At 36.7% G+C, this 72,089-nt stretch overlaps 2 protein-coding genes across 2 annotated transcripts; both read right to left on the bottom strand.

Moving 5' to 3' along the window:
• Positions 1–5,979: 5,979 nt before the first annotated feature.
• Positions 5,980–33,021, bottom strand: stpg4 (sperm-tail PG-rich repeat containing 4). The gene is made up of 7 exons (XM_030156611.1): positions 32,932–33,021; positions 32,705–32,761; positions 31,120–31,374; positions 28,092–28,156; positions 26,540–26,585; positions 8,955–9,059; positions 5,980–6,107 (listed from the first exon to the last, which is right to left on the bottom strand). The coding sequence occupies exons 1-7, from the start codon at positions 33,019–33,021 to the stop codon at positions 6,000–6,002; spliced, it is 726 nt and encodes a 241-aa protein (XP_030012471.1). The 3' UTR covers positions 5,980–5,999.
• Positions 33,022–44,089: 11,068 nt separating this feature from the next.
• Positions 44,090–48,390, bottom strand: calm2a (calmodulin 2a (phosphorylase kinase, delta)). Its single transcript, XM_030155735.1, has 6 exons — positions 48,265–48,390; positions 47,308–47,338; positions 45,903–46,046; positions 45,699–45,805; positions 45,469–45,604; positions 44,090–45,370 (listed from the first exon to the last, which is right to left on the bottom strand). Exons 1-6 carry the CDS (start codon positions 48,265–48,267, stop codon positions 45,342–45,344), a joined length of 450 nt encoding a protein of 149 aa, XP_030011595.1. The 5' UTR covers positions 48,268–48,390; the 3' UTR covers positions 44,090–45,341.
• Positions 48,391–72,089: the final 23,699 nt, after the last annotated feature.

Below are 72,089 nucleotides of genomic sequence, written 5' to 3' on the forward strand. Positions count from 1 at the left end.
GCAACTTTCTTCACGTAAATTAATCGCTCTTGTGATAAGCTGTTTCACGAGGGTTAGGGTTAGGGTAGGGATGGGAATCGATAAGAATTTAACGATTCCATGATCGATTTTTGCTTATCGATCCGATTCCTTATCGATTCTCATTGGGTGAGGGAATAAAAGAGTACAAACGGGTGTGTGTACATTAACTGGCTTTTATATTTCCATCTCTGCACAGAAAATATAACATATACAGTATGTACAAATAATAATAACAGATGATGCCGGGCCTGGTTCGGTGGGGGAGGGGCGGGGGGGGGGGGGGCAGTAAAAGTGAAACTAAAGATGCTTTACTAATTCTTCTATTGCTGCATTTGCTGGAACCGGTTCGACTCGGCTCGTCTCCCGTTGTTGTGCACCTCATTTCCTTTCCCCTACTTTTGGAAACTTGTGTTTGAGGGGGTACGACGTTTGTTGCCGGAACCGAAACGAGAACTGGGCCCAGATGATGGACTGGTGTTCACGCTGCTGCTAGATTCACAAGTGTCACTAAGTAGTGTATCAAATACGTGACATTCCTGTAAATGAATCACATGCTGTGGACAAATGTTTGAACATTTTGGAGGGATTCCACCCTTTTGAAGAAATGGAAGCTTTGACAGAGTTCCAGTGGACCTGGTGTCGTCTTTTTAGACCGTTTCTGCCTCAACATCATGTTGGCTACGTTCTGACCAAAACAATGCAGCGTACATGTGACGTCATCGCACATGCGCAACGAAGGCGGAATCGATAAGCAGGCAGGCAAATGATTCCAAGGAATTGAGCTACTGGGACCTGGTTCTCAAAAAGAACCAGTTCTCGATTCCCTATCCCTAGGTTAGGGTTACGGCTCACTCAGTTCGATAGTTTTTTGTCTGTTGTCATCTATACACAATTTCTTCTATTTGGTCACATTGTGGATTAGAACTTTAGTGTTTACATGGACCCTGAAAAAGTTGATCCAATGTTGACATTTATGATGAGTTCAAGGGGTCATATTTTGCTTTTTTAAAATGGAATTCTGCATTTTAAAACATTTTCCTGTGGCCTCCATAAACTGTAAATGCTCTGCTTGGGTCTGAATTCTTCATTAATTCAACTCCACAGGTCCATCTTCAACCCTATTTCTGAGTAATGACACCAGAAAGGTCGTTTTGAGCGCTGGCCCTTTAAATGCATGTGAGCCACTTCAGGCCCCGCCCCCTTCAGGTTGTTGACAGTGCTGTTCTGTCCCGTTCAACCAACAACTGACCATTTTAGGTAATCGGCTCAAAATTTGGGCATATTTTCAGTTTTTACTACAACCGCTGGTGCTGATAAACAATTATGTCATACTCTCAAAAATGTTCATTGGAAGTCTTGACCTTATATGTGCAAACGTCATGATGTAACTAGTTATAGATGTAACAAATTAAGCAGGAATTAAAACAGGTAGTAGAAATCCACTCGATTTTTGCCAAAATGAATATACAGATACTTTTGCAGCACCTGGAGGGTTCAAATTCAAACTTTATGAACTATTAGGGTCCAAATACACAAATAAATGAACCAAAGACTAATAAAAGTGGGTTTAGCAAAATATGAGCCCTTTAAGAAACACTAAGCTATATACAATGTTGTGCAAGTTACTTCCAAACTGTAATGCATTACAGATTACTTGTTACCTGTCTCAGAATTGTAATGCTTTACATGACTCCTGTATTACTTCTGAGTTACATACAGACTCTTGATATAAATGGCACCCCAAAACAACAGATAGGAGAGCTTTGGGACGCATAAAGTTGCAACCCGAAGTACATGTTGACGAATAGCTCAGTAAGTAACACTGGGGTTATGATGTTCAAATCCCAGCAGGAATGTTCAAACGGGGGCAACGCAGAGGACACCTGTAGATAAATTCACAATTGATAAAGAATTGTAACTAGTCATAGAAACGTTAGCTTACCCTGTCATTGCTGATCACAGGGATCATGCTAACTAGCTTCTTGAAAGCACAGTTAGGGTTCGTAATGTGTATACGTCCATGTGGCCAGTGTACTGTCTTCTGCCGTCTTCACCCATTGGCTGAACACCAACAGGAAATAGAACTTTCCTGCCACATTTTTGATTCCTTAAGGTCATGCAGTCTTGCTGTTTTTTGTTTTTTTTCATTTGAGCAATTAAAATATGGGCAAAAAGTGTGTTGTAACGCAAGCGCTATTGAACATATACAGAGTAAAATATTATTGAAAATTGATTAGCAATGCCTTACACTACTGCATTACAGTAAAAAGTAATCCATTACTGTATTACTTTTGCATTACTTTTGTAACACGTTACTCCCAACACTGGCTATATATAACAAAACCAGTAATAGTAATGGTAGTGCATCTATATTCATATTTGCACTGCACAAGTACAACTTTTAATTGCTACTTTTTTGCTAGTTTTCTGCAGCTAACCACCTAACATATGAACTACAAATCACGTTTAGGTTCTGTAATTGAATACCTTTAGTCAAGTGTGGAGCAATTTGGTTGACACATGAGTTTTTTATGTTCAATTTTGTTAAAATTTTTGCTTCGTCAACTGCCTCTGACTCGCACTACTTACTTTTTATTATGGATTAATGGCTTTTAGCTCTTTTGTTTGTCATTCTTTATTGACTAGTTTAAGTGACTCTATCCCAGGGTGTCCATAAACTGGATGATTGGTGGCTCAATCCGTGGCTCCTCTGTCACTATGTTGATGTGTCCTTGGGCAAGACACTAAAAGTTGCGCTTAGTGACCGCTGTCCTTGGAATGAGTCAACTTTGTGGACCGGTGCTACATAAATACCATCCATTTACCACTTTTAGCTCAAGCGTCTTTGAGTTCAGATCCTTCTAGTGTGAATTAGTTTGTAACTTGTGAGTGAAAATGAACCAAAAACAGTAACACTGAAGGCCATAAAATCCCAGCACTTGAAGATCTGACGACGCGATGATTCATTGCACTACAAGTCATTCGCTTCATTTTTAATCTGAAAATATCGATCTGTGCAATATTCAGTCATAAAGAACGGTTGCAAACGTGGTTCATGTATGTCGTCACACAACCCGAGGTCACGGACGGTCGGTGAAGAGAGTGAAGCGCTCCATTGATGACGACTTCTGAGGGTTGGAAAAGCAGCTCAACTGTTGGCTATTAATGGAATTATGAAGACTCCTGGCTATATTGTTAGAGTGTGTGGGTGATACAAAACTAAAATAAACCTCAAGAAAGTGGGCTTGAAGCATCTTTGTAGATATTTGCATCCTTGTATCTGAGGTGGGCAGACCGGATGATTTTAACTCTGCACTTTCCCGAAGACTGTCCGAATGTGACACAAATTTACACTGTGAAAATTAACCCATAAAGACGCAAACAGCAACTGGCAGTCGAAATCATCTACTCATCTAAAATATTTAATAACTTCTGAACCATTAAACCTATCAATACATGTAAATAATTGGTGTAAAATGCAGTTTGTCGTCTTTTCATGGTCATCAGATATGACCCATGTGGACGTTCAGAAGCTCTGTAGTGAACGTGGAAATATTGTAATCTTCTATAATAAAACCTGTGGAGTTTGATCAATGATAGCACTGGTCAACAACAAATTTATTGTTTAAGTTTTTTGAGCTGATTTAGGATAATTTTGGTGTGCTGAATCCAAAAATCACATTAATTTTGCTCAATCAGGTCAACTTTCTGAACTATGCTACATATTGGCTTTTTAACATTTTTGCTTACATTTATGGGCATTTTCACATCATATGATACAAAATTCTTTCATATTTCTCGCAATAAATGGGTTCTGAAGATTTTACTTTTGCCAATTTATGATTAATGGTTTTTTTAATATTACAGGTGAATGAAATGGCTTTGACTAGAAGATCTTGCAAAAATAAGCCTGACGTATCCTGCTACATCTGCGGTGAATACACCATTGTACCTAACAGGAATCAAGTCACAAGTTTCATAAAGTGTGCTTACCAATCTTATTTTGGTATTAAACTTGGTGACCAAGATAAAAAATTCAATAAAATAAAATAAAAATAAATAAAATAAAAATCAAATTAGCAAAAAAACCTGACCTGATTGAGAAAAACAGATGTCATTTTTGGATTTAGCAGTGCAAAATGGTCCTAATTCAGTTGAAAAAACCTAGACAACTTGCAAAAAACATTTTTTTGTAACCCAGTGTAGTAGATGGAGACACTTGTTTTTAGTTTAGTTACTGATATCTTTGCTGAAAAAGTCACTTTTTCTTCAGTTTTCTCTGTTTCTGATACAACAACCCTCAACTTTAATCTGTGCTGTACATGATCAGCAGAGGTGGGTAATCCCAGGTTCATCAAGTCAATGTCCTGCCATGTATTGGTTCCAACCTGTTCACTTAAAGGGGTCATATTTTGTTAAACCCACTTTTATTCGTCTTTGGTTCATTTATTTGTGTATTTAGGGACCCTAACAGCTCAAAAAGTTTGAATTTGAACCCTCCAGATGCTGCAAAGCTAAAAACTTAAAATAGGCTATGTCCAAACTTCGAGCAGATTACCTAAAATGATCAGTTGTTGGTTGTATTAACGAACACAAGTGGCTGAACAGGACATAAAACATGGTCAACCACCTGGAGGGGGCAGAGCATGAAGTGGCTCATTTGGATTTAAAGGGCCAGCGCTCAAAACAACCTTTCTGGTGTCATTACTCATAAATAGGGTTGAAGATGGACCTGTGGAGTTGAATTAATGAAGAATTCAGACCCAAGTGTAGCATTTACAGTTTATGGAGACCACAGGGAAATGTTTTAAAATGCATACTTCCATTTTAAAAAGCTAAATATTACTCTTTTAACGCAGGTGATTCCACTAATTATCCCCTCTACCTGGATGAGGAGTGGTGCTCATCAAAATGGGCTGGTTCAATGAACAGGTTGGAACCAATACATGGCAGGGCCCTGGGATTACACACCTCTGTTGATCAGTAAACTAAATACATAATTTCCACTGAAAAAAATGCAAAATACAGAGGATAATGTTATAGTAAATCATGATAAATCACTTAAAAAAAGTTTAAATCTAAAGAAAAATTCATTTGGGAACTGCCACAAAAGTAGCACTAAGTCTTTATGGGTTAAGCAGTGCTGACAAAGACCATGCCTCCTCAGCAAAACCCTTCTCTGAAAAGATTAGAAGAGCTTGTCCAGGATTGTGCTAAAGACAAATCTGCAATGTTTTTTTTTTTTTGTGTGTTTTAACTTGTGCACCTATTTCCTGTAGCGCCGTAATCTACACCGGTGTTTCTTTCCATACGGAGGTGATCCGTATCATTGGCATTCTCCATGTCCTGACATTACTGGCCATGTTTGTTTGGTTCGTCGAAAGAAAAGAAAGACTATGCAGAGTAGGTAGCGATAAGAATAGCTATTTTATTGTGTGCCATTGCCTTGGCCCCTAATAGTGAATGTGTTATCTGAGGGTGCAGCATGCCACACTAAGCTATGTGCATGTGACGCATGGCTGAGCAGCATTCCTCCTCCTGAGTGCATCGCAGGGCAGAGATAGTAGGAAGGCGAAGCTGCCTGACTGCCAACAGAGAGAGGAAGAGAGGCAAGACAAGGAGAGAGGAGAGATGAAGGGAGTGAGCAGTACCGGGAACATGTAGTTAAGTGGAATGAAGTACCCTTTGTTGCAGATAAGATCATTCTGCTTCCCTGGCCAGCTTCACTAAAGCAATTTGAGCACAACAAATGTAAGGTATTATGTCGCTGGCAGACCACAAAATCCCCCTCTGACATGCAGATAAACAATAGTTCAAGTAATACAAGACTGGAGGTTGCCTTCTTTTGTACATTCATGGTTTTACTTTCATTAAAATAAGGAGGGGGTAAACGAGGCATGGGTGGCAGGCCAGGAAGTTGACGGGGTGAGAAAACACGGTAGCCTCAAGGTAAGGGTTTTGGGGGGATATATTCCGAGCTAGGGAATGTTACGGAAGAACAGGCTAAATGATGGGTCCACGTCGTCCATGTTGAGAGGGTCGCCCAACTTCCAGAAGGGTTCATAGGCTCCTGGTCCGGGGGTCTTCTGTGAAGTACATGGACAGTCAATGAGTTTAGGAGGATTAGATATGAGTCAAAACCAAGAGAAACATATGCCGCGTTTCCACTACGTGGTATCGGCTCGACTCGACTCATGCATTTCCACTACAAAAAAGGACCTGGAATCTGGTACCTGGTGCTAGTTTTTTGATATCACCTCCACCGAGGTTCCAGGACTGGGGACAAGATACTAAAATGTGATGTGTAAACACTGCAGAACACTGACTGGTCAGAGTGTTGTCTCTGTGACCCGCCATTTTACAAAAAACAAATGCGGAAGTTTATAGTAAATATAGCAGTAGGTTAATCCACATGATGACAGCCCACAAAACTACACCATGGTTTGTCCAGGAGGTTCAGACGTAAAAATTCAGCATGAGCTTGACGAGAGACCATGAAACGAGCGAGTTTATCAGCAACTCTCTGAGCTACAACACGGAAGAAACGTTCCACATCACTGTGACGTCCATGTACTCTAAAGCGGGTAGTATCCTGTAATGGAATAGTCTCCAGGAATAGGACCTGGTACCGAGTCGAGTCAAGCCAAGTCAAGCCAAGCCAAGTCAAGCCGGTTCCACGTAGTGGAAACGCGGCAATAACGTACTTATCTATAACTTACTGTGATATAGGCTTAAAAAGTCAGACTGTAAAGGTTTGATAAGTAACATTCAATTATTCTTGTAGTTTTGTGCTGAATGCTGGTTGTATGTTAACATTTTCTAACTTTGTTTCTAAACCAATGATGATCAATCTACATTTAAGATGTGGAGATGTTTTTGGGGGTTTTTTGGGGGTTTTTTTTGTGGAAATCTTTCTCACTGTCTTAAAAGCAATAGTAGCGTTACACAAATGAAGTCAGCTATGGTTAACATATCATCAGCTCCCAGCACAGCACAAACTTCATGCAATTCTTACATCCTGAACCTGATTTAGTTGTAGGTAGCCACATCTTGCGAGTCATGTTTGTCATCAAAACAAGCTTGATTCGCTGGAAAGACTTCAACCACAAAGCAGCATAACATTTCTGAGTATGGCGTAGTTTGTATCGTGTGCTTCCAGAATAGATTCAGTGCTCCTTGGCATTGATTCTACAAGTCTATGACCTCATATGAAGTCACTAACAGAGGGATTAACAGGTGTCTAACAAAGGACATTCCTTCATTTGGTCCTTTCATGGTGTTGTAGAATCCTGTCTGGCAAGGATTCTAGAGCCTAAGGGCGTTTTCACACTGCATACCGGAGTCCATACCATACCTGGATACGTTCACACCTTTCCCACAGATGTTGCATTCACAAGCTCGTACTGTGGCCCGTGCCCAAGTACAAGTGGGTGTTACAGGGCTGAAACAGTAGGTGGTGGTGTGGAGGGAATTCTGTCGCTACCCAACAAACGAGGAAGTCAGAAGAAGACAAACCCTTATGTCATCAACCGAGCGACTGTTCTGTTCATTTGTCTACAATGGCGTCAATACTTGTCTGCCTGTTAGCCTGTTTGAGGCAAAGTGAAGAAGAGCGACCTGTGTTGTCCCTGATGTATCACTGATAAACTTAAGTGGACTTTGGGGTCAAACGGACTCAGATACGGACTCGGGTACGCAGTGTGTAAGAGCCCTTATAAGACCTCTTTAAAGCATTATGAATGCAATTTACTGTGGACTTTAGAGGTGTTTCCAATGTGAATGCAGAATAATATTAAGTGATGGCAGTTTTTTTTAAAAACACCTTTAGATGAAGTTCATAATTACAGTCACTTTATGTAAATGTAAGTCAGTTTAAGTCACTTTATGTTAATGTAAGTCAGTTTAAGTCACTTTAAGTCACTTTATGTAAATGTAAGTCACTTTAAGTCACTATATGCAAATCTAAGTCGGTTTAAATCGCTTTATGTAAATTTAAGTCAGTTTAAGTCACTTTATACAAATTTAAGTCACTTTAAATCAGTCTAAATCACTGTATGTAAATTTAAGTCAGTTTTAGTCACTTTATGCAAATTTAAGTCACTTTATGTAAATTTAAGTCAGTTTAAGTCACTTTATGTAAATCTAAGTCACTTTAAAGTCACTTTATGTAAATGTAAGTCACTTTAAGTCACTTTATACAAATTTAAATCACTTTAAATCAGTCTAAATCACTGTAGGTAAATTTAAGTCAGTTTTAGTCACTTTATGCAAATTTAAGTCATTTTATGTAAATTCAAGTCAATTTAAGTCACTTTATGTAAATCTAAGTCACTAACTTTGTAATTTTCATGACTTTTTGGGCTTTAATCATGTGCTACATGCACTGATTTCATGTCTGATCTTATTGAACTTGCACTTTAGCCGTTTTTGGTAAAAGTAAGATTAACAGAAAGTGTGTCACTCATTTTTTAAGATTAGCTCATGCATTATCTTATTTGGGTTTTCATTTGTTAGTTCTGTGGTCAGTAGTCAATACAAATCTTTGTAACTTCATAATCTAGTCTTACAGTAGCTGAAAAAGTTTTCGGACACCCTTCAAATTTTACACAATCTCAAATATTATCAGGGAATGTTTGCAGAAAAGTCTCTTTTGTGTTTCAAAAGGTGTGGCTGCACAAACACATTTATTTATTTATTTATTGTAATTATTTATTTATTTTGCATGGGGTGTCCAAAAACTTTTATAGTTAAGACTTTTCGGTGTCCATTTAGGTTGAGATCTGGCGACTAAAGGCCCCAACAGGTCATTCATCATTTTCATTCTCATTAAACCATTCATTGGGCCTTTGTGTCCTATGGATGGGGTCACTGCCATCCTGGTAGAGACCCCTCCCCATTCAGTCTGTGTGTGATCCTGGATTCATCAGCCTTACCGAGGGGACATGCTGGAGCCGTGGTAATGTGGATTTGAAGCAGGAAGTGATGCTTTTTTCTGGTCTGGTCTCTGGATTGTACTGACATGGAGCAGGTCCTTCTTTCTGGGGTGGTCAGAGACAGGATTTATTATTGATTGATGGAGTAGCTGATTGATTGAGGGGTCAAAACTCATTATGTTCACACCAAGCCTTGCATGCACTCATTAGCATGTGAGTACACGCTGTTGCTGTTTTTCACATTAAGTTAATTGGAAATTCCAGTTAATTGCCTGTGGCATATATGGGTGACTCAAGAGCGAGAAACAACCATCTGAACCGTCGTCCCTGTGAGGTAAAATAAAACTGATACGCAGAACATAAACCTCAAACTGCAGCAGATCAAGTATAAGGAGAAGCATATTTATCTTGTTTAATGTTTTTCCACTGATTGTAAGTGTACGATTTCTGTCATGGAAGTTAGGTTTTCACATTTGTTATTTTATTGGTCTGCAGGATTAGAAAGCCACTGCAGCATTTTCATGAATCTCTGAGGAAAGGTTTAAAGAAACCTATGGATATTCTGAGGAGATCCTAAAAAAATTGGATTTTGTTTTCACTTTTTCAAAATTGAGAGATAAGGCCAGTGGTGGATTTAGAACATTTTACATTTTGCATGGGGTAGCATGGTGGAGTATTCAGTTACTAGTTGACTGGTGCCTTCGTGACTTTAGTTTGCCTGGTCTGAATCCTCCAGTTTTCCCAACCTGAGCCTATGTACAGTCATGGAAAAAATTATTAGACCACCCTTGTTTTCTTCAATTTCTTGTTCATTTTAATGCTTGGTACAACTAAAGGTACATTTGTTTGGACAAATATAATGACAATAAAAATAGTTCATAGTAGTTTAATGTAACAGCTGATATCTATCCATTTTCCATGGTTTTCTTGACAATAACCAAAATCACTTCAGTTCTTACATCAATATCTATGACATTGTACTGACAAAAACAGTGCTTTTAGACATTCCATGTTTTCTTTTCTGTCTGTTTTAGTCACATGATACACACAGGAGTTAGTACTTGATTGCATAACCATTGTTTTTGAGGACTTTTGATGGTCTAATAATTTTTTTCCGTGACTGCATGTATGAAAGCTGACATTAACATCGGTTCGGATTGGATAGGATAGGTTTATTTGTCACATGCACGGTTATATGGTACAATACATAGTGAAGTGTATTTTCCCACCTGCAGCCAGTTATAAAATTTTAAAAAAGATATGCTGTACACAAGATAAAACAAAGTATATATACATACATACATATATATATAAAACTATAAAAGTATATATAAAAAAGTAGCTCTAGTATGTGCAAACAATTTACAGTATTGCAATACTGACAGTACAGGCAGCAGATTGACTGACTGACTGACTGACTGACTGACTGACTGATTGATTGATTGATTGAAATCTTTCTTTCAAACATGTATACAGTGAAATCAAAACAAAACCAACCAACAAAATATAAGTAATGATACATAAAAGGTTGATAAGTAAACAAAATTAAATTGAAATAAAATAAAATAAAATATATGAGATTAAACATGCTCGAAAAGGAGTAGGAAGAAGTAAAAACTTATAAACTCCTATCCCCAGTCTCTATTCCTTATGATCTCTATGTAGCAATTATTATTTTATATGAATATCAATATAATAATAATAACAATAACATATGTATCTTATATGCTTACTTCATGAATAAACTAAAGATAAAAATTGTAAAATCAAGAGAACAATTATCTAATTTATTTGATGTTATCCAGTGTCAACTCTCTATTTGAACATATGTTAGTTTAGGCACTAAATGGGACCAGGCTGACCACATGGGAGCCCATCAGATGGTAACTGGAGTGTAATGGGACCTGTTGTAGCCTTACACCATTGTTTGGACTTGGCAGAAATGGTCCTGTTGGCTGTAAACTGTGAGTATCTGCTAGTATCTGCATGGTGCAGCTGGTTTTATCTGAACGGTGGTTGACTTTAACCAATGATCATGTCCTCCAGCTCTACTGTTCCAAACCTGATGCACCTTCGAACATTTTCAGACCCAAGTGAGGGATTCACTCTTTCATCTCTAGACATAAGCTCATGAAAATCTATTGTTATAGAAGCCGATACTGCAGTCATCTGAAGGATGCACTAAAAATACCCCCCAGACCTATTTTAGGGTTCCACACTCATAGATGTAAGACCTGTGACATATGGTTGGACTCCTGTCTTTATGGCCTCTGGTTTTGTTGTGGTTTTTTCACCTTTCTGGGCTCTGTGTAGGGTTAATCTCTCTCCCTGTGTCCTCTTGCCTTTCACTTCTCCTTAACTCTTACCCACTAACACACATACTGGTCATCACTAGCGGCGTGCCATGCAGAAATAGCATCACCCCCCCTCGCTGCACCCTTTTCCTCAGACATAAAACTGTCTCCCTGTCCCTGAACACAGGACCAGCCTTTCATTTTCAGCCTCTCTCTGGTTCTGACAGAGGGGGAGCGGTAGGTGTCTTTTCCTCTGCAGCTCCTTGGAGGGACGGCTGCTACCATTACATGCTATTTGATCCCAGTTCACTTGATCCCCTGCAACTGGCCCGCTGGCTCTGCGACAGCTCAGTGCTCCCAGAGGTGCTAATGCAGGTGTATTTCACAGAAGCAGACGGACACGACTCCGTTTTGGACGGGTCTGCCATTATGGAACCTGTGTGTATGTGTGTGTGTGTGTGTGTGTGTGTGTGTGTGTGTGTGTTTGTCGGAGCCAAAGCACCTGGCCTACTTTCCTACTGTGGCACGGCACGTTTCCAACGTTCTCCTGTGTGGCGTTTGTAACTGGCACATTCTGTGAATGTCTGTGAAACTCTTAAACTTTGACCTCTTTTTTCATTGGTGCAGCCAAGGCCTTTCTATGAAGCTCTCCTTAAATCAACTAGAGAAAAACCTTTTACATCCTTCAGTAGATGAGTGTATAAATGAGGGGTGTCAAACATGCGGCCCAGGGGCCAAATGCGGTTCCAATCCGGCCTCTGGGATGAATTTGCAAAGTGTTAAAATTCCACAGTCAAAACTGTGGAACTTATTTTAAGGTTCCACATACAGACCAATATGATCTACAGTAAAATAATAACAGCAGAATAACCTACAAAAAATAATGACTCTGTATTTTCTTCTGGGTTTGATGTGAAAAAAATAAAAATTACGTTATGTTCGTGAATAATGACAATTTCAAATGTTTGTCTTTGTTTTAGTGCAAAAAATAACATTAAATTATGAAAATATTTACATTTACAAACTGTTCTGTAACAATAAAATGTGAAAAATATGAACAATTATGAACAACCTGAAATGTTTAAAGAAAATTAAGCACAATTTTAACTGTTTTCTGCCTGTTACTCAGAGTTTAGTATCTTTGTAGATCTGATCCATAATGCACATGTAGAAATGATAAGTCGAGGCATAATATTGTTAAAATTGCACTTATTTTTCTTAGGAAATTTCATTTTTTTCAGGTTATTCACATCTTTTTTGTTTGGATAGTTTATAAAAGTAAGTATTTTCATAATTTAATGGGGGGGGGTTTGCGCTAAAACAAAGACAAAAATTTCAGGTTGTCATTATCTATAGGTTATGTTATTATTTTACTGCTCCGGCCCACTGGAGATCAAATTGGGCTGAATGTGGCCCCTGAAAGAACATGAGTTTGAGACCCCTGGTATAAACAAAACAGATCCACTCTATGTGCAGTGTTGTAGAGTAACAAAGTGATAATACTTCACTACTGTACTCAAGTATGTTTTGGGATAATTTGTACTTTACTGAGTATTTTTACCTCCACCAAGGAGGTTATGTTTTTGTCCAGGTTTGTCTGTTTGTTTGACTGTTAGCAAGGTAATTACCTCTGCCAAGGAGGTTATGTTTTTGCCGGCATTGGTCTGTCTGTGTGTCTGTCTGTGTGCAAGATAACTCAAAAAGTTATGGACAGATTTGGATGAAAATTTCAGGAAATGTTGATGCTGGCACAAGGAACAAATGATTACATTTTGGAGGTGATCGGGGAGGGGGGCACTGATCTGCCGTGGCGGAGTTCTGTGCTCTCTGAAAGCTTTTCTAGAAAAGAGAGCACAGACCTCAGTGGGCCCCCGCGGCCCCCCCCACCCCTGATCACCACCTAAATTTAATCATTTGTTCTTTGTTTCAAACATTGGGGGGGGGGGGGCACTGATCTGCCTTGGTGGAGGTCTATGCTCTCCGAGTACTTTTCTAGTTCAAAAAGCTATGGAAAGATTTTCATGAAATTTTCAGGAAATGTTGATACAGGTACAAGGAACAAATGATTAAATTTTGGTGGTGATCGGGGGGGGGGCTAATCTGCTTTGGCTGAGGTCTGAGCTCTCCAAGTGCTTTTCTAGTTTATTCTGTTTACTTTCACTTTTGCTTCACTACATTTCCTGACTCAGTTGCATACTTCTAATCTCATACATTTTTAATGCACAGTATCACTATAAAAACTAGAAGTACTCAGAGAGTGCAGACCTCCGCCAAGGCAGATCAGTCCACCACCCCCCGCCCCATCACCTCCAAAATTTAATCATTTGTTCCTTGTGCCAGTATCAACATTTCCTGAAATTTTTATCCAAATCCGTCCATAACTTTTTGAGTTATCTTGCATATGGACAGACAGACAGACAAACCAACACTGGCAAAAAAATAACCACCTTGGCGGAGGCAAAAAAAAAAAAAAAAAATGAAGGAAATCTGGTGTTTTCGCTGCTGAGATTTTTTTTTTTTTTTTTTTACCTTTCTTGAGTATTTATCTAACATTATACATCTTGTCAACTACATTCGTCTGACAGTTATTCTTGACGTTTGTGATAAATTGAAGGATAAAGTCATGGGTTCGTGAGCTGAAAAAGTCCTCCTCTTTCTTCAGTAATAAACATTTTTGGATTCACTGGAGTCATGAGGCTGAAAAGGACAGCAGTGATGCTACAAACCTAAAATGATCATATAGAATATGATGCATTCCTGCAGATTTAATACATACTTCAGATGATCTCAACCTGAAACATGTACAGCAGTAAAATGCAACATGTACATTTAAGCAGCAGTAAAAATAATCCCTACCATCATCATATATAATAATAAAACACTGACAAGGACCATTTTACTACACAGTGATTACATTTATTTTTAATACTTCATGTGATGTAGAGCCTGTGGTGTATTTTCACACTGTGACATTCATGCTTTTACTTTAATGATCCTACTTCATGTAAAAATAAATGATTTAAAATAGCTTTGCCTAACTGGTTTAACTACTCTTATGTGGTTTTGCAGGAAAATACCGACCAAATGGGTATTATTATAATAAATAATGCCACTGTTCACCTTGAGTGCCATTATCTATTTATACTGAATGCCACTGATTACAGAATCACTTGTCACCTTCTGACCTGAAATGCTCCACGCTACTATCACTTTTTATATACCTCTATGCTGGAATTCTTTGTACTGTATTACAGCAATTTATGGTCACACCTTTAATAAGTTATGATATACAGCACTTGTGCAATATACAGTATATGCACAAGGCACTGCTGTAAACATACAGTCGCAGAAACAGTTATTAGACCAACAAAAGTCATCAAAAACAATGGTTATGCATTCAAGTACTAACTCCTGTGTGTTTCATGTGACTAAAACAGACAGAAAAGAAAACATGGAATGCCAGAACGCTGGAATAATAAATACATTCACCATCATAAAACATGGAAGTTACTGATAAATTTAGACTTTTCCATAAAATATTAATTTTAAAAAATTGAAAAGCCACGAATATTGAATGCACTCTTTCCTGTAAAGTTGGAATAATTTTATTTTCAGTCGCATTCCTCTTTTTATTCCCTTTTATACACAACAGTATCACCTTTGACCAAATGCAATCATTACATACTGAGTCTCAGTTACACTTTATCTACCAATAAACCACATTATTACCATCATTGCATAAGAAGACGTAGACATACAGTGACGGAAAAAATGATTAGACCATCAAAAGTCCTCAAAAACAACGGTTATGCAATCAAATACTAACTTCTGTGTGTATCATGTGACTAAAACAGACAGAAAAGAAAACATGGAATGCCTAAAAGCACTGTTTTTGTCAGTACAGTGCCATAGATATTGATGTAAGAATTAACGTGATTTTGGTTATTATCAAGAAAACATGGAAAATGGAGCGGCTGTGGCTCAGGTGGTAGAGCGGGTTGTCCAATAACCAAAGGGTTGGGGGTTCAAGTCCTAGTCCTCTGTCCTAGTCAGTCCGTTGTGTCCTTGGGCAAGACACTTCACCCTCCTTGCCTCCAGGCAGCTGTGGCTACAAATGTAGTTTACCACCACCAGAGTGTTAATGTGAGAGTGAATGAATAATGGGTCAATAATGTAAAGCACTTTGGGTGTCTAGAAAAGCGCTATATAAATCCAATCCATTATTATTATAGATATCAGCTCTGAAATTAAACTCAAATGAGCTATTTTTGTTATTATCCTTATATTTGTGCAAATAACTGTACCTTTAGTTGTACCAGGCATTAAAATGAACAAGAAATTGACGAAAACAAGGGGTGGTCTAATAATTTTTTCCGCGACTGTACTCTACTCATGCTGCTGAAATATGTGACTTAACATGCAACTTTGTATATAAACCTTCCAGTTATTTCCCAGTCACTGTTAGTATACTTTTTAACTGCAAACATACTTATTTCTATTCAATTTTTTTTTTTTTTTTTTTCACATTTATTTGACTGTGGAAAGAAGGAGAGCAGACAAGAATTTAATTGCACAGTGTAACTGCTATGTGCATATGCCAATAAAACCTCTTCAATGTTGATACAAAAAACTGTAGAAGTACATACATTCATTTCTATTCATGATTTTAAAAGTATCATGAAGAATGCAGTGAAGGAGGAATGTCACTGTTTTTCTTGATGCCATTATGATTGAATAGCTGTTATTGTGTTTTATTGTTCATTGTGTATTATGTGTGTTTTATATTGTGTGGACTTTGTCTGGCTGCTACCTCGGCCAGGTCTCCCTTGTAAAAGAGATTCCTAATCTCAATGGGACTTCCTGGTTAAATAAAGGTATAATTAAAAAATAAATCAATCAATAAATAAATAAATATTCTGCTCATATTCTTTGCCTTTTAACTGGATAAACATGCTGAAATAAAAGCCAAAGGTCAACTCTCTTTATTATCCCTGTAGGGAGATTCAGTCTACATTTTAGCCATCCTAATGCACACACATCACCTGGCATTAGCTCATTCAGCTAATTTAACTAATGCATTAGCTAATGGAAATGCTAGGTGTAAGCTTGATTCTCCAAGGGGGATTAGCATTAGCTCTTAGCGCATTAGGAGCATTGAACTGCCATTGAAGTTAACTTAGGGACTGACTCCAGATAAACCCAAATTAAATAGATTTAGAAAGAGTGGCCGATGGTTATATTTAGATATGTTTCAACAGATTGTTTGGTATTTATGCTACACTATTGCCCATGAAGTTGGAATAAAATACAGTCACAGAAAAAAATATTAGATCACCCTTTGTTTTGTCAATTTCTTGTTCATTTTAATGCCTAGTACAACTAAAGATACATTTGTTTGGACAAATATAATAATAACAACAAAAATAGCTCATAGTAGTTTGATTTCAGAGCTGATATCTATTCATTTTCCATGTTTTCTTGATAATATGGCATTAAGTTGTTTGTGGTTTTCTTAGCTGCGAGTGCATTTTGGTGAACGACTTCAACCTGTTGTCAATAGTTTGTAAAATTAATAATGACACAAACCCCCATTGTTTGGAATAATTCACTTGAATTGCATTTTCTAAAAGGTTAATGTATTTGTTTTCTGTCATACCGAGTTCTTTCTTTAGAATATTTATGCATGCTTTTAATGTATGGTTTGTTTGTTTTTTTAAGTGTGAAAAAATACCTAAAATCAACAGCTTTTAAAAGTTAATGTCATTTAATGAGAGTTGCTGAAAAACTTATTAGACCACCCGTGTTTTCTTCAATTTCTTGTTCATTTTAATGCCTGGTACAAGTAAAGGTACATTTGTTTAGACAAATATAATGATAACAACAAAAATAGTGTCATATGCACATAGCAGTTACACTGTGCAATGAAATTCTTGTCTGCTCTCCTTTCCACAGTCAAATAAATTTGCAAAAAAAAAGAACAGAAATAGAAATTAGTATGTTTGCAGTAAAAAGACTAAACAGTGACTGGGAAATAATACTATATACTGGAAGGTTTATGTACATAGTTGTATGTTAAGTCACATATTCAGTAGCATGAGTAGAGTACAGTCGCGGAAAAAATTATTAGACCACCCTTTGTTTTCATCAGTTTCTTGTTTATTTTAATGCCTGGTACAAGTAAAGGTACAATTATTTGCACAAATATAATGATAACAACAAAAATAGCCCATAGGAGTTTAATTTCAGAGCTGATATCTATCCATTTACATGTTTTCTTGATAATAACCAAAAACATTTCAGTTCTTACATCAGTATCTATGTCATTGTACTGACAAAAACAGTACTTTTAGACATTTCATATTTTCTTTTCTGTCTGTTTTAGTCACATGATACACACAGGAGTTAGTACTTGGATGCATAACCATTGTTTTTGATTACTTTTAATGGTCTAATATTTTTTTCCGTCACTGTATGTCTACTTCTTCTTATGCAATCATGGTAATAATGTGGTTTATTGGTAGATAAAGTGTAACTGAGACTCAGTGTGTAATGATTGCATCTGGTCAAAGGTGATACTGTTGTGCATAAATGGGAATAAAAAGAGGAATGTGACTGAAAATGAAATTATTCCAACTTTGCAGGCAAGAGTGCATTCAATATTCATGCTTTTTCAAAAAAAAAATTTAATTAATATTTTATGGAAACTTTAAATTTATCATTAACTTCCATGTTATATGACGGTAAATGTATTTATTATTCCAGCAAAATAGTAAATACACGTATTTTTCTATGATACAATAAAGCATTTCCTTGTTATTTAATTACACTGTATATTATTGCATTTATTTATCCATTTTCCATGTTTTCTTGATAATAACCAAAAACACTTCATTCCTTACATCGATAGCTATGGCATTGTACTGACAAAAGCAATGCTTTTAGGCATTCCATGTTTTCTTTTCTATCTGTTTTAGTCACATGATACACACAGGAGTTAGTACTTGGATGCATAACCATTGTTTTTGATGACTTTTAATGGTCTAATATTTTTTTCCGTGACTGTATGTCTACTTCTTCTTATGCAATGATGGTAATAATGTGGTTTATTGGTAGATAGAGTGTAACTGAGACTCAGTATGTAATGATTGCATCTGGTCAAAGGTGATACTGATGTGTATAAATGGGAATAAAAAGAGGAATGTGACTGAAAATGAAATTATTCCAACTTTGCAGGCAAGAGTGCATTCAATATTCATGCTTTAAAAAAATAAATAAATAAATAAATAAATATATATATATATATATATATATATATATATATATATATATATATATATAATAATATTTTATTGTAAATTTATTAGTAACTTTCATGTTATATGATGGTAAATGTATTTATTATTCCAGCAAAATAGTAAATATGCATATTTTTCTATGATACAATAAAGTATTTCCTTGTTTTTTTATTATACTGCATATTATTGCAGAAAATACGAGAGAGTGGATTTATTTCCACTTTACTTTTTGGTCAACATAGCTACTAACTGGATGAATGGGATGGTTTTAAATTATTTTTACTACAGTACTGGTGGAGAATGGACTTTTGTTACTTTTTTTTTTTTCTTTAATTGATTTATTTTGAATATGAAAATGGTACAAGCTTCCTGGTTGCTACTAATTAACTTCTTTGCACAACATAATATAGGACTGAAAATTCAAGGAAGCAAAAAAATACTAACATTGATAATTATTTAATACCTGTCCTTTGTATGTATTTGTGAGCTGAGGTGTTTTATTGTGATTATGTTATATTATTGTGTGTTTGGTTCATATACTGTGGATTATTTTCTCCTTTTATTTATTTTCTTGAAGTATAAACATGGCGGATGGTGGCGAAAAATTCTAATCAATAATATGTACATGCTTAAAAGGAGTGAAGGAAAGGATGTGATAGGTTCAACGCCTTTTGTGCCACTGCAGTACAGACCAGGACTCTTATTCATATGAGAATATCTGGGATTATGACTTTAATTCAAACAGGCTTGAATCTCAACGGAGGATTTGTTCCTTCCGAGCAGCACGTGCAGTCGATATTGCAAAAGAGCACAACATGTAAATCTAGGACACGCAGTGGCCCCAGGACGGAGAAATTAAGTCAAATCAGGAAAAAGAGAAAATACATCGGTTTTTTTTGTTGTGCTCTCAAACATCTTCAGCACAAACTGGAGGCTTATATAGAAATCAATGGAGTTTTATTTTGAAATTCTTTTCCTTACAACAGAATGGACCTGGAGCGAACAGCGTAAAAACCATTAAATATGACCATACATTTATTTTAAACAGTAGATAAATGGACAGAAATGCATTTATTATTCAAGTCACTTTCTGAGGGGCTGAGGAACACATTTAATCACATTTATGTTTTAAGTGTAAATACTAATTAGTCCTAAAAACAGGAAAGCATGTCATCAATAGTCACTTTTCCATTGGACATAAGCGTAAAATTTACAGATATTTACAAAATGTGGAAAAAACAGAAGTGCGTAATGTCAGTTTTTCCATTAAATCTGTCACTAGTCGCTTTTCCATTGGACATAAGTGCAAAATCTCGAAAAAACATAAGTGTGTAATGTCAGTTTTTTCGATTAAATCACAAATGCGATGATTTGTTTATTTATTATCGCGAGATGACATGAGAAGTCGCTCCATAAACATGGCGACGAACGTAAATATCCTGTTAATTTACAGATATATTCATTATTATTATATATTACCCCTCTATCCTGTACTAAATTAAAAATTATTCATTTCCTGGTGTGTCCACACATACCACACCATGTTTCTTTTAAAATTCTAAAACATCAGAATGGACCTGGAGCGAACAGTGTAAAAAGCATTAAGACATCACAAATATGACCATACATTGATTTTAAACAGTAGATAAATGGACAGAAATGCCTTTATTATTCAAGTCACTTTCTGAGGGGTTGAGGAACACATTTAATCACATTTATGTTTTAAGTGTAAATACTAATTAGTCCTAAAAACAGGAAAGCATGTCATCAATAGTCACTTTTCCTTTGGACATAAGCGTAAAATTTACAGATATTTACAAAATGTGGAAAAAACAGAAGTGCGTGATGTCACTTTTTCCATTAAATCTGTCACTAGTTGCTTTTCCATTGGACATAAGTGCAAAACTTCACCAATATTTACGAAATCTCAAAAAAACATAAGTGTGTAATGTCCGTTTTTTCGATTAAATCTCAAATGCGATGATTTGTTTATTTATTATCATGAGATGACATGAGAAGTTGCTCCATAAACATGGCGACGAACGTAAGTATCCCCTTAATTTACAGATATATTCATTATTATTATATATTACCCCTCTATCCTGTACTAAATTAAAAATTATTCATTTCCTGGTGTGTCCAAACATACCACACCATGTTTCTTTTAAAATTCTAAAACATCAGAATGGACTTGGAGCGAACAGTGTAAAAAGCATTAAGACATCACAAATATGACCATACATTGATTTTAAACAGTAGATAAATGGACAGAAATGCCTTTATTATTCAAGTCACTTTCTGAGGGGCTGAGAAACACATTTAATCACATTTATGTTTTAAGTGTAAATACTAATTAGTCCTAAAAACAGGAAAGCATGTCATCAATAGTCGCTTTTCCTTTGGACATAAGCGTAAAATTTACAGATATTTACAAAATGTGGAAAAAACAGAAGTGCGTGATGTCACTTTTTCCATTAAATCTGTCACTAGTTGCTTTTCCATTGGACATAAGTGCAAAACTTTACCAATATTTACGAAATCTCAAAAAAGCATAAGTGTGTAATGTCCGTTTTTTCGATTAAATCTCAAATGCGATGATTTGTTTATTTATTATCACGAGATGACATGAGAAGTTGCTCCATAAACATGGCGACGAACGTAAGTATCCCCTTAATTTACAGATATATTCATTATTATTATATATTACCCCTCTATCCTGTACTAAATTTAAAAAAATGATTCATTTCCTGGTGTGTCCACACATACCACACCATGTTTCTTTTAAAATTCTAAAACATCAGAATGGACCTGGAGCGAACAGTGTAAAAACCATTAAGACATCGCAAATATGACCATAGATTGATTTTAAACAGTAGATAAATGGACAGAGGTAAATAGAAATGCGTTTATTATTCAAGTCACTTTCTGAGGGGTTGAAGAACACATTTAATCACATTTATGTTTTACGTGTAAATACTAATTAGTCCTAAAAACAGGAAAGCATGTCATCAATAGTCGCTTTTCCAGTGGATATAAGCACAAAACTTTACCGATATTCACAAAATGTGGAAAAAACAGAAGTGTGTACTGTCGGTTTTTCCATTAAATCATCAAAATGCGATGATTTGTTTATTTATTATCGCGAGATGACACTAGAAGTCATTCCATAAACATAGCGACGAACGTAAATATCCCGTTGATTTACAGATATATTCATTATTATTATATATTATCCCCATACTAAATTAACCCTTTCATGCATGATTTATGAGAACCTTAATCAAGATTTTTTTCCTGAGTGTTTTTATTCCTCTTTAGCATTAAAAAAAACCCCAATATAACAGAAGCGATATTTTCTTACACCCCTAGTGTGGAACCTGAACTAAAATGATTAACCCTTTCATGCATGAATTATGAGAACCTTAGTTGAGTTTTTTTCCTAATTTTTTTTTTCCTGTTTAGGCATGAAAAAACAATGCGATTGAAATTTTTTCATGAACCTATTTTTCATGGAGTTACAAAAATGTCCACTCAGCTGGACACCACGCGTTTAATTTTTGAAGCAAAAAACAAACAAACATGTATTTAAAACCCATCATCAGAAAGTGATCAACTGTGTGAAAACTATGAAATAAAAACATTTTTCATGCATCTAATCTGACATTTTCTCACATTTTAACATACTCCAATACTAGTTATTACTAACTTCATGCAAATAATATGCAAAAAAAAAAAACAACTTTTTGATAAAGAAAACTATTAATTACAGTCCAATGATAATTAGCAATTGATTTAACACATGTTAGTGCAGATCAGGTTTATCAAGAACAGCAAAGTTACAGTAATGTTATGAATTACAGTGTATGAAATGATGTGTAAGCGTCCACTATATTGGCTGATATGGAACTAAAAAAAAACAAAAACCCATGACAAGAACAACAACAAGAGAACAGCTGTAGAATAACTGTCCACTGTAGAGACCAGTATGAATGAAAGGATGAATATCTTCAGTGAAATTTTTGCATTTCATAAATTCATCCCACGGACCAGACTGGACCCTTTTGTCGGCCAGATTTGGTCCGTGGGCCTCATGTTTGAGCCCTCTGCTGTAAAGCATCTGTGCAGATTAGACTCACTGCATGTCAGAGGTCAGAAGCTGGTCATCATTTGTTCAACAGCAGCAAAACAACACATCACACCGACTCTGCCGATGAATGTGGACTGAAACCGAACCCTTCAGTACACAAACTCACCAGCCTAGTGCACACGCCCTGTAGAATACTGTAACTGCACTGGGACGTTTTACATGAATATTAGTAGGAAAGCTTTGAAAGAGCTATTATTTATTTCTTTTTAACAACACAAGCTGTGCAATCCCTTTGGAAAGTAGATTAAATCCTAGAGGAAGATCAATCACCGTCTAAGATTGTGAGATCATGCAGCGTCACAGTGGAATGCTGATGCACAAATACACAGGTTCTTCATGCATTTTTTTTGTTTTTTTTTAGTGAAAACAAAGTTTGTTTTACCCTAATGGCAGGCCTGAGTTATAACTGTATAGAGAGGCCTTGTAGGCAGTGATGAAATCTGAACCTATAAAGTTCATTTTTATTTTCCTTCATCTTCTGTATTCAACCCAACTGGTGACTGGAGTTCCAGATCGTCACCCATAAAGACCCAGCGCCACTTTTGTGTCAGGTCCCAAATTAAATTTTCTCTATATCTAACCCTTCCTAAATGATATATCATCATTTATTATAGTATTATCTTCTGTATTTTGCATTTTATCAGTATAAATCAATAATGTTCCTGTATTTAACCCTGTAAAGCCTGAACCATTAACCTCCTGAGACCCAGGAAATGTCAGCAAAGTACCAGCTTTTTCTTTGTTTTTTATTAAATAAGTGCCTATATTGGAAACATCATGATGCAACACTTTTTTCAGATGCAGTTTTTAAAATTTTTATGGAATGTCCTTTGTGGTGGACAGTTTTCTTTTTCTTTTCTTTTTTTTGTATAAAGTTGTGAAACTCTTGTTCATAAATGTGGACAGAAAACCCATAGCTGGGTCTTAGGAGGTTAAATCGTTGACAGAAAATACCAGTTCTTTGAAACTGGAGCCTTCATTGGTCCTTCTGCACAACCAAAACATTTTTTTTTTTCAAATATCAATTTCCATATATGAGTTTCCGTTTTGTATCCTATTGGATACATCAGGTCTCAATGCTCGAATATTATGATTTTCGAAGAAAAAAAAACCATAATATAACACAAACATGTCTAACAAATTGATAATTCCTTTTCAAAATTGGTAAAGTTCTGCCTCCTTCCTCATTAATGACAGTCTTGTAGTGTCACTGGAAAGGCCTCTGGTGAACAAATTCCTCCCCCCGGTGGATTATCTGTGTATTGTATGTATCTAATTGTATACATCAGGTTTTTCAAGACAAAAATATCACACTGATCATGTAGAGGGCTTCAAAACTCATGAATCAAATATGATACGTTTGGCATTATAGGGTTAATTTACTGATCATGTAGATGTTCATAAACGCTCAGATTAAAGTTGAGGGTTATTATATCAAAAACAGTGAAAACTGCAGAAAAAGTGACATTTTAGTAAAGTATATCATTAACTGAACATAAACTGAGCATTTCCATCCACTGTTATTTTTCAAACTCCATGGGTTTTACTGGTGAATCAATGTTGTCGAAGATGACGGCGTTTCCATGGTAACTACGGAGCCTCTGAACATCCATATGGGTCATATCTGTTTACAGTTTAGATCAGTAGACGCTTTTGGTCGGTGGTGGATGTTTGGGTCTTTATGGGTTAAACCAGTCTCTTGGGGGGGCACGGCAATGAGGGAAGTATTAACCTAACGATACGTCTTTTTGACAGAAGCCCAGAGGAAACGTGCATGAACACGAGGAGAACATACAAACTCCACACAGAAACCCAGGATGTTCTCGCTATGATGCAACTGTTCCACTGAGCTGCTCAGTGGTCTACTTGACACCTGGGAGACACACGATAGATACGGGCTGAACGACGGGTGTCTCGGTTGTCCACTTGTTCAGATCACTGAAACATTTTAAAACCGAGTTAGAAACAGAATGGAAGCTGTCAAAAAACTAATGATAAGTTAATAAAAACGGTCACACCTGTATGTATATAGTGTATATTTACTTCCATTTTCCTGTTCATACATATGCAAATCTTGTATTTTTTCTGTTTTTGTTTTTGTTTTTTTAGTTTACTTCGAATATGCAACAAGACAAAGTAATCTTATTTAGTCCTTACAAATAAAACAGGTAGTAAGAAGTCATGGAAGAAAACAAAAAAACAAAAACAAAACTTATGCATATACGTGACTTCATTTTGATTTTTATTAGTGTATTTTATTTATTGATTGATTTTTATTGCTTACTTTCCTTTTTTGCTTTTTACCTCTGCCAGGAGGTATTGTGATCACTTTGCTTTGTGTGTTTGTGTGCGTGCGTGTTTGTTTGTTAGCAAGATAACTCAAAAAGTTATGGACGGATTTTCATGAAATTTTCAGGAAATGTTGATACTGGCACAAGGAAGAAATTATAAAATTTTGGTGGTGATCAGGGGGGCAGATCTGTCTTGGCGGAGGTCTACGCTCTCCGAGTGCTTTTCTTGTTTGCTAGTGTTTTTGTATACAACAAAGCTATTGTGACCAAGTAATTTACCTTGTGGATCAATAAAGTTGCCGAACTTCTGTCGGTCAGTGTTCTGTAGGATATCATGGAGCACATCTTTGGAGTAATCTACGACCTGAACTTCAATCAACATCTTCTTTATCATTATTTAAAAAGCATCTGAAAAGGACTGTAATTTATGAAAAAATGTAAAGCTGGATATCATTACCTGCACCAGGAGGTATTGTGATCGCTTTGCTTTGTGTGTTTGCATGTTTGCGTGTTTGCATGTTTGTTTGTTTGTTTGTTAGCAGGATAACTCAAGCAGTTATGGACGGATTTTCAGGAAATTTTCAGGAAATGTTGATACACAAGGAAGAAATGATCAGTTTTGGTGGTGCACTCCATGACAGATCAGTCTTGGTAGAGTTCTGTGCTCTCTGAGTGCTTTTCTTGTTTTCAGTTGGGATTCTTCCACTGCGCTTCTTACTTTTTTGTGTGTGAACTGAATTGAAACACATTTTTTTAATGACCAGACATAGATTTATTTACAAATGGCAAAAATGACCAAAAAAATGACCAAAAAATGAAATATCCTTAACTTTTTGTTTGTATTGTACATGGTTTTTATTGTTTTCCCAAACAGTACACACTGGATGATTGTGTAGAAATCAGTTCTGTTCTATCCTGTCCCCCCCCCCCCCCCCCTTCCCCTTCTCTCTGTTATCACAATAGATCTGGTAATCCCAGTGTAAACCATTACCTCAGTTATGGTCTGCTCTCATCTGTCGGTTCAGCTGTGTGAGTGAATGATCTGCGCTTTACAGTAATTTTGCGACAGGATTTGTTTAGCTGCTTAACCTTTGACAATAAACTTGTCTTAAGAATGGCAGTGACACTACTAACAGCAGAAAACTGCTCCCAACTCCGCAGTAATAACACCCTTGGGATTTCTTAGCGCCTTTCCTTCTCTGTCAACACTCTGCAGCTGCCAGCACGGCTCAAATATCCATCAGCTACCGGCATGGACACACAGCTTAGGCTGCAGCACTACTGCAATATGAACCAAAGGCGAGTGGTCAGCCGCTGCAGAGCCATAACAGGCCCTCAAATGAGGCAAATGATACAATCAGACAGCCTGTAGGATCGGCTTTCTTTGACCCCAGCGGTTGTCATAACCAGCTCATGTACAGCACATACTAGAAACACATTAGGTAATAGGGCAGCTGGTAACCAAAACCTATTGAAAGTGTACTGTAATGAAGTCTTTTTGTGTACAACGGAAAGACTGAATGGTCTTAATAACTAGTCTGTGTGACTAGATACTTACAGGCAGAAAGCTGATCCGCTGCACGCTCGACCGAAACATCACATGCCTGCAAAGAGACAGGAGAGACGGGAGATAGAAAGGGGGTTAGCCGTCAAAAAAAAAAAAAAAAAAAAAGTGTAGTGTACATGGTTTTTATTGTGTTCCCAAACAGTACACACTGGTTGATTGTGTAGAAATTAGTTCTGTTCTATGATGAAATGGCAAAAATGACTAAAAAAGGCAAAAAAAAAAAAGAAAGAAAAGAAATATCCTTAACTTTTTGTTTGTAGCGTACATTGTTTTTATTGCGTTCCCAAACAGCACACGCTGGATTATTGTGTAGAAATCAGTTCTGTTCTATGATGAAATGGCAAAAATGAAAAAAAAAAAAAAAAAGGCAAAAAAAGCAAAAAAAAAAAAAAAAAAAAGACAAAAAAAGAAATATCCTTAACTTTTTGTTCATAGTGTACATTGTTCTTATTATGTTCCCAAACAGCACACACTGGATGACTGTGTAGAAATCAGTTCTGTTCTACGATGAAATGGCAAAAATGACCAAAAAAAGGCAAAAATAGCAAAAAAAAAAAAAAAAAAAAAGTCAAAAAAAAAGAAGTATCCTTAACTTTTTGTTTGTCGTGTACATGGGTTTTTATTGCATTCCCAAACAGCACACACTGGATGGTTGTGTAGAAATCAGTTCTGTCCTATGATGAAATGGCAAAAATGACCCAAAAAAAATGAACAAAAAAAAGAAATATCTGTAACTTTTTGTTTGTATTGTACATTATTACCTCCGCCAGGAGGTATTATGATCACTTCGCTTTGTGTGCGTGCATGCGTGTTTGTTTGTTTATTTTGTTTGTTTGTTTGTTTGTTAGCAAGATGATTCAAAAAGTTATGGAATTTTCAGGAAATTTTCAGGAAATGTTGATACTGGCACAAGGAAGAAATGATTACATTTTGGTGGTGATCGGGGGGGGGGCGCAGATTTTTCTAGGCGGAGGTCTGCGCTCTCCGAGTGCTTTTCTTGTGTTTGTTGTGTTCCCAAACAGCACACACTGGATGATTGTGCAGAAATTAGTTCTGTTCTATGGTGAAATGGCAAAAATGACTAAAAAAAAGGCAAAAATAGCAAACAAAATGACAAAAAAAAAGAAATATCCTTAACTTTTTGTTTGTAGCGTACATGGTTTTTATTGCGTTCCCAAACAGCACACACTGGATGACTGTATAGAAATCAGTTTTGTTCTATGATGAAATGGCAAAAATGACACACACAAAAAAAAGACGGGAGACAGGAGATAGAAAGGGGGTTAGCCATCAAAAAAAAAAAAAAAGAAGAAGAAGAAGAAGAGAGTGAGAGAAGAACAGAATAAGGCCATGCATGATCAGAGGTAGAGGAAATGAGAGAGCAAGTCGTTGATTGCTCCTCCATCTTCGTGCTCCGAGGAGATGAGAGAAGGAAGAAGAAGTCGTATGAAGACGAAGGATTCAGCGATCAAGGGATGATTCATGGGTTGTCTACTTTACTGTGATCTGAGAGTTCAACACACGCTGTTTGTAGACGGCTTACTTGCAGGGAATCTTCTCCACTGGTTTCGCTGTCACATTGTAGTCGCACGGTGAAGTGTGTATATGCTGGCACAAGGAACAATGATTAAAAAACAGTTCAAATATGGGACATTATCTGTATTTTTTTAATGTTCCCAACTAGGGATGTAATGATTACTGGTATAACGATAAACCGCGGTAAAATTGCCAACGGTTAGTATTACCGTTTAAATCAGGGGTGTCATACTCATTTGAGTTCAGGGGCCACATACAGACTAATATGTTATAAAGTGGGCCGGACCAGTAAAATGATATAAATAATAGGAAAAGAACTGATAAATAATGTCAACTCCAAAGTTTTCTCTATGTTTTTGAGTGAAAAAAGTCAAATTCCACAATGAAAATGTTTACATCTACAAAGTCTACTTGAACATAACATGTACAAATATGAACAACCCGAAAATTATTAAGATAAACAAGTGCAGTTTTAGCAATATTACACTTTAGTTTATGATTTATACATGTGAATCATAACTTACAGATCACAGTGGATCTACAAATACACAAAACGTGTAGTAACAGGCAGAATATTGGTAAAATTCTACATACTTCTCTTAAGACATTTCAGGTTACTGAAATTTTTTGTAAAAGATTAGTCTGTTAATGTAAATGTTTTTGTGTAATTTTACCTTTTTCACACTAAAAAAAAGAGCGAAATTTGTGGTTTTCTTTATTTATATGTTATTATGATAGTGTTTTGCTGGTCTGACCCACTTTAGATTGAATTGACCTAAAATGATTTACACACCATTGATTGTTAATATCTTCAGTGTACTTTTTGCATTTCACAAATTCATCCCAGGGGCCAGATTGGACCCTTTGGCGGGCCGGTTTTGGCCCCCGGGCCGCATGTTTGACACCTGTGGTTTAAATTCTAATTATCATGATAACCGTGTTTGATTACCATACTTTTAGGGGAAAAAAAAACGCCTCTGTAAAGATCTGCTTTTATGTCAAATATTTAAGTATAGTTTTAATTTATTACAAGTTTAATTGTATATACCTAATATTTGGAAACAATATTCACTTTTAAAGTCTTTGAAAAGGTTCATTAAGCAAGTTTGTGTTATTTATGCAATAAATTACACACCTTTTGCCAAATCGGATTTTATATATTTTTTGTGTTTTTTGTCCTTTTGTGTTGATTTAGTAGGTTAAAGTGAAAAAAATAACAGGCAGTTGATATAAATGAAGTTGTGCTGAAAACAAAGATACCAAACATGGGTATAGTGAACATTTGTTTATATATATATATATATATATATATATATATATATATATATATAAAGGCAAAATCAAAAGTACTGAAAAACGGCCAAAATAGGCTGAGACCTCAAAGGGTTAATACTTGAATGTTTCTGTCAAGAGAAAGTGCATTGTGTCAGTTATTTTATTTATTTATTTTTTTTGGTTGTTTTTGTTATTGTTGTTTTCAAAATACAACTTGGTTAATTTATTTCAGTTCGTATAAGTACTTTTTGAAAATTTTGAGCACAATTTCAACAATACCGTGATCATAATGATAACCATGATAATTTTGGTCACAATAACCATGATATGAAATTTTCACATCGTTACATCCCTATTTCCAACCCATCCCAGTCAGTCTGTTTCAGATGCTTAATGTACTTTCAACCAAGTATTGTGACAATGCTGCTACCAGTGTAAACGTGTCATAAAACGAAATAAAGTTCATAGATAGGCTGCTAAAATACATCCTTATGCAAAGAAATATATAGTATAGTGTAGAAAAACGAATAACTTGATTATTATTTCATATTTACCCTGCCACCCAAAGGGGAAGCAAGGAGTTTTGTTTTTTGTTATGTTTCTGTGTTTCTTTGTTTGTTAACACTCTAGCAGCAAAACTGTTGATTGAATTCTTACCAAATTGGGTTTATAGATTGCCAGTGACCCAGAATAGATCTGATTAAATTTTGGGAACAATAGGTCAAAGTACAAATTTTTTATGTATTTTTAAAATCTTTTTTTTCCCGATTTATTTATAATGGGTGAAATTTCACATGTCTGTAACAGCAAAACTATTGATTGAATTCATACCAAATTGGGTTTGTAGATTGCCAGTGACCCAGAAGAGATGTGAGTACATTTTTGGAAAAGTAGGTCAAAGTTTAAATTTTTTAGGAATTTTTAAAATCTTTTTTTCCCCATTTACTTATAATGGGTGAAATTTCATGTCTGTAGCAGCAAAACTATTGATTGAATTCATTCCAAATTGTGTTTATAGATTGCAAATGACCAAGAATAGATCTGGTCACATTTTGGGAAAAGTAGGTCAAAGTTCATATTTTTTATGAGTTTTTTTTTTTAAATCTTTTTTTCTCTCATGTACTTATAATGGGAGAAATTTCAAATGTCTGTAGCAGCGAAACTATTGATTGAATTCATACCAAATTGTGTTTATAGATTGCCAGTGACCCAGAATAGATGTGGTTACATTTTGGGAAAAGTAGGTCAAAGTTTCAATTTTTTATGAATTTTTAAAAATCTTTTATTTTTTTCCATTTACGTATAATGGGGAAAATTTCACATGTCTGTAGCAGCAAAACTATTGGTTGACTTCATACCAAATTGGGTTTATAAATTGCAAATGACCAAGAATAGATGTGGTCACATTTTGGGAAAAGTAGGTCAAAGTTCGTATTTTTTATTAATTTTTTTAAATCTTTTTTTTTCTCTCATTTACTTATAATGGGCAAAATTTCAAATGTTTCTAATATTTCAATTTACTTCAATCTTGGCACATATATCGGGGCAACTGACATGCTGGCACACCACATGCATAGACATGGTGACATCAGCTGGATCGTTGCCAAAATAAGCTACAGTACGTGTGAGGGGCGGGGTTTGTTGTGCCTGGCACCACTTGTTTTCTATATTTTTGTCATCTTCTTTCTTGTTTTTTCTGACCTACTTGTAAAAGTTTTGCTCTGTTTTGCCCCACTCATAAACCTGTATCTGAAGCCCACCTTGTCCCGGCCCTCCAGGGTGGAGATGTCAGGCCGTGGACAGTTTTTGAAGGAGTAGGTCATGTGGCGCTTCAGTACTTCCTGGGTGGAGTCGGTGTAGTGGTACGCTCCAGGCAGCAGCAGCTCACCCTTATATTCACCCAGAGTGGCAGCTCTTCTGCCCACACCTTTGAACCCGTAGGTTTTCTTCACTGGGTTCAACTCAGATTCCTCGATGAAATCCCGGACGTGGTACAGACCCGGTACAGGCGTGTCCTGGGAGGTGGTGAGAAACATTTCCAGACCTGTTTGATAGTGACGGTGCATTTTTGACATTACACTTTTAGAAGTGATTGTTAATGCTCTTTTTCTAAACATGACTGCATTTAACACTGAGCTCCTCTCTGCTCCTCCTCCTCCTCTCTGACCTCTTCTCTGCTCCTTCTTCTCTCTGACCTCCTCTCTGATCTTCCTCCTCTCTGACCTCCTCTCTGCTCCTCCTCCTCTCTGACCTCCTCTCTCCTAATTTTTTCTTCGATTTACACCCCAGTGAATACATGTTACTGACTCGACTTCTTCCCCGGAGTCTCTGTGCTTTATCTCCTCACAGGTTTTCCCAGGACCATCTAACCCTAACCCAAGCCCTAATTCTAACACTAACCCTAAACCTAACACTAACCCTCACCCTAGCCTCAGCCCTAACCCTAAATCTAACCCAAACCCTTGCGCTAACCCTAAACCTAACCCTAGCCTCAGCCCTAAATCTAACCCAAACCCTTGCACTAACCCTAAACCTAACCCTAACCCTAGCCTCAGCCCTAACCCTAAATCTAACACTAACCCTAAACCTAACCCTAGCCTCAGCCCTAACACTAACCCTAAACCTAACCTTAGCCTCAGCCCTAACCCTAAATCTAACCCTTGCCTCAGCCCTAACCCCTAACACTAACCCTAGCCTCAGCACTAACCCTAAACCTAACCCCAATCCTAACCCTAGCCTCAGCCCTAACCCTACATCTAACCCTAACCCTAGCACTAACACTAAACCTAACCCTAACCCCAATCCTAACCTTAGCCTCAGCCCTAACCCTAAATCTAACCCTAAACCTAACCCTAACACTAACTCTAACCCTAACACTAACCCTAACCCTAGCCTCAGCCCTAACCCTAAACCTAACCCTAACCTCAGCCCTAACGCTAACACTAACCCTAACCCTAGCCTCAACCCTAACCCTAACCCTAGCACTAACTCTAACCCTAACCCTAAACCTAACCCTAGCCTCAGCCCTAACGCTAACATTAACCCTAACCCTAGCCTTAGCCCTAACCCTAGCCTCAGCCCTAACCCTAAACCTAACCCTAACCCTAACCCTAGCCTCAGCCCTAACCCTAACCCTAACCCTAACCCTAAAACATGCAGTTCTTGGATGAATTGCATGTTTGAGACCTCCCCAAACTGGATCAATGATATTGAGGCATTAAATATTTGAGACTAAGAGCTAATAAGACTCTACACAATGACAACTCAGTGACAAGTGTTGGGCCTGCACCAAAGTCAGCAGAGCCAGAGGAAGGCGATAAAAGCCGTCTGCAGCGTGACACCTACTTTTAATGTTCCCAGCCACCAGCTCCCCCGGCTACACGGGCCCACCTTGTCACTGCCCTGCGGATAAGAACAGGATCTCAGCCAAGACACAACAGACTGTTGCTGCTATGATGACTTTGCTATGCCAACAATGTGTTGATGCAGCTCCCACATGTGTCATCCCGCAGCTCTGTTTGTTCTCATTAACCACACAGAGTTATGAGGGATTTAAATGTCTTCATACTTACCTTATCTGTGCTATTACCACCCCTGGATACGGCACTGACTTTAGAGATTGCTTTGTTTTTCCATGGGGCCGTATCCTGCACTGTAGCCATTGTCCTCCACTATCTGGTAGACTTGAGATTCAGTGACACCTGACCACCATTAAAACTGCGCCTGTTACTATAGCAGCGACTCCGCTATCGATCAATTTTTCAACAAGCCGGCCTGGTGGAGGGCTAAATTTAGACTCACCGACCAGTTTGACTGAATAAGACACAATGGTGAGCCAGAGCTGAGGTGCATATACTGTCCATGTTCCAGTGTGATCACACCTGCTAAATGTGGATACATGATCATACTGGGCAATAAAACACAGATGACACCAGGGAAAGATATTTCTAATTTTTTTTTTTTTTAATTTTTTTATTTAACCTTTATTTAACCAGGAAATATCCCATTGAGATTTAGAACCTCATTTACAAGGGAGTCCTGGCCAAGAGGCAGCAGCAAACACAGCACAGAATTACAAGATTACATAGTTATACTGCAAAAATCCAAATCTTACCAAGTGTATTTTTCTCATTTCTAGTCAAAATATTTCATCGCACTTAAAATGAGAAATAATCACCCAAAGAGTAACTTTTCAGTGAGATATATAAACTTATTTTTAGACAAAATAGCTTGAAAATCTTATTTTAAGAAATCTCACCAAGATAATTTTCACTTGCTCCATTGGCAGATTTTTTTTTCTTAATTCAAGATTCATTATTTCATTATTATTTTTGGCTTAATTCAAGCAAAAAAAAATCTGCCAATGGAACAAGTGAAAATGATCTTGAAATAAGACTGTAAATTGTAAATATTCTTATAATGCAGTCTTACTTTTTTTTTTTTTTTTTTTTCACATTAAACCAAGAAAATTTGGAGTTGTCATTATTTATAGATTATTATGCTATTATTTTACTTGAAATCACATTGGGCTGTACGTGACCCCTGAACTAAAATGATTTTGCCTGTAATTTTTAGACTTTGCAGGTTCCGCTTATGGGCTGGATTGGACCCTTTGGTGGGCTGGATTTAGTCAGCAGTCCATATGTTTGACACCCCTATTAGGGGATAAAGTCATTAATTCAGTGCACTTTAACGTGTCCCAAGTAGGCATTTAGCAAAATGTAATTTAACCCTATAATGCCGAAAGTATCATATTTGATACGTGAGTTTTGAAGCCCTCTGCATGATCAGTGTGATATTTTTTTTCTTGAAAAACCTGATGTATACAATTAGACACATACAATAGATGGATAATCCACCAGGGGGAGGAATTCACTCACCAGAGGCCTTTCCAGTGACACTGCAAGATTGTCAGGTGGCAGAACTTTACCAATTTTGAAAAGGAATTACCAATTTGTTAGACATGTTTGTGTCTAATTATGTTTTTGTTTCTTCAAAAATAATATTTGAGCATTGAGACTTGATGTATTAACTATGAAACAAAATTGAAAATCATACATGGAAATTGATATTTGAAAAAAAAAAAAGTTTTGGTTGTTCAGCAGGACCAATAAAGGCTCCGGTTACAAAGAACTGGAATTTTCTGTCAATAATTTAATGGTTCAGGCTTTACAGGGTTAATATCAAAATGTTATATCATTATACAAGGTAAGGTAAAATCCATTACATCAGGTTCAGGTTAACTCACTTTATAATCCCTGTATTGGAATGTGTCCCTGTAGGGAAATTCAGTGTCATCCACAGTACCTAGTATTAGCATTAGCATTAGCATTGGTATAAGTACTTAGCACACATATTATCAGATGGAACCACATTTATACGTTGCAGCACTGTACCACAGTAGCAGATCATGTTTTGTGTTACAAACGTGGAGAAAAAAAAGTCCAAAATTGATGTAAAAATTACAATATTAAAAGATAAAGTTGCTTGTGCTGATGCTAATAGCCTAATAAGCTAAAGTATAAAAATGTCAAAATGGTAATAGCATTAAATAACGGGCACTGTAGCCCGTGTTTACACAAATATGAACTGCAGCGTGGTTGGAAATACACGAAATGTCACACTTCAGACAGATCACAGCCTTGTCAAATTCTGGCATTTGATGTAATCTGAATATCTGACAACATTACAGAAGAAAAAAAGAGCATTTTTTTTAAAAGAGCAGCCTCTGAATTTCCTGCCCATGCTTCGTTATCTAAGAAAATATTTTCAGTTATTTTAGTCCCTGGGGAAAATGTAGGATAGTTGGTTTCAACACACAGGGTATACATTAATTTTGAAAGAAAATATGTCATGAAATTGGGTCAATAAGGATGTTTCCTTCGAAGTAAATTGCACAATTCTCCATGGGGCTACAGAGCTGTCTCCGAGGAATATAAACGACAATATACATGTATAGAGATGTGTAGCGTTGGCACAAAAACCTAAAATAATGAACCACAAATTTATGTTGTCAAAGAGAAAATGCAGACCTGAGAAGATGAATCTGGTCTTTGAGGTTAAGGGATTAAAAACATCCATGGAGCTGTGGTGAAAGTGACGATCAGTTATTGTATAACCAATTAAATCCAATCCAATCCACTTTATTTATATAGCACATTTAAATGACAAGAACATTTCCAAACTGCTGCACATCATAAAAACAATTAAACAATTAAAAGAAATACTAAAAACAATAAATAAGTACATAAAACTACAACAATGCTCTAAATCACAGGTGTCAAACATGCGGCCCGGGGGCCAAATCTGGCCTGCCAGAGGGTCCAGTCTGGCCCCTGGGATGAATTGGTGAAATGCAAAAATTCCACTAAGATATAAATCATTTTAGTCCAGGTTCCACATTTAATCTCAAGTGGGTCAGATCAGTAAAATACTATCAGAATAACCTGTAAATACTCACAACTCCAAATTTTTGTCTTTGTAAATGTAAAAACGTTCATGTCATGTTACTGTATTTACACTGAAACAAACTACCATTTCACAAAAACGCGAATAACCTGAACAAATATGAACATTTTGAAATGTCTGAAGTGCAAGTTGACCAATATCCTGCCTGTTATTAAATGTTTTGTGTATTTGTTGATCCACTGTGATCTGTAAGTTGTAATTTACATGTGTAAATGATAAACTGGGACATAATATTGTTAAAATTACACTTAGTTTTCTTAAGATATTTCAGTTTGTTCATGATATTTACATAATTTTAAAGGATAGTTGATAGATGTAAAGATTTTGATTGAATAATTTTACTTTTTTCGCCCTAAAACATAGAGGAAAGTTTGGAGTTGACATTATTTATATATTATTATGTTATTATTTTACTGGTCCGCCCCACTAAAGATCAAATTTGGCTGAATGTGGCCCCTGAACTAACACAAGTTTGACACCCCTGCTCTAAATAAAACAATAGAATTAAAGGTTCAATGTGTGATATTTAGTGAAAAAAAAAAAAAAAACACCTGTCACTTTGAGAATAAAGTCATTGTATAATGAGAATAAAGTCACAGTTTAAAAAAAAAAAAAAAATCATTATTTAATAAGAATAAAGTTGTACTTTTATGAGATTAAAGTCGTAATATTTTGAAAATTCTACAGTTTACAGTTTTACAGCGAACGCAACAAGCGAGGCAGCAACTTTCACTTTTGTTGGACTCAAAAACTTGGAGTAGAATTCTCACAGTTTCTTGCAAAAAAACAACCCTATAGCTCTGGTGTAACCACCGATGGCCCTGCAGATGACCACTTCATCAGTTTCTCCTCCACAAAAGAGGCAATTTGCTCCAAATCAGTTCAGCTCTTACAACAAACCCAAACTTGTGCAAACTCACTTTAAATTCCTTAGACTAATGATAATGTGTTGATGGGAGGATAGGCTCAGTATTTGGTCTTGCGTAAATTCCAAATTAAAGTATAACTTCATAAAATGTTCCAAGTTCTCCATTATTTGATGAGTGGGTACGACTTTATTCTCATTATATTATGACTTTATTCTCAAAATATTACAACTTTATTGTCATTAAATAATACGTTTTTAAAATTATGACTTTATTCTCATTATGTAATGACTTAATTCTCGAAATATTACGACTTTATTCTCGTAGTGACAAGCTTTTTTTTTTTCTTTTCTTATATGGCCCTAATACGCTAATAACCCAAATAACTTCTAGAGCAGCTGCTGCAAAAGTAAATTCTTAAAACACTGGAAAAGTCAACCTAAAATGTCAGAATATGTCCCAAAGTAGAGCAGTAGAGTCACATTTGACAGAATTACAGCAGCAGTGAATATTTAAAGTGTAAGAGTGTGATATTTAGAGACATCTAGCAGTGAAATTGCAGATACCAACCTGCTGAATCCCCCCCAGACTGACCCAAAATACATAAGTTTCTGGTTAAAGTCAGTGTTTGTTTGGTCCGTTTTGGGCTTTTTGGTTAAGATGATAATTTCCATGATTCACATTCACCAAAATAATGAAATAATTCACTTTAATGCTAGAGACCATGTGCTTTTAAACAGAATAAAAAGAAAAGGTAGTCTGTTATGTTGCAATGTCTGATGCTGCACAACACAAAAAATTTAAATTTCACATTCTGAAAATAGAATTATGAATAAATTAGACTCAATTTTTTCTTCTGCAACATTGATTCAACCAGTAAAACCCATGTAGTTTGACGAATGACGGTAGTTGTAGATGCATATTTTTATATTCAGTTAATGATATATTGTACAGTTTTTCCTGTTTTCTTTGTTTTGATATGATAACCTTTGAATTTACTTATGTTAAATATATACGAATACCTGGTTTCTAGTGAAAAATGAGGATAATATTTTAATAAATGGTGATAAATCACTTAGGAAACATTAAACTACCTCTATTTTCTTCACTTTTAACCACTTCATGAGGCCTGTTTTTAGCTTTGTGACTGTACATTTCCTTTTATTACTGCATTCATGTGCGATGTCGGGCTCATGAAAAGTCAAATGGATGGTTTTACAGAATATTATCTATTTCAGCAAATAAAGTGGTTTTAATGAGCTCAACCATAAACATCTAAAGCAGTAAATTAAAGTTTTAAGACCTGCAACTATTTTTGTGGTGATTTCCAATCAGTGTTTTTCTTTACATTTAACCTTTTCTTATCACCATTTATTACCTCCGCCAAGGAGGTTATGTTTTTGCCGGCGTTGGTTTGTCTGTCTGTCTGTTTGTGTGCAAGATAACACAAAAAGTTATGGACAGATTTGGATTCAAATTTAAGGAAATGTTGATACTGGCACAAGGAAGAAATGATTACATTTTGGTGGTGATCGGGGGGGGTGGGGGCACTGGCCTTGGTGGAGGTCTGCACTTTCCGAATGCTTTTCTAGTTAAAATATAAATTAAATTATTATATAAATTGTTATAATGCATTTTACATATTTCACTAGAAACCAGGTATTATCCTCCTGAGACCCAGCAATGCATTTTTGTCCTCTGTAGGGGACAAGAGATTTACACATGTATTTATTTATTTATTTATGAAAAAGAAAAAAAAAAAAAAAACACTGTCCACTGCAAAAGACACTGCATTAAAAAACTAGAAGCACTCGGAGAGCGCAGACCTCCGCCAAGGCTGATCAGTGGCGACTCCCGTGGGCCCCCCCACCCCCGATCACCACCAAAATTTAATCATTTCTTCCTTATCCCATTTCCAACAAACCCTGAAAATTTCATCCAAATCTGTCCATAACTTTTTGAGTTATGTTGCACACTAACGGACAGACAAACAAACAAACAAACAAACAAACAAACCCTGGCAAAAACATAACCTCCTTGGCAGAGGTAAAAATCTATCTTGGAGCAGAAATTTCCTCAAACCCAGAGCTCTGCTTACTGGGGGATAAATCCCAGTTACCCAATATAACCAAATGTAACTTTTCGGTAATTTCAGTGGGTACAACAACAGCTTGTCGAGTCATTCTAAGACACTGGAAAACATCAGAAACTCCACAGATGAAAGAATGGGTCTGTGCAATGACTGAAACTGCATCCTATGAATCTATGCTTTGTAGATTAAGTGATGACAGAGGGGAGGGGGAGACCCTCTGGGACAGGTTTTGGGATTACATAAAAGTAGATAGGTCAGTATGTATGAATATATGAGTGCATGTGCAGGTGTATGTGTCTGTACAGATATTTGCTGGTTGATGTTTTCATGTAGCTGCTTTCTTTTGTGTTTTGCTGCCTGTCTATTTATTTTTTATTTATTTTATATTATTATAATTTTTCTAATTTTGTGTTTGTGAGATGAAGCCTATGTTGAGTCTGTCTCTAGCTATAGCTAGAGCTAAATGTTGATTGTATACTACATGTTCTTGTGTGCCATGTACCAAGGTCTTAAAAAAAAGTTCAATAAAAACTTGAATTTCAAAAAAATAAATAAATAAATAAAATCTATCTGGAAAAAACATTGCATCATATTGTTTCCAATCAAGACAATTATTTAATGTAAAAAAAAAAAAAAAATCCAAAACTTTTCTTTCCTGTATCTCAGGAGGTTATTCTATATTTAATGTGAGTAAATTCAAAGGTTATCATTTCAGAACAAAGAGAACTGAAGAAAAAGTGCATGATATCATTAACTGAATGTAAAAATATGAACCTGTAGATCTATTTTCTCCCACTTTAACCACTTCATAAGGCCTGTTTTCAGCTTTGTGACTATATATTTCCCTGTATTATTGTATTCATATTCTTCTGTGTAGTCATTTTTAGGTATGTTCCTCTGTTGGCGTTCTGGGCTGAAAGTGTGATGTCAGCCTCTGACACACACACACACACACACACACACACACACACCTACACACACACACACACACACACACTCTCTCTCTCTCTCTCTCTCTCTCTCTCATCACAGAACAACTATAGCCCATCACCTGAAGTGAAAATCTCGCTCTGGGAGCAAAAGCGCAACATTCAGCCTGGTTGCTAGGCGACATGGGAACACATGGTTTGAAAGAGAATTCATGTTTACACCGCCTTGTCAAGGAAGTCTCATGTGACGGCAGAGTGCATGAAGCGACATATACACCGGCACAAAAAGGGCAGCACAGGAAAGGTCCCCCCACCCCCACCCCCCCTTCCCATACTGAAACGGAAGTGGCGTTGATGAAGAGCGAGGCCGAGCTTCATGTATTGTGTAATTAACAGCTTTTTATAAGTAGACTGCGATGACACTAAAACTGTGAGTTTTTTAACTCTGTGATAATTGGTTTTGACAAGATGAGAACCACTTGTGTCATCGATTCACACCTAAATATGCTCTGGGCACCGTTCCCATCAGTCCTTTCTGGGAACTGAAGTGAATCCTACGAGTGGTGGAAGAAGTATTTAGATCCTTTACTTCATTAAGAGTATTAAAATACTCCACCACAAGCAGAGGGTCTGCTTTCAAAACCTTACATAATAAAAAATACACTGAAATATATGAACTTGTTGTGTATTAACCCTTTCATGTACAGTGGACAGCTGATCAAAGATGTTTTCTTGTATGTTTATGGATTTGTTGTTTTGTGCATCATCCCATACGCTGCAATTCATACCATTACTGTAACTTTGCTGTTCTAGATAAACCTGATCTGCAGTCACATGTTTGAGTGTAAAAAATTGCTAATTGTTACGAGACTGTAATAAACAGTTGTGTTTTTTGTTTTTTTTTCAAAACAAAAAGTTGTTTGTCTTTGTGCATATATTATTAAAATGAAAATTATTACTATATTTATTATTTTATAAAATTATAAAATATAAATAAAATTGTAAAATTATATTTTATAAAACTATAAAATATAAATATAAAAATTATTACTATAAAATTATTACTATATTATTAAAATGTGAGAAAACATCAGATTAGCAGCATTAAAAATGTTTTTATTTCATAGTTTTCACGTAGTATATCAGTAAATGCATGTTTCTTTGCTTCTAAAATCAAACGCATGGTGTCCAGCTGAGTGGACATTTTTGTAACTCCTTGATTTAATAGATTCATTTAAAAAAAAATCCATTGTATTGTTTTTTTTTTGTGTGTGTGTTTTTTTTTTTTCATGCCTAATGAGGAATAAAAACACTGCGGAAAAAAAAATTTGATTAAGGTTCTCATAATTCATGCATGAAAGGGTTAAAGGAGGGATATTTTGCTTTTTTAAACGGAATTATGCATTTTCAAACATTCCCCTGTGGTCTACATAAACTGTAAATGCTCTGCTTGGGTCTGAATTCTTCATTAATTCAACTCCACAGGTCTATCTTCAACCCTATTTCTGAGTAATGACACCAGAAAGGTCATTTTGAGCGCTGGCCCTTTAAATGCAAATGAGCCACTTCAGGCCCCGCCCCCTCCAGGTTGTTGCCAGTGCTGCTCTGTCCCGTTCAGCCACTTGTGTTCGTTAATACAACCAACAACTGATCATTTTAGGTAATCAGCTCAAAGTTTGGAGACGTTTTCAGTTTTTACTCCAACCGCAGCTGCTGATAAACAATTGTCGTACTCAGAGAAATGTATGAAGTCTTGACCTTATATGTCCAAATGTCGTCACTTGGCGTTCTTCAGGCACACTTGATAAAAATGTACCTGGAGTCGACCTGAGAGCACCCACTAATTTTCTTTTTTGACATAAAAGTTTTATTTTTCAAAATGTATCACCTCTTTGTAAGTAGCTTTGGCTTGAGTCCATATTAAAAATAAATAAATAAATAAATCACATCACTGCACTTTCAAACTCTTAATAAAGGGGTCATATTTTGCTAAACCCACTTTTATTAGTCTTTGGTTCATTTATTTGTGTATTTGGACCCTAATAGTTCATTCATAAAGTTTGAATTTGAACCCTCCAGGTGCTGCAAATCTATCTGTATATTCATTTTGGCAAAAATCAAGTGAATTTTTATTACCTGTTTAAATTCCTTCTTAATTTTTTACATTTTATATCTAATTACGTCATGACGTTTGCACATATAAGGTCCAGACTTTGACGAGCATTTCTCAGAGTACGACATAATTGTTTATCAGCAGCAGCGGTTGTAGTAAAAACTGAAAATATGTCCAAACTTTGAGCCGATTACCTAAAATGTTCAGTTGTTGGTGGTATTAACGAACACAAGAAAGCATGGTAAACAACATGGAGGGGGTGGGCTCATTTGCATTTAAAGGGCCAGCACTCTAAACGACCTTTCTGGTGTCGTTACTCAGAAACAGGGTTGAAGATGGACCTGTGGAGTCGAATTAATGAAGAATTCAGACCCAAGCAGAGCATTTACAGTTTATGTAGACCACAGGGAAATGTTTTAAAATGCATAATTCCATTTTTTTTTAAAAAAAGGCAAAATATCAGTCCTTTAAACTAAAATTCAAGCACTTTTCAGACCTTGAAAACAAGCATTTTCAAGGATTCCAAGCACCCGTACAAACCCTGCATGTATTCTTTCTTCCTTTGTTTTTAGCTTCTGTAAATTAACCCTTTCATGCATGAATTATGAGACCCTTAATCAAGATTTTTTTTTTTTTTTCCAGAGTGATTTTTAATCCTCTTTGGGCATGAAAAAAAAAAAAGATTGAATTTTTTTTTTTTTATTAACCTATTTTTCATGGAGTTACAAAAATGTCCACTCACCTGGACACCATGCGTTTAATTTTAGAGGCAAAAAGACAGTATTTACTGATATACTGTGCGAAAACTATGAAATAAAAACATGTTTAATGCTTCTAATCTGATGTTTTCTCACATTTTAACACACTCTAGTACAGGGGTGTCAAACTCATTTTAGTTCAGGGGCCACATACAGCTTTATATGATCTAAAGTGGGCCAGACCAGTCAAATAATAATTAATTATAGGATAAGAACTTATAAGTAATGTCAAAAAAAGTTTTCTCTATGTTTTTCAGTGAAAAAAGTAAAATTCTGCAAGGAAAATGTTTACATCCGAGAACTGTACTTGAACATAACATGAACAAATATGAACAACCTGAAAATTTTAAAGAAAATAAGTGCAATTTTAACAATATTACATCTTAGTTTATCATTTATACATATGCATCACAACTTACAGATCACAGTGGATCTACAAATGCACAAAACATTTAGTAATATTCAGAATATTGTTAAAATTCCACAGACTTCTCTTAAGACATTTCAGGTTATTCACATTTTTTTGTAAAAGGTTAGCCTGTAAATGTAAACATTTTTGTGTAATTTTATTTTTTTTACACTAAAACAAAGAGAAAATCTGTGGTTTTCATTATTTATAGGTTGTTATGATGATAGTGTTTTGCCAGTCTGACCTACTTTAGATTGAAATGACCTAAAATGATTTTAACATCACTGACTGTTAATATCTTCAGTGTAGTTTTAGCATTTCATAAATTCATCCCAGGGGTCAGATTGGACCCTTTGGCGGGCCGGTTTTGGCCCCCGGGCCACATGTTTGACACCTGTGCTCTAGTATGAGTTATTACTTACTTCATGGAGATAATATGCAAAAAAACCCAACTTTTTGTTCAAAAAAGCAACAAAAAATAACCCATGTTAATTACAGTCTAATAACAATTAGCAGGGGTATGAATTGCAGTGTATGGGATGATGGAAAAGTGTCCAGTGTGTTGGCTGATATGGAGCTAAAATAACAAAATCCATGACTATACAAGAAAACACCTTTGAACAGCTGTCCACTGTAGTGACCACTATGCATGAAAGGGTTAAACCTTTCCTCTTAATACCTTAAAAAGTAGCATTCATTCATTCAACTAACACTACAAAGTAAATAAACATCTAAATAAATCTACAATACTTTTCAAGAACTCAGACTTCCAATAGGCAGTATCTAGGAAAATAAAAACCCCAGCCAAGTAAATCACCTCTTTCCATGTGTGTTGTTACTGAACTTCACTTTGTAATGCTCTAGATGTGTGAATATGCATCCACAGGGGGGGCAACTGAATGAAACGCATGACTGACAACACCACAAACAACTGAGCGCTCCCAGCAGACAACACACACAAACCCGACAGAAAACACAATGGCACCCCAGCGCCGCAGATGGGATGAAACAATCACTGCTTGGGTTGAGTGTTTAGAAAAAAAACAAACAAAAAAAAAAAACAATATCTGCAGAACAGACCAGACGAGGCAGAGCTGAGGTCCACAATAGAGCTTTATTTTGTCATTCATCAAAATAACAAACTTAGTATCTCTGCAAGCTACTGTAACAAACTCAATCAGAAATTAAAAAAAAAAAAAATAATAACAGGTACACCTCTATTTACACCATGTTTTCTGATGTACGCTCAATCACCTGCACCTCGTGATTAGGAGCAAATGCCAAGTAAGACATGAGGCGGTCAGCTTCTACATGGTGCTGCGCCAACAGTAGCAGACAACACATGGCCTATGTAGCCGGTAGGGGAGCTGGACAGTACAAGGCTAATCTAATGTCGAGTACCATTGTGTGCACTTCAGAATAGAAGCCTTTTGATCCCACTCGGTGCTTTTATTTTAATGACAATACAGATCTGATCTGAGCTTATCTGAACAGTAAGAGGCATTGGCTGATGCTCCTCAGTGCATTCGGGAATTCACAGGGGACAACTTTAACTTTAAAAATGGTAAACATTTCATGTGTATTCTAAGCAACAAAAAGAAAAAGAGAGCCTATCAAAAAATGGAGCATCTTCGTCCTCGATACAAAAATGGGAATTATTACAGGGTATACAAACTCAAGGATCCATTATAACTGAGAAAACAAGACAATTTTCAAATCCGGGTAGATTGTAAATTTTATTGGAAAACAAAAATATACAACTTGGAATGGATTATTTGAGGCATGACCAGAGGCCATAAAAAAAATTAAAAGAAAAAGTTAAAGTAGTGAGTAAAACATTAAAAAGCATGGTAAGATTAGTCGTTTTCTGGTATAGAACAGCAGATACAAAAAGAGTTTGTACGAGTACCTAGGAGATACACCCGTGTCATTTTTTTGCAGTAGTGCAATGCTGAGAGATTTTCCATATATACTTTGTCCGTAGTCCATGCAGAGTTCAAACTCCTCTACATTGTTTCCATGCCAACAGTGTTGCCAAGTGACAACCAGCTGACAGGTTTCCAATGTCGCCATGCGTGGAGGGGCCCCGAGCACACAAGACAGGAAGATTCGAAGTTCTCCGGCTCCCAGGGGCCTCCACAGGCATCTGGTTGTATGACCATTCCGTCACTCCAAAACACCATGACAGCAAAAGAAAGGGACATGGGGACAAGAGCCTATGCAGTTTACATGCAGTTCCTTTGGACAGCAGAAGGGGCAGGGACGAAGGGGGGCTATTAAGATTTTACAGATAAATTACACAAAGAAAAAAGGCAAATTATTTATATACGAAATCTGTACAAGGCCTTCACTTCGCCGTCATCATTTGTACGAACTCTGCAGGGAAGAGAAACACATTTTGTGGCTCAGTATAAAAATGTGATTGACTAAATTAATTATTAAAAATAAAAAAAAACTAGTGAACATCAACCCACCTTCATAATTGACCTGTCCGTCTCCATCAATGTCTGCTTCTCTGATCATCTCGTCCACTTCTTCATCAGTCAGCTTCTCACCAAGGTTTGTCATCACATGACGCAGCTCAGCAGCACTGATGTATCCATTACCATCCTTTAAAAGATAAGTGGGTGCATTTATTGGTAAGCGTATCAAAAAAACAGCTGCTGTCCACGTGCATGTGTAGGAGTGTAGACAGACTATTTACCTTGTCAAAGACACGGAATGCTTCTCTGATCTCCTCCTCGCTGTCTGTGTCCTTCATCTTCCTGGCCATCATGGTCAAGAACTCTGGGAAGTCTATCGTTCCATTGCCTGTAGAACAATGTTTAAATAGATTGACAATGGATTCTTGTCAACCACGTGTACCTGAGTTCAGGTACCACATTTGATAGCCAGACTGAGCTCTCACCATCAGCATCCACTTCATTGATCATGTCCTGCAGCTCTGCTTCTGTTGGATTCTGGCCCAGTGAGCGCATGACTGTGCCCAGTTCTTTGGTGGTGATGGTGCCATCTCCATCCTTGTCAAAGAGTGAAAATGCCTCCTTGAATTCTGGTTGCAAAAACAAAGCACATGGGCTTCTTTAGTTAAATGCTGACACTGCACGTGCAGATTTATATTGGTGAAGCTGCATAACAACATCAAGTCCTACGAAAAATGTAATTCTTTCCCTTCATCTTGCATAACACTGCATCATGTGGTCTTGATCAGAACCCTGCATTAGCTCAAGTCCAATAACTGCTATACATTACTTGTGTTTTAGCTACAAACTAGCTTCAGCAGAGTGACGAGCCCTTCTGTTTTGGGTTTCAACTTCTGTCTTTCTGGCTAAACAAGGACAGCGGCCACGAGACTGAGCAGAAGGGCAGAGGCAGGGTACGTCGGCGAGCGAACAACAGCCTGTGTGTTGGAGCCGTGAGGGATGAGGAGCGATGACACACTCATCAAGTGTGATGAGGCCAGTGGGCAATGAACAGTGGCATGCAGCAGCTTGTCAACATCATAAAGACTCCAACCTGCCCTGCCATTTGCGGGGTCAAACACACAGGGCAACACCCTCTTCATCTGAAAAGAGCTGCTGTCTGAGAATTAAAGTCTCTCAATACAGACCATCAATACTGAGGTAAACCAATTCACACACAGATGAGCAATGAGTTACAAGTGTACTAATGTGTGCTATAAGACAGCGCAAAAATCTACTGCTATAAAACATCAACCAACACCCTACACTAGCACACAAAGTGTGAGATAAACATAGTGAAACCTAACACCTACACTGCATAATAATAAAAAAGCTACCCTGAAAGCCATCAGGAAATCCACTACAACTGTGCCACTTTAAAACATAAGTACAGTACAATAATGGAAAGGTCTTTAAGGTCAGACCGACGGCAAAACCTTATGAGACACTCCTGCATGGTTTACGTAACATCAGGTTCCAACTTCTATCACTCACTAAACACACAGAAGTCACTATTGTAATGTTCCTGAAGCACTCCATCCGGTGTGAACACACCCAGGGCAAAGGACGCATTATCTCACCAGAATATAGAAAACCCTTCCAGATTACATCATTTATTACATAGCAACCATTAAAATGCAAAGTTTTCCATGAGGGAGTCCTTCTAGGCTCCAGAGCCAGCCAGCCAGCAACAGCCGTTTCATTCATTCCTCTTTTATGACCAGTAGGCCGTCTTGTGGAATGCCTTAAATGGCAAAAGTATAAATCCACTGCAAGAGACGCTAGGATCCATATCACAAGGCACTTTGCAGGAAATGAAGAAAGAAGCAGATCAATGCAGCGATGGCTTACCAGCAATCTGCTCCTCTGTAAGCTGATCAGCCTGAAAAGGCAAAAGATGAAGCAATTAGTGTCAAAAAGTACACATTTAGGAGTACACATCATTCACCATCATTTATCTGACCCCATTTGAATGTCCAACACCACCATGTGAGGTTATGGCTCCTAAATGGGCACAAACATCCTTCTAGCGAGTTCTAAATTATGCTCAAAGATACAACAGCTATAAAAGCAGGCGTGGATTTGGACTTTAGGGGCATTTCTGTACTGTTCTGCCTGAAATCAAACAGTAGACGTGACAAGGACCACAAAATATGTAAACTAACAATATCTCCAGTGCGTGTTTCTTTAGCTTTAATGCTTAACGACGCCAACTTGGCCACAGACAATGAATGACTTAAATTTTGGCGGTAAATGTTGCTAGGAAGAGCTAAAGTTAGCCAACAGAGCTAATGCTAACCTACCGACTGACAGTTAACACGGCAAGCGCGCATTTAACACAATCACTCCGTAATATAAGGGTCCTCAGCCGTAAGACAGTGCCTGGCAAATAGTCACATTTATTATTTATTAGTCAGCGCCTCTCAGATGGCAGAGGATGAGAAAAAAAAACATGCACAAACGCCCGGCAACCGATTCATTACCCTTAGCAAGACTGCTGCTGGCTTACATAAACCACTATTATTTCAGAGGGCTACGATCGCTGGTACAAGCGTAACTATAAACACTGTGAGCTCCTAGTTTTTCCCAAATAAACACTAGTTATAGTTAGGATGTCTAATAAGCTGGAACTAACTAGCAGGCAGTCATTTCAGGGACTGCGGTCGGGCTTCAGCTCAGCCACCGGTGAGGTCACGGTTCCCTCTTATTAGTTTCTTGTCTTTAAACATACTCACAAGCTAAAGCTCCCTAAACCGCATCTAGAACGAACGAGGCGCAAAGTTTAACGAAAGATCCGGCTTTTCTTACCATTTCGACGCAGTTGTAGCTGCTGGTTTATGCCAAAATCCGTAGGAAACCACAAACGACGCGGGGCTGTAGTGAACTGACACCGTCTATGAATACACTGAGGCGAAGGCAACTGGACTCGCATTTAACGGCTATCCGAAACTCCGCCTCTTTTCCGTATCACTCCGCCAACTTCCCTTTTCTCACTTAGCGAATTAGATTTAAAAAAAAACACCGGAGCGAATAATTAGACGGTCGATAAAAACAATTAACACCCTAAGTATGCGTATGGGGCTGATGTTAAGGTTCGGACGCCGATTTTTGGATATACGCCACGTATTGTTGGCGGTCTAAGTGACGACGTATGAATACTTTCTGCTACTCTGTGATTCGGTGCAAGACGTAGCGGAAAGAAATCGCGCTCTGTGATTGGTGCGTTTGTACCTGCAATGCGTCACTCCCTTGGTCTGCGCTGCCGCTGCATCTTGTCCATAGACATCCCAGTCAGTGCCACAGGCGTAGCAGACAAGCTTGTTGCATAGTGTGTGTATACATATGGGCATCACCTTTAGGGAGACCCAATATGATAGTTTGGATTAGTAATCAGTCTGCAACAACATAGTTTATTATCTATTATTTGGATTTTGCTGAGCTATTTTGCATCTACTTTAGGTTGTTGTTGTTTTTATTCTTTTGCTGCAGCTCATTTTTATTGCATTGTATTTTCATGCCTATTCTATGTGATTCTGATACAGGCTGACCTCTAAAGTTGCTCCCTGTCAGCTGTGCAAGTCCTTATCACTTCACATTTTTGCATGATGAGATGCAGTGTTATGGCTGAATTAAGTGTGAAGGGATAATCATGTGTAATAGGTGCATGAATGTGTTATTTTAATAGACGTGTGATATGTTAAGGGTCTGTGGCAGGCATTACCATCAGATGACACTGGGTCGTCACTGTAGTGCCGGCCCGGTGGTGGGGATGGTCGTATCTGATAGCCTGATTGCTTATGCATGACTGATCTCCCAGCGGCCACCTGTCTCTGGCCTGATCCTGTGGGAGATGCTGAGGTGGCAGAGGGTCGACAGAGATCTGCGAGAAGAACTATGAGGAAAAACCACAGGGAGCGACTCGGGAGCGTCTCTGCCCCCCTCTCTACCTTCAATTCTTCTTCATCAGAGCACAAATACCAGAAGCAGAAAGATGTGACACTTGATTATATTTAAGAAAAGAGGCTCCAGAGTGGCTCCTGCTTTCATCAGAGCTGTTTGCAGAGAGGATGCTGCCAGTGCCACGTGATCTGCTTGAGCAGCCTCAGAATAAACCAGGCTTTTTTTTTTCTAACACACCTAATCTGGAGCACATTCTTCCCATTTTAAATCTGTTTTTCTGCCCAGGGTTTTTGTCACTCTGCAGATTATGTAATGGAAAAGGTGAAAGCACAAAGACGTAAATCTGTCACAAGAACCAGATAAGCTGCAGCATGTGTGAATGGTTATATGCGGAGGTGAATGTATTCTACCTTATGCCTGTTTGCAAACACTGAGGAAACACTGAAAAAAACGCCTTCATTCAGACTAATAAGAATCAAATTTTACCTGTCAATGGACGTCTTTGTTGCTCTGCTCCAATTAAACGGTTGTATGAAGACAAGGCTTTGTGTGTGTGGGTCATAAATATTTCACAGGCAGAACAGTCGTCTGCTTTATTCTATTGCAGTGCTTCGTCCGACTTGCAAAATCAGCTGTTTGGTCAGTTGATGGCATGCCCCTGAATGATCCTAAGGTCTCAGAGGACCAGTACCAGGTCAAAGGTGACTGCAAGTTGGAGTCTAATATAGATAGGGCAAACTGGGACCCAGGAGACATGACTTAATGGTCTATAAAACATGAAACCAATCTATGAGGGAGGCCAAGGAAGACAATACAGTACAATATGCGTCATTTTTGCATGATGGATGTTTGGTGTTACATTAACCCTGTGCTGGTATTAATAAATCAGGTACAATAGCTTTGGTGTTTGATGTCAGATAAGTTTCGATTGGTTTTAGCCTGACACGATTAACATAAATTAGATTATACCTGCAAAATCTGTTTCTTTTTAGTTTGTGTTGGTTATAGTTTCATGGTTTTTGTTCAAAGTTTTATTGCAGTTTGGTTGATTCACAGCTAATTTTAGCCCCAACTATAATAAGCCTGGTATTATCTGCTCAAATAAATCTGTGACTGTGTGCATGCGTACTTGCACTACCCTCAAACCGCTGTTACTTCGAATATGTTCCCTATGTCGTCTTATCAGTTTCTGTGAATATGTAACTGCCTCACATAAAGAGTCCTTATCGGAAACAACCCAACCCTGACCAGCTTTATGAAATGACATCTTTCAGTTCTGCACTATAGGAGGTCAAGGGTCATTTTAGTCCACAAAAGGCGAGGTTGAAGTCAGCTCTTCATCTTCATTAAAGTCATCTCCCAATGGCCTGCAACATCACTCCTACTGATTGCTGTTAGCATTGTTCCCTTGGCAGAAAAAGCCATCATGTGGGTCATTTCAGAGTGGGTTGGCACACAGCATGTGAGATACAGTATGTGCGCAGTGCAGTGGTATTGTGCAATGATGTTGTAAAATAAAGCAGCTTTGAAGCTAAAGCTTAAAGGGAAGGCTAATTTGCGCAGCAGCATTAGGGGACTTTATGGCGTAAAACGCTAGTGACAAATATGAGAAGATGTTTACCTGTGTAACTGAAGGATGTGGACGCCATTATTAATGAATGAAGCTTTGTAATGCACCTGCTGGTTCCATGCCAAGAGAGCAGATCACCTTTCATGGGAGAGAATGGTAGTTGTTTGTGCGTCATGGATGTGAGGCCACTACTGGTAAAAAAAAAAAAAAAAAAGGCTTCACATTTATTATGTCACTGTGTTGTCTGTGCACATGCAGACCTGCAGCTGTATTTGAACACAAATGCATGTATATGTGAGAATAACCTACATGCTCGTATGCAAATACAACTGGGAAGGAGTGTACTCATGTATGCATGTATTTTTTATGACTTACAGGCAATTTCAGCTAGATCTGACAAGCGTCCCTTGAGAATTCCAGATTGCCAGTAATGTTTTCCTGGCATAAAGTGAACAAAGGTCAGGTCCAGTCAATGGACAAAGTTGCCCTCCTTGAGATTGTGAAGAGTTTTACAACCGTGCAATAAAGACATTAGCCACACACACAAGTCGGTCCCATCTGTAGCCTATGCTGGCATACCTGTTACTGAGAAATGACTTGTCCAAAATTACATCATGAGGCAGAAATGATTAATGGTTGCAAATCGGATAAGAGGATTTGGTCGGGCCTGCTATTCCCTGCCTATTTCAATCATGTTGTGATGAAATGGATATAGTGTTAAGCATGCACTTAGTTTTCTATCCCCCCACCCCAGTGTGTTGTGTTTGTTGGGCCTAGCGCTAGATCATCAGCCATCTCTAAACCTGCACATGTCAGTTGTTTTATTCGAGGGGATCTGAGGAACAAAACCACTTACTGGCTGTCAAATAGAATCCCTGCAGCTGATCTCCACTCTCTCACTTTTCATTTCTGTGTCGTCCTATCTCTCTCTCTCTCCCTCTCTCTTTCTAACTCTGTCCCTCTCCCTTCCTCCCCCCTTTCTCTCCCCCACCCTCACTGGCTTGCCTCCAGGTTGTCTGCTGCAGTCAGTGTGGAGCTGGAGTTCAAACACTGCAGCCTTCAGCAGCACATGAAACAGTGCTACTTGGAACCTTCCAGAAGTGTGGCACTACAAAGCTCTCTCGCCAAGGTGAATTCATCGTCAGTGGTGCTTTTTCACTCGTTGTTTGTCCTCCTAGCTGTGCCTTTACCTATCACAGGGGCTGCTTTACTTTTTACTGTGGACTTCTGTGCTTTCCAGAACTTTCCCCCTCACATAGTGACAGTTCACTCTCAGTCAGTTTTTGCAGAAACTGAATCAAGTGGCAGTACATGAATTAGACAGGGCCGGCTGCAGGTGAGTGTGTAGTTGTAAATGCGGCGTGTCACCACAATAAGGAAGTGACAGGAGCCCAGTGTTAAGCAGCGCCCTGTCCTTGACCTGCGCTGTAGGGTAGGCCAGGTCTGTCTCTGCAGTGGCGGGGGCCTGCAGGGCTGTCTTGCTCCGCGCCCCTCTCAGATGATCTCATTCTGCAGGGGGCAGTGGCTCCACCGCATGCCGGGGCCACATCCAGATGAAGGCTGCAGAGTAGGTGCCTGGTCGTCTGCGTATAGATGTGTATGTGTGTGTGTGTGTGTGTGTGTGGTTGTGAAAGTGCTGCGTTACTGCTTAAACCCCACTCATAAACAAATGTGATTGATCTGCCTTGTGTGGAAGACTCAGCTGTGACACCTGGTGGCAAGAGAGGGAATTGCAGGTAGCTGGCAGAGCAGTTGCACTAGCACGATGCGGTAAATGGAATTAGAATTACATGACAGTGTTATGGATAAATTGATGGAAATTACCTGCAGATCTAATAATGGCAGGTTAGCACTGTTATCCTCCTCTTCGAGTGTCACCGAGGGGTTCGTCTGACCTTATTTAACCCAGAAAACGAAACACACCGGCCTGACTGTACATAAATAAATTTAAATAAATATAAAACATAAATTTTTCTCCTCGGCTTTTGAAATGATGTGAGATGTTTGAAGGTAATATCATTATTCTATTGTTTTTATTTGGTAGTGGTTTATTGTTCTTATTTATCTATTTTATTTATTTTGTTTTTAATTGTATGGCTTTTTAATCTATTCTTGGATTTTATTCTTTTTTTTTGGGTTTTATTTATTCTGCTGTGTAGCAATTTTTTTCTTTTTTGTACAGTTTTTATATGTCTTTAAATCTATTCTGTATTTTATTCTTCTATTTTGGTTTTAATTATTCTTCTGTACAGCACTTTGGTCCACTGCAGTTGTTTTAAAGTGCTTTACAAATCAAGTTGGATTGGATAAATATAAATAAAAAGCTATTTCCTCTTGAGACCCAGCAATGCATTTTAGTCCTCTGTAGGGGACATGATTTTCACAGCTATACTTAAAAAATGCATTCCACTGCAAAGGATATTCCATCAAAAACGGTTGCATTATGCTATTTCCAGTCAAAACAATTATTAAATGTAAAAAAAAAAAAGCCAAAAATATTACTTTCATAAGTCTCAGGAGGATATTATCACAGATATTAATTAAATTATATACTTAAAACTACCAATACAGCAATGTCAAAATGCTCCATGAGAAGTAAAAGTCTTGCTTATGTTAAAGTCCAGAAATAAAAGCATCCAAATGTAGTCAGAAATACTGAAGTTAAACTACTGGTTTGATCCCTCAGACTAATATATTATTATATGTGACGTCATTAGATTATTTATAGTGAAACATCAGAGTTAGAGCGGCAGGCTGTAGCTGCTGGAGGTGGAGCAAACCGGAACTTATTTATATCAAGTTTTATATACAGAGACTGGAAAAATCTGATGGCTCATGATGGAAGACGAAAGAAGAAAAATAAAGTTCAGATACACAAATGTGTTTACAGTCTTCAGATGTCTTCGCTCATGTTTGATTTGTGGTGATATTTTTTTGGGATTTCAACATTTACAGTAATCAAGTAAGAGGAAAATCAGTGTTTGATCGAGGTTTTACCAACTCGTACACGTCTGGAATATGAACCTGACTGCATGATACACTTGTGTTAAAGTTAATACCTATTACATTATCTGTGGTGCATCGTAAATCTGGCAAATATAGTGGAGTAAAAAGTGCAATATTTGTGATGTAGTGGAGTTGAAGTGCAACACTAGAGTTAAACTATTGAGAGCTGACATTTAGTTTTACTTGATTTTAGAATTTAAGAGGTTTTTCTACTTTATCATAAACAGAGTTTGGAGGAAAAGCCATGATTTTGGAGTTTGGTGAACACATATTGAGTCCTGTGAGAAGCTTAATCTTAACATATATCGCCATTCAATAAGACGGTGATGTAATATTTCTTTGTTGCTCAATCAATCGGTCAAAGGTCAGGGTGAGCTGTAGAGATCAAACCCTACATTGACTAAACTTCATTGTCTTCCTCGAGGATGTTTTATCAATACAGGGTTTGTTCTTTGTGTTTGGTCACATCTTTAGACCGTTGTGTCCCCACAGAAGTTAAAATGACATTATTGTAAGACCAACATCCAAACTGTTTTGCCTGTGAAATGATATCACCGGAACACGACGGTGCTAAAATGGCACTTTTAATGATTTACATTATATTTACAAATCATTTCACTTGCAGCGACAGCCCCGCTTTACAAAGGACAACTGCCAGTTGAAACACTGAATTACTCTGCTGTGTTAAATGAACTGGGACCAAATCCAACAATGATCAATCATTTAGAAGGTAACTGAAAAATGGGATGGCAGACAAAGCTTTGTTTGATGGAATCTTCTGTATGTAAAAGAATAACACATCCTCTGTTTGGTGTTAGTGACTGATACAGACGGATACATAACAATTTGACTTTCAGGTGTCATTCTGAGATTTTTATCTAAACTGAAGAGAATTCTGAGCAGTGAGTGAAATGTATTCCGGCCAAATGCTAATATTGCTATCAAGGACACTGTTGGCCTTGTATCAGCTGGAAGCTAAAGACCACTGCAGTGGATTACATTTCATCAACATCTCCAGCCAGGAGATTGTCAAGTTTTGCTGGGTCAGACACTGACTGTAAACTGTTGTCTTGGCAAAAAAAAAGAAAAAAAAAGAAAAACTCCCAGCTCTGGCAGGTCCATCACTCAGCGTAGACGACTGAAAATAATTGACTTTAAAAGTCACTCAGGTTTAATTACTTGTTTGTTACAATATAAATAAAAGTCATTCATCTTGTCATGATAAAACACATACAGTGGCTAAAGTGCTTGCACTGTCTTTGTTGTAATCCTGTGCATTTCTGTGCATATTTCCAACCCAGTCACCGGAATAAAATGATGCCATTGTACAGTATCTGTATCTGCAAACCACATATTTAAATAATCACACTTTGTCATAAAGGGATCCAGAAATTTTTCCCCATTCCTCAAGGAAAGAGGTGTTTTGAAAGGACCGTAGATACTTACAATCCTCCAGGACTGGAGCTAGCACCCCAATGTTTATTGTTTATGATTAGGTAATAAAAGCATTTCCAATATTAATAAGTACATTTTGGGTCATTTTCATCACATTTGTGCAGACTTGATATTAACCCATAAAGACCCAGTGCTATTTTTGTGGCAGTTCCCACATAATGTTTTTCCATTTTTAACTTTTCTTAAGGGATTTATCACCATTTATTCTAATATTATGCTCAGTATTTTGCATTCTTCGGTGAAAATCCAGTATTTTCCTACATTCAATAATAATAATAATGGATTAGATTTCTATAGTGCTTTCAAGGCACCCAAAGTGCTTTACATTATTGATCCATTATTCGTTCCCTCTCACTCTGGTGGTGTTAAACTACATCTGTATTCACAGCTGTCCTGGGGCAGACTGATGGAAGCGTGGCTGCCAATCCATGACAAATGGGCCCTGCAACCACCACCAAACATTCACAAGCATTCATACACCAGTGTGAGTGACACTGGAGGCAAGGTGGGGGAAGTGCCTCACCCAGGGACACAACAGCACATGACTAGGACAGAGTGGGATTTGAACCGCCAACCCTTCAGTTATTGGATGACCCACTCTACCTCCTGAGCCACAGCTGCCCAAATCTACTGATACTGATACATGAATACTGATCATGTAGATGTTCATAAAAACTCAAAATTAAAGTTGAGGGTTGAGGGACTTTTCAGTAAAATTTTTCATTAACTGAACATAAACCAAGTGTGTCCATCCACTGTCACTGATCTGGTGAATCAATGTTGTAGATGACGGTGTTTTCACGTTCACTACGGAGCTTTTGAACGTCCAAATGGGTCATATCTGATGACCATGAAAAGATGACAAACTGTATTTTACACCAATTATTTACATATATTGATAGTATTAGTGGATCAACAGGTATTTAACTTTTTGTATCAGTAAATGAGTTTGGTCACCATTGGCTGTTTGGGTCTTCATGGGTTAAACAGAGCCCTGGTATCTCTCCTTAAACCTTAAAAGTGCTTTAAGTGTCTAAAACTAACCATAAAAAGTAGGGATGCACCGATACCACTTTTTTCCAGACCGAGTACTTACATTTGAGTACTTGCCGATACCGAGAACTGATACGAGTACTTAATAATCCCATTCCAGTTCTTAGTTCCTTTTGTAGATGTGCTTTATTGTCGTTGTCATTAGTCTGACTGGAACAAAGTGCTGCTACTGACATTTAATGTGTTGGAATGAGCATTTGTCAATTAATCCACCAGGGGGCGCCGCTCTGAATTAACCATACTGGACAAATACCACGAAGAAGAGTAAAGTTTTTTGAGAAGAAAGTCAGTAATAACAAACATGGAGACGACAGAGGTAACACTACTGTCATACTAATATTGCAGCATTTTCACAAGTAAGGTTTAAAAGCTTAGCTTCAGCAGGTAGATAAATGTGCGATAAGTTTCGTTTTAACTTCCGCTGGTGGCGGTCCGCATGCTCCGCACCCCTATAGTATTATAAGTAGGATATAAACCGGCCCAGCCCTGGGTAGCTGTCATAAATCTGACAGTAGTTTTTCTCTAACTCACACAGTCACTCTTTGAACAGATCCTCTAACTCCACAGTTCCTGGTTGTATTCTCCGTCTGGGTACGCATCCGCCAGCACCTGGAAAACGGATGGAATGTACGCAGAGGACGGACAGAACGCTGCGTCTGTATCCATCTGTGTCTTTAATGTTACTTGCAGTCAGCGTTACTTTTATCACCGTCATTTATTTTGAAAAATCTCCACACTCTTCACACTCCCCACACATTATTCCTCCTCCTTGTACCTGCAGCACTGAACTGTGAGTGTCACACGGCCGTAAGTGGTATCGGTGCAGTTGTATCAGGTTACTTTTACAAGTACAAATACGAGTACACACACTGAGTATCGGAGCCGATGCCCGATACTGGTATTGGATCGGTGCATCCCTAATAAAAAGTTTAATAATGCTGCTGTAAATGAGGTGCTTTTTACTGTAGCTGGTAAAATACTACAGTGTTAATATACACGCCTACACATGTCTAGAAATGTATCAAATCTACAGTATTTTTGGTTTTGAAATATTGAGATTAGATGTATTTTTGTTTGCAGAATGTACAATGGTGACATTTTATTCATTTGAACAGGCCAGTGTTTATGTTTCTGTGAATCAGTGATGAACTCAATTGCATGTGTGTGATTTAGTGTGTGCTATCGCAGCCGGTGTCTGGGCGTGATGTTGTCTATGATCCGTGGGCTGCAGTGGGTCATGTACTGCAGGGCAGGATCTGAGTAGTTGAAGGGTGGAGGAGGGTTATAGTGCTCCTGGATGTAGTCCGGCATCAAGGGTGGGATGCTGGGGGAATAAGAGGAAAACGGATTAGAAGAAAAGAAATCAATCAAGCAGAACACAGAAAACAGGAAATGATCAATATGTGAAGGGATAAATACTGTATTGTGCATAGTCCCTATTGGATTCCCTGCATGCTAAGAACCAGTATCTGTAATGTAAGAATTATTATATCACCTGTGATTTTCAGTAAAATATTGCCTATTGACATTGTGTTTTTCATTTTTGGTATATTGATTACTTGTACATTATTTATCTGGGTGCTTCTATGAAACTGGTCCCTAAAAACAGGACATGGCGGCTAAAAATTCAAACCAGATGTTGACTAATGTTACGTGGCAAATTTGGGAGCACTGTGGGTCTATTTTGAAAATAAATATTCACTGAGATAAAAGAGACTATTTTTCAGATAAAACACATTTTTATATTTTTTTTACATAATTTTTTATACAAAAATCTGCATGTAACACGGTAAAAAGAGCACGAAAATTACACGCTACTTTTTTTAAAAATATCTTTTTATTCTCTCTCAGGTACATTTTGGGAATTTAACTAATTATGCAAGGCAGAGTGTTTCACAAAAATTACCACTGTTGGAAAATCTCGCAATTTATTTGTGTTTAATTGAGCAGGTTCTGCATGTAACGCGAGTGGACACGATGGGTTCCACGCAAAACCTGGAATGAGACTGAGATTCATGAAAAAACCCACGTCTGGATTAGAAAAACCACTAGGATCCTCAAATTTAACACAGTGTCTTTATTTATAGTGGTATATAAGATCATTTTACAGCCATGTTTTCCAGATAAAATGCACTGACACCTAGGTAGCTTTTCATGTCAGAATTTTGGTCCTATTTTTGGCCCCAATATTTTATTAAAAATTCATTAATTTTGGGATGGTTCAGAGTAAGAGTAAAAAATTTTTTTGCATTTATCTGAGGTCATCATTCGGTACATCCTGAGGGGAAATATTTATAAATTTCCCTTTTATTATTGAGTCTAAAAAGTCATAAAGTTTATTTTTAACATTACCATTTAACATATCATTTGTCGATTGCCAAATATCTGCCTCATAATTACACACAAGAAAACACTGATTGCTTTACATGTCACAGAGATTAAACACTTATTTCCAAAGATGTATATGGGACCAAAAAACTAGTTTAAGAAGCTACTATTGAGATACTAAATAATGAGAGAACAAGACGTTAATAATATAATCATTATGTACAGGATCCTTTCAAATAGGAGAAGGCTCATGAAAATCACATAATAATGTTATGAATTTTCCATATTTTCCACATTATTTTATATATTTAATATGTATGAATCCTTTCACGTCTAAGTAAATATGTATGAATATCAGTGTGTAGATACGAACAAATACTAACTTTATGCAATCAAGCAAACTTTTTGAGAGTTATGAGAGAAAGTATATATGTATTTGTATTCTATTTCTTATTTAATCTTCTATTATGTAAGGAGATAGCAGAAAATAATTTGTTTCTAATTTCTAAGTGGTGTGCTTTATCCTGTGTATTTGACCATAAAACCTCTTGAATCTCTTGAGAAAATATAGTTTTTACGTGTCCAACACAACAGAACTGCACTAAATGATCCTGCGCTGACTTGAATCATTAAGATCTGCTCGAAATGATTAAAAGTGTCACTCTTGAATGTACTATAAGACAAAGAAACCCATGTGAAAAATGTTAAATGTTGTGTATTAAACTTAGAGACATCTCGTATTATTTTACATTTCAATAGATGATATAAGAATCTTACTACACATCTAAGATTTGCAGAATTAATACCCAGACACCAATGGTTTTTGTAGATTTTATGTCCCGTAAAACCTCATTTTTGAACAGTCATTTGCGTACATTTAATGCCTTTTGCTGTAAATTCTGAGCTCCGGGTACTAGCGTTGTCTACAATTCTACATGCAGCAGACAATCATTTCAAGCAATTTATGGATGGGCAGCAGTTGTTGTGGAATACTCAGTGACTCATGAATATTCATCTAAGCTCTAGCCTAGATACTTTGAGTGTTGAAAGATGCTGAAATCTGGGGCTAAAGCTGATTAAAAACATGAAACCCACATCCCAAATGCTCCTCTAGACTCGCTGTTGTCTGATTCGCATTTCAGATGCCTTGGATTGCATATCATTACGGTTGTTCTCTGTGCAAATATGTACAGTACATTCTCTCCAATAATGAGGTACAGGCTGTACAACCTGGTGTGGCATGAATCATTCTGTGAATAAACGACAAAAAGGAGAAAAAAGAAAAACCTCAAGGATCCCCTGCACACTGGCCCATTCGTGTGCAGTAATTACCTTCCTCAGCCGCACAATAACCTGATTGGTTATTGTTTACGATTAATGTTTTGCAGATATGCAATACCCTGATTCTCAGAGGTTTACTCCCACAAGACTTTCAACATAATCAGCTGAATATACAGGACATCATGTGCAATTTAATGGACTGCAGCTGTGGAAAAAGTACATCCACTACAGCATAGGTGTCAAACATGTGGACCGTGGGCCAAAACTGGCCCACTAAAGGGTCTAATCCGGCCTGTGGGATGAATTTGTGAAATTTTTGTTTATTTTGAATATAACATTAAAACCAAACCACAAAAAGATTTATATAAAAAGAAAGGAAAACATACGAAAAGGAGCGGGATGAAGTTTAATTTATAACCCCCCCTCATCCTTCTACCTACCCTAAATTCCCATGTCAGATCCCATAAGTAACTCAAAACATCCTACACATATCAGACAAATTTCTGACTAAACACAAAACACAAAAATGCTATAAATAAAGGATAGACTCTGTCCATTTTGCAACAGCATTTCACATCAAAATAAACTCTCTCCCTTTAGTAGTAGTAATACAAATATCAAAAACAAAAATAAACTCTCTCCCTTTCGTAGTAGTAATACGCATATCAAAAACAAAAATAACCTCTGTCCCTTTCGTAGAAGTAATATAAATATCAAAAACAAAAATAAACTCCGTCCCTTTTGTAGTAGTAATAAAAATATCAAAAACAAAAATAAACTGTCCCTTTCATAGTAGTAATACAAATATCAAAATAAACTCTGTCCCTTTCGTAGTAGTAATACACATATCAAAAACAAAAATAAACTCTGTCCCCTTACAAAGTAGTAATACAAATATCAAAATAAACTCTGTCCCTTTCGTAGTAGTAATACAAATATCAAAAGCAAACATAAACTCTGTCCCTTTCGTAGTAGTCATACACATATCAAAAACAAAAATAAACTCTGTCCCTTTTGTAGTAGTAATACACATATCAAAAATGAAAATAAACTCTGTCCCTTTAGTAGCAGTAATACAAATATCAAAAACGAAAAAAAACTCCGTCCCTTTCGTAGTAGTAATACAAATATCAAAAACGAAAATAAACTCCGTCCCTTTCGTAGTAGTAATACAAATATCAAAAACAAAAATAAACTCCGTCCCTTTCGTAGTAGTAATACAAATATCAAAAACAAAAATAAACTCCGTCCCTTTCGTAGTTGTAATACCAATATCAAAAACAAAAAAATAAATTGTCTATTTCATGACAATAATACACATATCAAAACCAAAAATAAACTGTTTCACAACAGTAATACACAAATCAAAATAAACCGTCCATTTCTTAGCAGTAATATACATATAAAAAATAAACTCTGTCCATTTCGTCATATTTACTCAACATTTTGGATTTGATTGTCTTTTTAAATGTGTTATTTGATTTAATTGCCTTTGTTTCATCATTTCAGTTGTTCTATAAGTTGATGAGTAAGTTACACTTCCTCCCACTCCTTTTTGAATGTGCAAATGAAGTCATGTATATGTATAAGTTTTGTTCTTGCTTTTTTGTTTTCTTCCATGACTTCTTACTAACTGTTTTATTTCTAAGGACTAAGTAAGAGTACTTTGTCTTGTTGCATATTCGAAATAAACTAAAAAAGAAAAAATTCCTTTCACAGAGATACAACCTTCCATCATCCCTGTCCTGAATGTAAAATTAAATGTAAAAATTACACTGAAGATACTAACAATCAATGATGTCAAAATCATTTTAATTTAGATCCACATACAGTCCAATTCTATCTCGTGGGTTAGTGCTGTAAAATACTATCACAACCTAGAAATGAGGAAAACTGCAAATTATCTCTTTGTTTAAGTGTAAAAAAGTTAAATTACTTAACAAGTTTTACACTGCTATATTTGGCACACCACCCCCCAACTGTAAAATAAATAGATTGCTCTCATTTTATTTTACTTTTTTTTTTTTCATGATAAAAGACAGTCTGTGTGCCCCCTTTTCTCCCTCTCTTTTTTTTTCTGAGCCTTAGGGTGGGTGGGGTTTCTTGTTTGTATATTGTTTTGTGTTGGACAATTCATGTCCTATGCTGATGTAGATGCTTATTTGAAAATTGGAAAGTAAAGTCTTAAAAAAAAAAGGTGAAATTACATGGAAATTTTTACATTTACAAATTATAGTTTTACAAAAAATGTGAATAACCTGAACAAATATGAACGGAAATGTCTTACGATAAGTCATTGCAATTTTAACAATATTCTGCCAGTTACTAAATGTTTTGTGTATTTGTAATGGTATTGTAAATTGTAATGGACATGTGTAAATGATAAACTAAGGCAGAATATTGTTAAAATTGCACTTATTTTTCTTAAGAAATTTCAGGTTATTCGTGTTTTTTTTTTTTTTTAAGGAGAGCCTGTAGATGTAAATATTTTCATCATGTAATTTAACTTTTTTCACCCAAAACAGAAAAATTTGGAGTTGTCATTATTTATACGTCATTGTGACAGTATTTTACTGGTCTGACCCACCTCAGATCATATTGGTCTGAATGTGAAACCTAAACTAAGATGATTTTGACATCTTTTACTGTTTATATCTCAGTGTCAGTTTTGTATTTCACAAATTCATCCCACAGGCTGGACTGGACCCTTTGGAGGGCAGTTGTATGATATATGCAACCAAAATAAAATGAATTTATTTACAACCGGGAATTACATCGTGTTATGGGATAACTAAAATTTTCTGAATTCTAAATTAGTAAGACATCACTCTAACTTAACCCTTTCATGCATAAGTCACTACAGTGGACAGTTATTCTACAGCTGTTCTCTTGTATATTAATGGGTTTTGTTGTTTTAGTCTCATATCAGCCAACACAGTGGACACTTACGCACCATCTCATACCCTAACATTCATACCATAACTGTAACTTTGCTGTTCTTGATAAACCTGATCTGCAGTGACATGTTTTAGTGTAAATCAATTGTTATTTATTAGACAAAAAGGTTTTTTTTTTGTATATTATCTCCATGAAGTGAGTAATTACTAGCATTAGAATATGTTAAAATGTAAGCAGACATCAGATTAGCAGTATTAAAAAATTTTTTATTTCATTGTTTTCATATCACTTTCTGATACTGGGTTTTAAACACGTTTCTTTACTTCAAAAATTAAATGCATGGATATTTTTGTAACTCTATAGAAAAAAAAACTGGATCACATTGTTTTTTTTTATGCCTAAGGAGGAATGAAAACACTCAAGAAAAAAATCTTGACTAAGGTTCTCATCATTCATGCATGAAAGGGTTAATATCTACTAACATCTGTTTAAATTTTTTCATAATATAATTTGTCTTTTTTCACTGCTGTTATTTTACTGGTCTGACCCACTTAAGGTCATATTCAGCTAAATGTGGCCCCTTTTCTACAGTATGTTTCTTAGTGTGAATTAAAGAATACTTCGTAACATTGTGAGTTGCTCATTTTACAGAAAACGCTGAAAATATCACATGAAAGCATCACCGCTCCATCATATCACACACATGTGAAACCTAAGTGCTATTATAATCCAAATATCTCTCAGCTGCTTTGTAACAGATAGCTACATATCCTCCTCCTTAGCTTTTGCTTATTCAGTCTAATCTAACAACATAATCCCACAATGCAGGCCATTATATCCATAGGGTCTGACTGATAGCAGAAAAAGCAGGCCAGTCATCAGGGGGATTACAGTCTCTATGGCCCACTAACACCTGGCCCAGATGCCAAACATCTGTACACACATGCCAGGGCCAAGGCCACATGCACATTATGAAGCATGGACAGGAACACAAGCACTGCTATGCACATTCAGCCACATCTCCATTTACATACGACATGTACTTTAGTCAATGAGTGGATTTTCATTTAACAGGGTGCACTGAAATTTGCATTAATCTCCTAACATGACATCATTTTTATTTTTTTATTTTTTTTTTATTTTATTTCGAACATGCAAAGAAAATATGACAAAACAAAGCAAATTAAGACATATGAAAATAACATTTAAATGGACAGAATCTATCTTCAAGCACATACAAGTCTGAATTTTGCATGGTCGAAAAGGAGTAGGAAGAAGTATAAACTTATTTAATCCTACCCCTCAGTGCTTTTACACCTTTATCATTAACTTTATACAACAATCAGCCTATACTATTTCCCTAATTTTAGCATCGAACCACAACAATCCATAATGCAGTAACTGAATTATCCACAACAGTATGTTCATGTCAGTACAGTCATACAAACAGACTCAACAAATCAAACATTTTCTTCAATAATTCCAGCAGATTTATCAGTACATCATTCATAACCAAACAAGCCTCATTGTCATTATTAAATACTGTACCTCTTAAGAATCAATTCTTTATATCTTTTTCTTAAACTGAATTACGTTTGATATTTGTTTTATCTCCACATCATATATTGTGTGTATTCTATTCACTGTGCTAATGTGAATTGTAGTTCTTTCATGATTTACCACTGGTGGTATGTGCTACCCCTATCATTTTAACTGCACACAATCCTCAGTGTTACCCAAGTACAGTTTCATAACTCGGACCAAAGCTGTTAGTAGGAAGTGTTTTTGTTTAATATAGTAAGAGAGTGGGCAGTCCGTCCTCCGACTGAGAAGTTAAACTGAAGAAAGATCCTGCTGCAGCAGCATGACTGAAAACAGGATTTAGATCCTTCATGTAGCTGTAGAGGATTGTCTCCGGGCAGACCTACTTGACTACTGTACCTTGAAAATACTGAGTGTGGAACTCTGTGTGTGTCTGTATTATAATGCTTTGTCATTCTTCAGAGCTGTGTGTTGTGTGGCAGTGCTGCCGACCCAGCCATACCCACATTTTTTATTACATCTACAAAGGAGGTTATGTAATCACCCGCGTTTGTTTGTTTCTCCGACAGCAAGTAAACTTCTCAGACAGTTTACTTTCTGTAAACTCGGTGGAAGGGTAGGACAAGGGCCAAGGACGTACCTCTGACACTTGAGTGGGTTTAGATTGTAACCTTAGAGGACTGTGGGGCTTTGGTATATCTACTCCTTATTTCTAGTCTTTTATTTAGTACACTGCCCCCCGAAGGAGAGGCAAGGGTTATTATTTTTGGTTCGGTTTGTTTGTTTGTTAACACTTTACCAGCAAAACTATTGGTTGAATTCTTACCAAACTGGGATTACAGATTGCCAGTGACCTAGAATAGATCTGATTATATTTTGGGAACAGTAGGTCAAAGTAAAACATTTTTTATGAATTTTTAAAATCTTTTTTTTTCCCCATTTGCTTATAATGGCCAAAATTTTGCATGTCTGTAGCAGCAAAAATTTTGATTGAATTCACACCAAATTGGGTTTATAGATTGCCAGTGACCCAGAGCAGATGTGATTACATTTTTGGAAACGTAGGTCAAACTTTCAATTTTTTCTGAATTTTCAAAATCTTTTTTCTTCTCCCATTTACTCAAAATGGGCAAAATTTCAAATGTCTATAAAAACATCTATTTTGTTTCAATTTACTTCAGACTTGGCACATATATCGAAGCAACTGATACGCTGACATCAGCACACGCATAGACATGATGACATCAGCTGGATCGATACCAAAGTAAGCTACAATATGGCTAAACAATATGTGCGAGAGGTGGGGTGTGCCTGTTTCTATAGTTTTTATGGCGTAAAGTTTTGTGTGCCAGGATAGACTAGATCAGGGGTGTCCAACATGTGGCCCGCAGGCCAAAACCAGCCCGCCAAAGGGTCCAATCCGGCCCGCAGGATGAATTTGCGAACATCAATTCTGCCAAACTCTTTTTACCTCAGGGGCCACATTCAGCCCAATATGATCTCAAGTGGGTCGAATGAGTAAAATACTATCATAATAACCCATAAATAATGACAACTCCCATTTTTTCTCTTTGTTTTAGTGTAAAAAGAGTTAGAAAATGAAATTATAAAATTATAACATGAACAAATATGAACAACATGAAATGTCTTAAGAGAAGTAAGCGCAATTTTACTAATATTCTGCCTGTGAGTAAATGTTTTGTGTATTTGTAGATCCACTGTGATCTATAAGTTGTAATGTACATGTGTAAATGATAAGCTGAGGCATAATATGGTTAAAATTGCACTTATTTTTCTGCTTGTACATGGCTGTTCTGTTCTTCACATCACATTGGGCTGAATGTGGCCCCTGAACTAAAATCACAAAAAAATACTGAATGCAGTAATATTCTTAGAACTATCACGACAACTTTTACAAATATTAAAAACAACACTCTGTGTTGCGTCTTATTAAAACCATTTATTTTATCATTTTTGTCCCTGATGTAAAGTGTAATGAGGAAATGTTTTTGTACCTTATTAAAATACACATTATAGTTATCTGGTTTAGATTCTATTTTTTATTCATTTATTTATTTTTTTAATTTGATTTTAAAAACATCAACCTACACACAAATCTTTACAGGGATCTATCATCCAATCTAAAAAATCTGACTACTATTAATTTGTTCTTTTTTTTTTTTTCTTTTTATTATTGTTATTTTCATCATCATTTTACTGTATGTAACATGCAAATAAATTCATCACTGAAAAGGGTACTGGCTACCTCTCTTAAAACATCTATAATCAGAATAAATATGTTGTCACAAGGTAAGTTTCTCATTTCCTTTACAATATACACTGATGGGTAATTATGGAATTTATACCTAACCTAATGAATTTTGCTCTGGTGTTTTAATGCCAGCGTGTTGCTGTTTGTGGTGTTGTTACTCACTCTCCAGAGACAGTTTTCCTGCAGCAGCAGCAGTAGGCCAGAACAGCCGCCAGCAGCAACAGGAGCAGAGGGATGCCTATACCCAGAACCAGACCCAGAAGCAGGTCCATCTCCACGGCGTTCTCACTGTCTCGATCTGGAAACAGAAGAGTAAAGGTGGAGTCACGGTGAACACTCATTAAAACTCTCACAAAAAAGAAAGAATAAATGACTTATTAGACATATGTGGTCATGAGGGGACAGCAATGGAAGTGGTTCTATCGCTGGTATGATATGATATGATATATGATATGATTTCAAATGTCTACACGCCTGACAAAGAAATGGCTACTATTAGACTACACCCTTAGGAAGGCAGTTGTATGATATATGCAACCAAAATAAAATTAATTTGTTTACAACCGGAAATTACATCCCATTATGGGAAAAGTTAAGTTTCCTGAAATCTAAATTAGTAAGGCATCACTCCAATTTATTTTCTCATAATATCTGTCTTTTCTCAATCATGATTGGCCGAACTGCAAACATTTTTTATTTTATTTAACCTTTATTTAACCAGGAAATGTCCCATTGAGATTAAGAACCTCTTTTACAAGGGTGTCCTGGCCAAGATAGGCAGCAGCAACGCAACACATAGTTACAAGAATACATACAACATACACACACACTCGACAAAAACAGATGATAAAAATTGCATGTACAGGCAGATTAAGAAAAGCAAGCGCAAGATATGAAATTGGCCTCAAGAACTCTCAGTTTGGACTTAAAAGTGCTCAAAGAAATCAATTCAGTTAGTTTCCAGTCTTTCTGTAACTGATTCCATACATGAGGTGCAGAACAACTAAAAGCCTTTTGACCCATTTCTGTACGGGCAAATGTAACAGACAGCAGAATCCACTCATTTGTTCGAAGAGAATAATTTTCACACTGAGTTTTAAGGGTTTAATGCAGTATTTTTCAACCTTGGGGTCGGGACCCCACGTGGGGTCACCTGGAATTCAAATGGGGTTGCCTGAAATTCCTCATAATTGATTTAAAAAAAAAATTAAAAATAAAAAGTTACTAATAAAAAATATATGGTGAGTTGAGAGAGACAATCACAATACATAAAAGGCATGACTAACTCTGAAACTGAAGCACTGTGGTTCTGTTTATCTTTCAAATGTTCATTGTGGTCAGTTTCAGATGCTGCAGCTCTTTCATAATTCATAGTTTGAGTTCTTGTTTGTTCAGTATTAACTGTCAGCCTTGTAAATCCAAGCTGGACTGACTGTACATATCCTGACCAAGGAAAATAAAATTCTGACTTTGTGCAGTAATCTACACCTGGCTTTTCTTCCTCTGTCCATAATGATATATATTATACAGCCTATATGTTGTCTAAAATTAATGTTTATTTGCAACATAGTACAGAAAACTATTACATGATCAAAATCAAATTAATTTTAGCAAAAAAAAAAGTCTCCATTTTGAATGTCTGGGGTCGCCAGATATTTGAGTTGTTAAAATGGGGTCACGAGTGAAAAAAGGTTGGGAACCACTGGTTTAATGTGTTTTATTACATTTTGTTCGTCTTACATATGTCAACGTTCTTGTCAGATGGTTTTAAACTACTCACCTAATATGCAGGACTGTCCGTCTTTGACATCAGTTGTGCCGTTGCAGACACACCTGTAGCCGCCGTAGGTGTTTTGACAGAGGGCGGGGTGTTGGCATTTGGCTTCGTTGGCCTTACACTCATCCAGGTCTGCAGATCAAGATGAAAAACAGAGGAACTCTTCAAAAACACAAATGAATATTGGAAAGTTTAATACCGTAATGAAGAACTGATTTCTGTGTTTTACCGTTAACATCTAGTTCTTGTAAGCCGTAGTGTTTGCTGACTCTGACCAGGTAGTCCCTCACATACCAGTCTGGTGTATCACTGGACACATTGATGCGATACTCCGCTCTTGAGCCCTGTGATGGATTTGCTTCGGAGGCGCTGTAAAATTTGTTCTGGAAACCCCTGGAGAGAATTTCCTCCAGCTGATAAAGGAGAAACACATTAGATTAGATTAGATTGAAAGGGACAATGTTTATTTTGATGTGTAATGCTGTTGTGTCTATTTTTCATATGTATAGCATTTTTGTGTTTGTGCTTAGTCAGAATTTAGTCTGATATGTGTAGGATTTGTTGAATTACTTATGGGATCTGCCATGGGAAATTAGGGTAGGTAGAAGGATGGGGTAAGGGGGCAGGAGTATATAAATTAAACTTCATCCTGCTCCCTTTCAAATATGTTTTCTTTTCTTTTTATATCAAATTATCTTGTTTTGGTTTTGACCCATAAAGACCCAAACAGCCACCACTGACCAATATTTAATACCTGTTGATCCATTAATCCCATCAATACATGTAAATAATTGGTGTAAAATGCAGTTTGTCATCTCTTCATGGTCAACAGATATGACCCATTTGGACGTTCAGAGGCTCCGTAGTAACCATGGAAACACCATCATCTTCTACAACATTGATTCACCAGTAAAACACATGGAGTTGGATCAATGACAGTGGATGGAGACACTTGGTTTATGTTCAGTTTATGATATATTTTGCTGAAAAAGTCACATTTTCTTCAGTTTTCTCTGCTTTTGATGTCATATCCCTCAACTTTAATCTGAGCTTTTATGAACATCTACATGATTGGTGAATTAAATATAAAATAGAAACTGATTTTCACTGAAAAAAAAAAGCAAAATACAGAGCATAAAATTAGAATAGATAGTGATAAATCACTTGGGAAAGGTTAAATAGAGAGAAAAATTATTTTGGGAACTGGCACAAAAGTAGCACTGGGTCTTAATGGGTTAATGTTATATTTGAAATAAATAAACAAACATCACATTAGAAATAAAAATTTGATTAGATTACAAATAGAGATTAGAGACTTTATTGATTCCACAACAGGGAAATTCAATGGTCAAGGTAGCAACAGAATAAGACAAAAGACAAACAATATAAGATAATCCATAAGTGGATAGAAAAGAAAAAGTGGAATTGCAACATGTCACAGTGCAGATATGACATAAACAGGACAGGGTTACACTGTTACACTGTGATTATAGTGTTAAACCAAGTGTTGCATTAAAAAAGTGGAAATTACAAACATATAATGTACTCTTGACTTAACTTTTCTCACGTAAAACTTCTACATATCAATGTTTCGTATCAGATACACACCTTGTCGAGTCCATTGGGTGTATTCTGAGCCCATTTCGCAGACACATTGAACACGCTATAACCTGCAGACACATAACAGCAGCAACAGCTCAGTGAACACCTCTTAATATAACACCAGAGAAAGAGCTGAGCTATGATAACGCCAATGAAGAACTAAAGACGAACTCTTACCTGGAGGATTGGCAGAGTCACCTGTGGAGAAACACATTATTCATGAGTACACCAATACAAACTGGTAACACTGAGCACAAGTAGTACTTATACTCAAATGGTGCATTAAGATAAAATTATATGTACTTTACTAGAGTATTTCCATTTACTGCTACTTCATACAAATACGCTACTGCAATTTTGAGGCAAATATTGCACTTTTTCATCAACTATATGTTTCTGACAAACTTAAATTAAATCATTGACAGAAAATTCCAGTTCTTTGAAACTGGAGTCTTTATGGGTCCTTCTGACAACCCCCCCCAAAAAAGAAAAGATTTTCAAATATCAATTTCCATGCATGAGTTTCAATTTTGGATCATATTTGATACATCAGGTCTCAATGCTCACATATTATTTTTAAACAAACTTGAACAAACTTGGCCTGGACACTCTTGAAAAAGAGATTTTTAATATCAATGAGCTTCTTTCCTTAAAGTCAGACTTCTGATTTTTTTTTTTCTGACATTCAGGGAGAGTGTCACTTCCACTTTATGGCATGCAAGAGGAGTACAGCTGGCATAATGACGGATTTAGTATGGCATTAGATTGGATTCTTTAACCCTTTCAAGCATAGTGGCCACTACAGTGGACAGCTATTCTACAGTTGTTCTCTTGTATATTCATGGATTTTGCTGTTTTACTTGCATATCAACCAACACAGTGGACACTTATGCATCATCCCATACACTGTAATTCATACCATTACTATAACTTTACATTATGTTCTTGATAAACCTGATCTGCAGTAACATATTTGAGTGTAAATCAATTAGACTGTAATGAACAGTTTCTTTTAAAACAAAAAGTTGTTTTTTTTGCATGTTATCTGAGTGAGTAATAGCTAGTATTATAGTATGTTAAAATGTGAGAAAATATCAGATTAGCAGCATTAAAAAAATGTTTCATAGTTTTCACATAGTATGACAGTAAATACATGTTTATTTGCTTCAAAAATTAAGAGAATGGTGTCCAGCTGAGTAGATATTTTTGTAACTCCATGAAAAATAGCTTCATAAAAAATATTTCAATCACTTTTTTTTTTTTATGTCTAAAGAAAAATAAAAACACTCAGGAAAAAAAAATCTTGATTAAGGTTCTCACAATTAATGCATGAAAGGGTTAATAAAGAGCACAGATACAGGAATTGAGAGCATAAAATGTCACTCTTCCTGGATGACATAAAGTGACACTCTCTGAAATTGTGACTTTAACCTCAGAATTCAAACTTTTTTCTCAGAATTCAGACTTTTTTTTCCCTCAGAATTCTAACTTTTTCCTCACAATTCTAACTTTTTTCTTCAGAATTCTGACTTTAGTCTCAGAATAATAATAAAAAAGATATATCGGACCTTCATTTTTTTCCTAATCCTCTTCCGTAGGTTTTGCTTTGGTAATTTGCACTGTATTTTTTTTTCCTCGACAAATTACAGACATGGTAGAATCACATGAGATTAAGATTACACACAACCTCCACAATTATTACAAATTACCAGAGGTCCAGAGGTAATACTAATACTAATCCTGTGTGAATAGGGCTTTAGTTACTTACCAGATTACATTTTTTCATCCCCCTCCTGTCCAGTGAAATTCACCTAAATCTATAATCTGTGAGTATGGACTTAAGTGATGTTATGCCACTCTGCCAGATCAGAGATAGAGGACATTTATGAAGTTCTTACCACATCCATGAGCGCCTACAGTCTTCTGGTATCTGCAGAAGCATTCAACAG

This window comes from Sphaeramia orbicularis, chromosome 15, assembly GCF_902148855.1.
Source record: "Sphaeramia orbicularis chromosome 15, fSphaOr1.1, whole genome shotgun sequence".
NCBI lineage: Eukaryota > Metazoa > Chordata > Actinopteri > Kurtiformes > Apogonidae > Sphaeramia > Sphaeramia orbicularis.

What these genes read in the sequence shown, in the direction of transcription:
- stpg4 (XM_030156611.1), bottom strand. Translation starts at nt 33,021, where the DNA reads ATGGCTACAGTGCAGGATACGGCCCCATGGAAAAACAAAGCAATCTCT. An exon ending in GTGGTAATAGCACAGATAAG is followed by an intron (nt 32,762 to 32,931) that starts GTAAGTATGAAG and finishes TCTTATCCGCAG; the next exon opens with GGCAGTGACAAGGTGGGCCC. An exon ending in GGCTCCAGCATGTCCCCTCG is followed by an intron (nt 6,108 to 8,954) that starts GTAAGGCTGATG and finishes TGTACTTCACAG; the next exon opens with AAGACCCCCGGACCAGGAGC.
- calm2a (XM_030155735.1), bottom strand. An exon ending in CAATGAAGTGGATGCTGATG is followed by an intron (nt 45,806 to 45,902) that starts GTGAGAGCTCAG and finishes ATTGTTCTACAG; the next exon opens with GCAATGGAACGATAGACTTC. An exon ending in CATTCCGTGTCTTTGACAAG is followed by an intron (nt 45,605 to 45,698) that starts GTAAATAGTCTG and finishes TATCTTTTAAAG; the next exon opens with GATGGTAATGGATACATCAG.